Source organism: Physcomitrium patens, chromosome 23 (assembly GCF_059467195.1).
Source record: "Physcomitrium patens ecotype Gransden chromosome 23, ASM5946719v1, whole genome shotgun sequence".
Lineage (NCBI taxonomy): Eukaryota > Viridiplantae > Streptophyta > Bryopsida > Funariales > Funariaceae > Physcomitrium > Physcomitrium patens.
Genome location: NC_143432.1, coordinates 1,662,447 through 1,734,535, shown reverse-complemented (window position 1 = coordinate 1,734,535; position 72,089 = coordinate 1,662,447). Strand labels below are relative to the sequence as shown.

Below are 72,089 nucleotides of genomic sequence, written 5' to 3'. Positions count from 1 at the left end.
TTCCTGGATGGCTCCCATGTGCGCTCACTAATATCATATCCACGCCAATGAACAAGATATTCTAGCTTATTTTGGCGCCGCCTTGAGTCTAATATCTCTTCCACCTCAAATTCTTCATTATTATATACTTCTATAGGAGGCGGTGGCATTTGTCTTCTTCCTTGTATATCCACTGTCTTATATGGTTCCTGAAGAGACACGTGGAATACAGGATGGATCTTCATTGACTCCGGTAGATGTAACCGATATGCAACTGGGTTGATCTGTTCAGAAACAGAAAAGGGGCCAAGCCTACGATAGTCCAATTTGTCACAAGGTCGAGTGGTCTTGATATTGCGACGAAGTAGCCATACCTTATCACCGACGTTGAGTTGTGGTTGCTCTTTACGATATACATCTGCATTTATCTTTTGTCGTTCTTGAGCTTTCTTCAACTGCGCCTTCATTATTGCATGTAACTCTGACAACGGATTTGCCATATCTTCTGCTGCAGGATTATCAACTTTTGAAAAATCAAAAGTATCAAGTCGTGGATGATAGCCATAATTGGCAAAGAAAGGTGTTTGTTGCGTGGAGGAATGTACTATATTATTATAAGCAAACTCTGCCAATGGCAGAAGGATTGTCCAATCATCTTGTTGGTAGTTGATGGTACACCTTAAATACTGTTCCAAGACTTAGTTTACGCGCTCTATTTGTCCATCAGTTTGAGGATGGAAAGCCGAAGATAGCTTCATGTACACTTTTAAAATCTTGAAAAGGGTCCTCCAAAATCTCGACACAAATTGAGTTCCCCTATCCGATATGATATCTTTAGGTAATCCATGATAGCGATAGATATTATCAATGAAAAGCTTAGCTGTTTCTTCACCTGTGATAGATTTTGTACATGGCATAAAATGTGCCATCTTGGTGAAACGATCTACTATCACAAATATAGAATCATAAGATCTTGAGCTTGGAAGATCTGTGATGAAATCCATAGAAACAGAAGACCATGATTGTTCTGGTATAGGTAATGGCTGAAGAAGTCCGTAAGGTCGATGTCGAGGAATTTTTGATCTTGAACAAATATCACATGATTGTACAAAGTCTTTGACTGACTTCCACATTTGTGGCCACCAAAAATCTCTTGATATGAGTTCCAGAGTCTTATTATATCCAAAGTGACCTGCTGCTGGAAAGTCATGACGTGCTTGAAGAACACGCAAACGTGCTTTTCCTTCTTGAACATATAGGCGTCCTTCAAAATATATTAGATTATTCTTGAACTCGAACTTAGAAGAATCATGAGACTTGGAAGAATTATTCTCGATATCATGAACAAGAGGGTCTGAGGACATACTGGACTGGATTTGCTTGAGAAAAGTTGAATCAACAGTCAGTGTTGATTCCACTGCTCGGAGATGAAATTGCTCCGGTTTCAAGAGGACCGTTCTTTGTTGCTCAAAAGCTGCATCTCCTTCTTTTGGTACAAAATAAGAATGTCTAGACAGGGCATCGGACAAACCTTGTTGTTTTCCTGGCCGATAAGTGATAATGAAGTCGAATCTTGACAAAGACATACTCCAACGAGCTTGACGACGATTCAACACGCTATCGTATTACGTGCTTTCCTACTCGAGAACGCGCCGGGCGTCTGGCTGTAGAAGGTAGTATGGAGATTCGCCGATAGTCAAGCAGTCTATCAGTTTTTGACTGCTGGAATATAAACGACTGCAACAATGTACCGTAAATCTATACGGGTGCTCTTCGATTGCTTGTCGAAGTCCTTTTTGCCCCAGCCGGTAGGTCTCTTGACGTTACAGAGAACCCCGTACAACCCAAACTGTTAACCTTCAATACTGCTTTGTACTTACGATCTCGTATCCACTGACTGTCTTGTTAGATTAACCCAGTAAATTTCATTCACTCCGCATACTCAATCCTATAGACACCCTTTTAATCCTTCAATCACAGACATAACTCGATTTCACAAAACAGTCAAGAGTATTCAAACCCACTTCATTTAAAAATCCCGATTCACCATTACAACACTGACTTCAGCAGCGATTGCCTCAGTCTTCCCAAAACTCTACGAAGAAGAAAAATCCAAATTCTATGTCTTTCCTTCCCCGACCCGAAGCATGAAGCTCCTCTCTCTAATTCCCTTGATCTCAAAAAACCTCCCATCCCCCATAAAAACCCACACCACTCCAAAACTATATCCCCCCTAACCTTATCCTCTGAATTTCTTCAATCTTCCGTCTTAGATCCGGAATTGGCTCCCACCTCAAGCTTTCTCCTCCGTTTTTACCTTTAAGAAATCCATTTACCGAAAACAACGTTCTCTGAGACGGCACAGAGAATAGGACAGCCTGAAACAGAATCGAACCCCGTAATCGGGACCACATTGAGTCGCCCGACCAATTCAGGTCCCATATTGGGAAAGATGCCCGTAGTAACCTAGATGTTCCCGTAATTGGGTCAAATTGGTCCTCGCGTCAGATTGGCTAAGACCCGTAGTAAGACCTGGATTTCCCGTAACTAGACTGCATTGGGTTGCCCCACCAATACAGGTCTCATATTGGGTAAGAGGACCCGGATTGGATTCTCAAAATTGGATCCAATTGGCTCCTCGAACCCGTCGTGTGAATTGGTCCTTCTCTTCCTGCTGACTCCCGTTATTGGAATCGAATGGGGCATTCCAGTATGCCCCGGCTAACTGTAACGGAGTCACTGAACCTCACCACTCAGTATTTGTACTGGAGTTGGTCGATGCTCCCAATATTCGAGGTAACTGAATATTAATAAAATTCCCCTTTCTTTTTATTTTCACTGTATACTCGTATTACAACACGACATCCACCCCCTCTGAACCTGTGCATCCTCCGGTATGCACCAATTTACCCAATTGCTGTTTGATTCAGAATATATCCCCTACGTCTTTGTCCAGTTTGTCTTCGTCACCTTCATTATCCATATCACTTTCATCTTCTTGCTGCGGAATCTCTGTATCTTCATTAAGGTCTTCCATATCCATCTCAGCGTGTCTTCGTTTAAATATTTTTACTCTCTTCCCTGCAATTGGTATTTTCAATTTTGTACCATCTAACTCCCGTAATGAGTAAGTCGCATTATCATGAACAGTTGTTACAACATATGGTCCAAACCAACGTTTTGAAAATTTCCGCAAAGTACTATGTTGATTATCCAGACTATTGTCATAAACAAGTACCCAGTCACCTTCCTCGATTGCTTTTGGTCTCAATCGATGTTGCTTATCGAATCACGCCTTGTTTTGTAACCTTGCTCTTTTTAACCTTTCCAATGCTATCTGGACATCTTCCGTTCTTTGCTCCAATTGTCGAATCCTAATAGCCAGAAGTTCTTCTCTTGTCAATCCATCTTCCCAAGGTAGCATACTCCAAGTAAGTACCTTTTCTTCAATCGGCATAATTGGTTTTTGACCTGTCATAAGTTCTACTGGCATATATCCTGTCACCGTACTATGTGTTGTTCGATCAGCCCATAATGCAAATGACAAAAGCCGTGGCCACTCTTTAACCTTCCCATTACAAGCTTTAACCAATGCTTTCACAATCGACGGGTGACCGCGTTCGCTTTTCGCATTCCCTTCCGGATTATAAGCAGTAGTCAGTGATAGTTTAACTCCACATTTTTCAAAGAACTTACGAGCTTCTTGTGCATTTAATTCTCCACGATCTGCAGTGATTTTTCCTACGCACCCGTAACGGCAAATGACATCTTCAAGCAAAAACCTACAAATATCCTCTATAGATTTTGTCCTCAATGCTCTTCCTTCTACTTGATTTGATAAATCTTCACGAGCTAAAACCAAATATCTCATCTGCCATAACCCAACCGGCATAATAACCAAATCAACAACCCATTTAAAATGAATAGCCAGAGGATACGTAGGATGAAGACCATCTCGATGTCGGATATTAGAATACGATTGACAGATTTCACATGACTCTACAAATGAGAGCACATCTCGATACATATTTTTCTACCAATATCGTTCCTTGAGTTTAGCAAAAGTAGCCCAGATTCCTCTATGGCCTGCCCATAAACTATCATGAAACTCCTTTAATAATTTTAGTTTTTCTTCCCTTTTGCCTATCACTCGTTGTGGCATCCCAATTCCTTTCTTCGGTCTCTTCCATAAGAATCCATCTCGAAGTAAAAATCCATATGCTTTTTTTCTTATTTGTTTGAATTTTTCTGTAGACCAATTCTCCTGCTTAGACACGGTATTCAAATAATGACCAATATCCAATAATTCTCCTTCATAAGATTCTTCAAGAAATAGCTTGTCTTCTCTGTTGAGATTTGATATTGAATAGAATTTCAATCCGACATCATCAATGTCTTCAACCATTTCGTCCTCCCTCTCGTATCTTGCTCGAGATAGCATGTCTGCTACTAAATTGTCCTTTCCAGTGATATGCTTAAATTCTGGATTTAGTGACTTAATATAAGCAATCCATCTCAACATTGCAATATCTGGCGTTGAACAGTCAATAATCATTCTAAGCAATGGCAAGCAATCTGTTTCAATTACTACTACTGCCCCAATCAAATAGTCCTTTTCAGCTTTCATAGCCGAAACGACTCCCCAAAGTTCTCTTTTGACTTGCGAATATGCACGCTGACGAATACTTAAAACTTTAGTCCCAAATCGAACTGCAAATCTACTCCCATTCGAATCATCTTGACCCACCGCCCATCCAACGGCAATTGGACTAGCGTCTACAGTAAGAATCACTGGTCTATTGCACTTATAATCAACCTTCCTCAATATTGGAGGTGACATCAATAATTTCTTCAATCTTTGCATTGCCTGAATATGCCTTTCTTCCCATTCAAATCGGTAACCCTTGCGTAACAGTTCATATAATGGATCCGCTATGTGAGCAAAATGAGGGATCCAGATTCGATAAAATACACATGCACCCAAAAACCTGCGAACCTCTGTTAAAGAACCACAATCCTCTTTCATCCTTCCAATTGCATCAACTTTAGTCGGATCTGGTTTCTTCCGTAAGATCCGCATAAATGTCCAACAATTACAACCTCTCGCACTCCAAATACGGACTTCATACCCAATAATGTAAGATGAACTTCTCCAAGCCGAGTTAAAATCTTTTCACAATCTTGTATATGATCAACAACATATCTGCGACACCCCCTCGTATCTAAAGTTTCATCCTTGTCTCCTTCTCTGCACCCTTTTATAGGAACATCATCCAGAAAAGGCATAGTCTTTTCCGGGATAAAATCTCTCAATACCTTATTCATCCCATTGATCATATGCGCAACTGAGTTGGTCGCGCCTTGAGGAAGAGTGCACATTCTAACCAATCCAAGCGGTGTCCTCATCGTTGTCATATCTCTACTTCCTTCGGCAAGTTGAAATTGATCATAACCTGAATACAAATCACCCATTGAATAGATCGCCCTTCCAGCAAACGCCTCAGGAAATTCATCCACAATAGGTCCAATTCCTGCATTCCTGACAGTTAAAGCATTCACCGGCTGCATATCTTGAATAAACCGCAGTGACCCATTCTTCTTAGGTACCGTAAACCATCGACTAGAATACGACGCAAATGAAGGTTCTAATATTTTCATCTTTATCTTTTCTTTCAATAGTTCCACCAATTTAGGTAAATGTGCCCTCGGTACTGGAATCGGTCTTAGATTCCAAGGTACATGCGGTACAGTGAAGATAACCATAGGTGTTATAATATTTGGATCCACACACCCAATTTCATGAGATTCGAAGGCAAACGATCTACCTTGTTTAGCCAACATCTTTTTGAAGCAAGTAATTTCCTCCGGCAATAAAGAACCATCAGAACCAATCTTCAATTCTTCAAAAGTCTCTTCAGTAAACTGATGTCCAATACTCATTGGATCTCTTAAACTTGCTTCTTTTGATGCTTCTCCCATTTGTTCTTTAGAATCCTCTGGTAATGGTCCGGCAACAGGCTTTACCTTCTTATCTGCCGTTTTATATCTCGTCTCTACTGTGACTTCTGGTGCTTGAAAAGATTCAAGCATGGTATAAACCTCTCTCGAATGAATCTCAACAATCTTATCATTATCCCCTAACCCAATAGATGTAATCAATTCCAATGAATCTTCCAGCACATTTTCTTCATAAACACCCAAAATCCTCTCATCATCTTGCAATGTACCCATCTTGCGTAACTGTCCTTCAATATCATATAATCTTTTTCTTTCTTTTCTTTTAAAATCATCAACTTTCTTATACATAATATTTCCATTCTCCAATATACCAATAAAACTCGCATCAAAGGCACCTTCATCTCGCAAGAGTACCTCCTCTTTTGTACCTCCATAATCTCGCTTTACAGTGGTACCTCCCCAAAATCCTTAAATCCTTCAACAATCTTTGGCAATGGTTTCTCCCTCAACCTATCTCGATTCCGTTCATGGTTAGGAGGTACTGTAAGAAATTGTACAGCTTTCCTCCCATCTTCGCTCCGTACCCTTGCATAAGAAGAACCATCGTCAAGTACCTTTGTTTCCATCCGTGTTGCCATGATATAAGGTTGTCCTAAAATCAACGGATAAGACGTTGTATCTTGAACGAAGAAATGTTGCTCCGTAGCAACATCCCCAATCCGAATTTTGACATCTGGACAAGCTCCATATAATTCGCCTTGTGTGTTATTAGCTGCTCGTATTGCCCATCCATGTTCCATATCAATTGGCCATTTTTGCTTCTTATAAAGATCTTTAGACATGAGATTTATTTCAGAACCATGGTCCACCAAAGCAACTATTGGTTCATCTATATCTCCTACCTTCACCAATACCTCAGTAGTTGCCCTTGCCCAATGCTTTCGAGTATAATGGCTCAAAGTTTCCATTCCCTTGTCACTAGAATCTTCGAAACGTACTCGCTGATTATACCCATTCTTTTCATTTGTTGGTTGCTTGTAACCAATATCAACCTCTTCTTCATCTCTACATATTCTTGCATCAATAGCATGACTCATTCCAGTTTCGCTCATTAATTGCCTCTTTCGCTTAATGCTGTCAATGATAACATCATGAAACTCCTTCTTTGCAATTCCCAAGACTTCTTTCAATGTGAATTCCACCTTAGCGTTTAATATACGTTCTTCCAACACCCCTTTCAAATTTGTTGCCGCTTCAATGTCAGAAAGTAGCTTATAAGCAATTGATTTGCCCTTATCTTTTGTCTCCGTTGTTTTTTCTCTCAATGATGCTGAGGTATCCTTTACAGGCAATTCTTGTGAAGCTGCCTCCCGAGCCTTGTCTCCTCGAGTTTGCCTCTTAGAAAAATTTCCTTCTCTAGTATCATCAAAATTTCCTCGTCTTTTTTCTTCCATCAAAGCTTCATATTGGCACTTAGCAATATATGCATGAACTGAAAGAGACTCAACTGGATCCTCCCAACCTGTTCTTCCACGTATTGTAGCTGCAGTTCTCAATAACGCTTTTCGAGGTAATTTCCCTTCTTGCATTGTAGAAACGGCAGAAGCCCAAAACTCACTAGTTTCCGTACTTCCACCAATTTCATCATCTACTCTAGTACCATAACTTGCACTTTCTCGTGCTACTGTTTCATGCCCTTTTAAGTAATCTTGAACCAATGCTCTCATTCCTCCCTTGCCAAAATTGGTTTGAAGAAGATCCTCCCTATCTTTCAATGCTATCTTCCCATCTTTCCAGCAAATAATTCCCTGCTGTATCATATTATTAAATTCATTGCAATCTTTTCTAGTGTGTGAAGCATCATCACACCAAATGCATCTTTGTACATATCCTTGTTTTGAAACATTCTTGGAATTGTTTATAGAAGTATTCTCTTCAAGTCTTACCAATTTGATTTGAAGATCTCGCATTCCTCGTATAATTTCTTCCATACCCATATCTGTTTTCTTTGACAAGGATGTCGAAGGTTGAACTGTAGGCATTGTCGGTGGTGTAGTACGTACTGGAGCTTTGGATGCTTGTACTTGTTTCGGAATATTACTCCTATCCTTCCTCCTTTCTTTTTTTGTAAGCAACTCCACCGCATCTTCAACGTTCTTCTACTTCGTTGTCAATCCTTCATCTTCTTCTTTGTCTTCAAGAAGGGGTTCTAATTTCTCTTGCAATTCTCCATCAGCAGCTTGAAGAAATAAATCAACTTTGTTCGGCTCCAATGTCAATTTTTCTACCTTCGATAATTGAGAGTACTGCCTCTCAAATTCCCTTAGTAGCTCTGTTGCTTGCAAATTCTTATTGGGCCGTTCAATCCATCCCAGAAACAGCTTCTTAGTAACGCGATCAGCATCTTCCAAGAAATATTCGTCTTTCAATGCATGTGAAAAATCCTCCCATGAATTCCCACAATGATCCGTAATCGATGTAATGTGGTCCCTTATCTCCGTGGCAAGTCCAAATAGTGCAACCATTTTCTTCTCAGAAACCCGATTTAATTCCATTTCACGAACATAACATCTTAAATACCTTGAAATATTCCTCCCATCAAATTGATCAATTTTATTGACCACTGCTTGCAATGCTTTGGTTGCCAAAGCTTCCTTTCGATCATTGCTTTGCTGTTGCTGCATTGACAATGAGAAGGCTTGAAACAAACTAGCAATAGACGGATCCATGTGCATACCTTGTCCTTTAGAAGACTCCCCACCAGAAATTTCTCCCAAAAATCCTTCAAAATTTTTATTTTCGTTTTCCATAAAAAATAAAGATAAAATCAACCGAAATCCAATACCTTCTACCTCAAGCTTTCACATCGGGTTCACCACTTTTGTCGTATTACGTGCTTTCCTGATCGAGAACGCGCCGGGCGTCTGGCTGTAGAAGGTAGTATGGAGATTCGCCGATAGTCAAGCAGTCTATCAGTTTTTGACTGCTGGAATATAAACGACTGCAACAATGTACCGTAAATCTATACAGGTGCTCTTCGACTGCTTGTCGAAGTCCTTTTTGCCCCAGCCGGTAGGTCTCTTGACGTTACAGAGAACCCCATACAACCCAAACTGTTAACCTTCAATACTGCTTTGTACTTACGATCTCGTATCCACTGACTGTCTTGTTAGATTAACCCAGTAAATTTCATTCACTCCGCATACTCAATCCTATAGACACCCTTTTAATCCTTCAATCACAGATGTAACTCGATTTCACAAAACAGTCAAGAGTATTCAAACCCACTTCATTTAAAAATCCCGATTCACCATTACAACACTGACTTCAGCAGCGATTGCCTCAGTCTTCCCAAAACTCTACGAAGAAGAAAAATCCAAATTCTATGTCTTTCCTTCCCCGACCCGAAGCATGAAGCTCCTCTCTCTAATTCCCTTGATCTCAAAAAACCTCCCATCCCCCATAAAAACCCACACCACTCCAAAACTATATCCCCCCTAACCTTATCCTCTGAATTTCTTCAATCTTCCGTCTTAGATCCGGAATTGGCTCCCACCTCAAGCTTTCTCCTCCGTTTTTACCTTTAAGAAATCCATTTACCGAAAACAACGTTCCCTGAGACGGCACAGAGAACAGGACAGCCTGAAACAGAATCGAACCCCGTAATCGGGACCACATTGAGTCGCCCGACCAATTCAGGTCCTATATTGGGAAAGATGCCCGTAGTAACCTGGATGTTCCCGTAATTGGGTCAAATTGGTCCTCGCGTCAGATTGGCTAAGACCCGTAGTAAGACCTGGATTTCCCGTAACTAGACTGCATTGGGTTGCCCCACCAATACAGGTCTCATATTGGGTAAGAGGACCCGGATTGGATTCTCGAAATTGGATCCAATTGGCTCCTCGAACCCGTCGTGTGAATTGGTCCTTCTCTTCCTGCTGACTCCCGTTATTGGAATTGAACGGGGCATTCCAGTATGCCCCGGCTGACTGTAACGGAGTCACTGAACCTGACCACTCAGTATTTGTACTGGAGTTGGTCGATGCTCCCAATATTCGAGGTAACTGAATATTAATAAAATTCCCCTTTCTTTTTATTTTCACTGTATACTCGTGTTACAACACGGCAACGCGTGCTGACATGAAATACTCGAGGTTCTTGTGATCTGTATACACAGTGACTGGACTAGAAGCACCTTCTAGATAATGACGCCATTCTTGAAAAGAATCCACGATTGCAAGAAGTTCTTTATCGTGGATCTCATAATTGATCTCGGCTGCTGAGAATTTTCTTGAATGAAAAGCTATCGGATGAAGTTTGTCATCTGTTCCCATTTGTGATAAAACTGCACCCAAGGCAAAATCCGATGCGACTGTTTCCATAAAAAATACCTTGGAAAAGTCAACACGATATAAGACTGGTGCAGAGACAAACGATGTCTTCAAGGCTTCAAATGCTGCTTCCGCTTCTTGATTCCATTGGAATTTATCTTTACTAGTCAAGCATGTAAGTGGAGCTGCAACTCGTGAGAAGTCTTTGATGAAGATCCGATAGTAATTGGCAAATCCCAAGAAACATTGGACATCTCTTACAGTCTTTGGAATCTTCCAATCCATGATTGTTTGGACTTTCTTAGAATCCATCATAAGACCATCATTTGAAATGATGTATCCTAAAAAGTCAACTTGAGTAGTGTGAAATACACACTTTTCTATCTTGGCGTACAATCCTGCATCTCTAAGTTTTTGTAATACTTGACGAACATGTATTTCATGTTCTTCAACATTCTTAGAATAAATCAGGATATCGTCTAGGTAGCAGACGACAAAATTGTCTAAGAATTCACGAAATACATCATTCATGAGATGTTGAAAAGCAGCTGGTGCATTCGTGAGTCCAAAAGGCATGACATTGTATTCAAAGTGTCCGTACCTGGTTCGAAACGCAGTCTTCCATTCATCTCCTTCTTTGATCCGTACTAGATTATATGCTCCTCTTAGATCTATTTTTGTATAGATCTTAGCTTGATTTAACTGATCAAGGAGTCCTGATATCAAAGGTAATGGATACCTGTTCTTGATTGTGATCTTGTTGAGTCCTCGATAGTCAACACACATTCGTAAAGATCCATCTTTTTTCTTTACGAATAAAATTGGAGCTCCTGCTGGAGATTTTGAATGGCGTATGAAATTCTTCGCTAAATTCTCGTCAATATATGTCTTGAGTTCAGCCAACTCATCTTGCGATAAACTGTAAATTGGTCCAAATGGTGGCTGAGTTCCTTCCTTGAGATCGATTGAACAATCGTATGGGTGATGCTCAGGAAGAATATCTGCATTCTTTTTCTCAAAAACGTCTTGATAATCCTGATATTGACTTGGAATGCCACTTGAAGTCTTTACGCTTTCAGAAATAGGTGCAGTATAAATAGCAAAAGTTGATCCTTCTTTTGCTGCGTGTATAAATGCTTTTGTACCTATAAGTGCGGGTTTTACTATACTAGACTCATGGTTTTTTACTTGATTAATAGAACTGTTACTAATGCTCTGAGGAAAATCAAGTTTACGAGAAATCCAATCTATTTGAGGATTATACTTTTCTAACCATGATAAGCCTAAAATTACTGGATTAGAGGAAGATCTAATTATATTAAAAATTACGCAACTACTATGACTATTTATTACTACATCTACAGGAAGTGTTTCGTGAGTTACATCTCCAGAAGACAACGGACGACCATCTATGACTTCTACGTGTACAGGTTTAGTTTTTTGTATTAATGATATTCTATGACATCTAGCAAATTCTTCATCTAAAAAACAAGCTGAGGCTCCTGAATCTATCAAGGCAGAGGCTTTGTAATTATTAGGTCCTAAACGCACATCTATTATAAAACAAGGAGATGGTTCTGAGGAGAGGATAGGACATTCATTAGAAGTTGTACAAGATTCCAGCCGCATGGTCCCTATTGTAGCTGGACGTACTCGTTTTCCGACATACTGTCTTCTTTGACAGCCGTACTCCTCATTTTGTAGTTACGTCGCTTCTTTGGACAATGTTGAGCAGTGTGCTTAGGTTCTCCATAATATAAGCACAATCCTTCTTGTCGACGATGAGACTTTTCTTACTCAGTAAGAGGTTTGAAACGTACCGCATCAATTTGCATATCCTCTACTTCTGAAGGTATGTGTTGAGGAGACGTCGGTGTTGCCATTGAATTGTAGTAACGTTGAGGCCTACTTGTGCGACTCTTGGATCGAAATTCAAAAAGTCGATTATCGCACTTCACAGCAAAGTCAATTGCTTGACTCAATGTTTGAGGATCAGGTAAATTAAGCATCAATTTCTTTACCTCATATTGTAATCCGTAGAGAAATTGACTCACAAGTGCGGCATCATCCCACTTGATATCAGTTGCAAGTTGTCGAAATTGCGAAGCATATAATGTTACTGATCGATTGCCTTGTCGCAAAATACGGATCTTGTTGGTTGCAACACAAATTGCATCATGTTCTCCAAACATGGATCGAAACTCCGCCAAAAAAGCCTCCAGATTATCCAATATTGGATCTCGTCGTTCAAGAAAAGATGAAAACCATGACAATGCTGAACCTGAAAGAAGTGTACCAATGAATCTAACTTGTGACCCTGGAGTTGGATAGCTCTCGGGTTGAAGTTCAATCACTAATTGGACCTGATTGATGAATCCTCAAAACTTGGATCTGGTACCATCAAACTTCTCGGGCAAGGCCACTCTCGGTTCTCTAACACTCGAAGGGTATTCCATTCTGGGAGAAGGGACATGGTTTGGTACAGATGTTGAAGCAGCCCCAATCATCTCTATATCTTCACTTCCTACCATTCTTGTTGCTCCTTGTGGTGGTAAATTGAGTTGATGCATCGCAAGCATTAACTCCCTCAATTGTTCTTGCATCTGTGCCATTGCACTCTTCATTTCAACAAGCTCTGCCATAGTAGCACTTAGAAAAGAGAAGATGTCTAATAACGCTCAAAACAAATAGAAGAGAGGAATTGATAACAAAGAAAATACTAAGAACAATATCAGTTTAAAAGAGGGTAATCCGCAACTTCTAATGCGCTTATGTCTTATCAAGAAAAAGGGGTAATCCACTCTTAATCAAGAAAAGACAAAGCTCTCATATTGTAAGTGTACTCTTGTCAATCTGTCAAGGATAAGAACTCGATGAAAGCTAAAGAGTAAGTGAGACTTTTCTCAAAGAAATAGGACAAAATAGAAATATTTATATTAAGAAAGAAATTGGAATGGCTATTGCCAAAATACAAGAAAACTAGAGACCCTTGAAACTAGACTAGAAGCAAGAAAGGAGTTGACAAGAGTGAAGAGGGCTTCACTCTTGCCTCTATATATACTATCTAACTAGAAGCCACATGGCGATGTTCTATAAGACCTCCAATATATGTTGACTTTCTAGGCCACATGCCTTTGCTTGCAAGGCAAGTTTTCTATGGATGGACCACGTAGTTAGCTTGTTCTTTAAGCTTCCAACATGTGTGGCACATGGCTAACTTGTTGACCAAGTTTCTAGCCTAAAAGTCAACTATAGACTCCTATAAAGTCAAAGCAGCGTCTATGAAGCTTCTAAGAAGCTTCTCTAGAAGATATTACACAATTAACCTACTTTTATCTACTTTTACATACTTTTATCTACTCATATAGGTAATTATATGTATGTCCGTGACAGAATTCAAGATAGAAGAAGTCTTTGATTTAAGGTAATTCTAAAATAGATTAAATTATCTTATTCATTTCTATAGATATATTATTAGTGAACACACATGAAAATAATATATTAATACTATAAAAATAATAAATATAGAAGAAAAAAATAAAATAAACAATGGTAAATGTATTAATCTAATAGATTTAATTTAATAGATTCTTTTCAATACACAATTTTACTAAAGAGCATTCATCTATATTCTTAATTTTTAAGTAAAAAAATTAATATAACTAAGATTTACAAGCTTATAGAAGAATTATTTTAACAAATATAGTAGTAATATTCATTTAAGAAAACATTTGGTTATAACATGTCATGCTAAAATCAAATAAGAATATTTATGAAAAAACTTGCAATGGTGCTAACATATTCTTGTGAAAAAAAATTAAGAATTCAATAAGAAATTCAAATAATCAAATTTACAATTACATAATCTAAAAGAGATTCTAAGAATATTTTTACAAAGACTAAATTCTGTCCTGAACTATTCAACTTGTCTTAGCTTGCACCAACATCCAACTTACTAGGGATTTGTTCTTAAGACCTCTGTATAAAATACATTCAATCATCTATCTAAAATTTAAGATTCAATATGACACATCATTTTCATAAAATAAGATTTTGTCGAATTTCATAAACATATAAAACAAAGAGTATAAGATCCTCCAAGTTTCTAAGATATAATCTATTAACATTTCTCAATTTAATTCTAATCTTAGATCTATTCTTAATTTAATTTTAGGATTTTCTTTTAAATTTTTTTTAATTATGTAACTAGATTTTTAAGCTACTGCTATATTGGCAACAACCATTTATAGTAGTCAAAAAGTTATTATAATTTGATGCCTCTTAGATTATTTTTACATTCATTTTTTGTTGTTTTATTTTGTCTTATCATATAAACTACTTAACTAAGAGCAATATAGCTTTATTTTGTAGAAACTCCAATATGTGTCCAACTTAAAAGACATGTGGCTAACTTGTAAGATTGATTTTTTAATAATGCACCACAAGTAGCTAACACATGCAAAACGTGACCAACTTACGGGCTAAGTTTTCAACATATAAATCACCTATCCATACTTAAAAAGCCAAATTCATATCTATAAAGCTTTTAAAAAGCTTATGCATGAAATATTATAAAACTTATTAACTTCTACTTACTTCTATCTAATTCCTCTAATCTAAGTGATTTTGAATATAAATATATATATATATATATATATATATCCATTACAATATTTCTACTTCTACCAAACTTACATCTCTTCACCTTGTTAATGTAAAAGATGATTTATTAACTACATAGTTATATACTCTATATGTTAGATGTTTAATGCATGCAATAGTCAATACTTGTCTTGATACAAAAGCTTGCCATCAATCAAGCAATTTGATATCAGCAACTTCAAAAACATTGACAATAAAATACTTTAGAGAAAATTTTGCAATATCTTAATGAAACAATCAACTTTGGTCTTCACTTCTATCAAACTTGTGATCTTGACCAACATGGTTCTTGTAATTTTAATTTTGAAGGTAACTTCAATGAAAGTTATATATTCATTTTATTTGATGAATCCGTCTCATGGTCTAGCAAGTGCCAAGTATGTACAACAAATTTCATTACTACTACTAAGATTCATGCAATGGCCAAGCCAATAAATGAACTAATTTGGTTATCATGCCTCCTATTCAATATTGCAATATCCTAGTCCATACCAATTGTCATTTCAAGTGACAATTAAAGAATATTAATTCTATTTAAAAACCTAATTTTTTAGAAACAAACCAAATATACTGATATAAAAAACTTCTTCATTTGTGAGGTTGAAGAGATTTAAGAAGTTGATTTAGGATTCAAATTTTGACTTCAAACCACACAACAAATATTTTTACAAAAGCTCAACTCCTAGATCAACTCATTCAATTACATTCCTTATTGGGTATTACAACTTTCAAAGCCGACTAAGTAGGAGATGAAAAATAACATTTGGATATAGAAATTTTCCAGGAATGAGTAAGAATGTGAAACAAATACAATCATTTGACTTTCTACATAGAAATGTGAATCGCAACTATCTCCGTGTAGTTCAGTGTACAATATACACTCAATATTCCATTCAAAAGTGTGTAAGTTCTGATTTGCATACATATCAGAAAATTAGTATTATAGTGTCTCAAAGACAATCTTGTAAAGTGAATCAGTGCGAATGCACAATTGCCAGAAAACACATTCTTTGTACTATTGCTTGATCGACTTCAATAGCAGTAAAATTACTTGGATGAAAAACAAGTAATAGATATATAAATATAATTTTCAATAAAGTAAATCTAACATAAAAAAAAACATTGAAATCATGTCGCACTTCTGAGAAGTTCTGATATTTAGGTCTAGTAAGATTCTCATTGCTTTAAATCTTTCAATTTGTGCATTAGTACATGGTGAATTACAACATAATACCAATGCCAATTTGGCAACACTTTTGCAACAAAATGTGTAACTTCACAACAATATTGCCAGCTGTGGTGTCGCAGAACAATTTCAAAAACAGTAAGTAGAAATTGAGATAGAATTGCAAACAAGACGCATGAATGTGTCGAACAAGTTGTGTATGTTGTAAAGAACAACTCAACAACTGAACCGTGCGCTGTCAACATGATGCTACACTTTCTCCACATCGAGAGTGCCCCGTACAAGCGGACGCTTCTTCGTGTCACTCGTGGATTCCTGTAAGTATGAAAAACCATTCGATTCATCAGTGCGCTGCTTCACACGCGCGAAGCAGCTGCCTCCTTGGTGAAGATTACAGCATCAACCATGCGATCATCTCCCTCACATGCAATCATTTCCAATCACTTCACCAGCGCCCGTACACTGCACACCTACATTTGGTTTCGAATTTGGATTCATGCATGTCGACCGGAGCCGAGTCCCAAAGTACAAACCACAGCAGCCGCATGTCTTCCCAGAAACATCGACTGAGTTTTATCAGCATCCCGAGGCTCATGCGCCATCGGAGCATCGAATTGCGCGTCCAACACGTGACGCAAACGAGTCTACTATCGCTATCCTGCACTAAAGCCCCAACGCCACCGACTGGACCGTGGACCGCCCGGTCCTCCACTCGTCGGAACCGCCTGCCCACCGGGAGTCATCCTCCCGAGCGCCGACCGCACACTCGGGCGCTGCGCAGCTCCTACTGCGTCCTCCGCATTCCCAATCACCTGCGGCACGTCAGCGCGCCCGAGGCGCTGCTTCCGCACGAAGTCAGGTTGGGCAGCGTCGACTTGTCCCGGAGTGCCACGGCCGTCGCCGTGTACTGGCTCACCTTGCAGTCCGTCGCCAAGAGGGAAGACGTGATGAAGCGGTCGGCTCCGCCCATGATCGGCATGGCAACGCCCCTCTTCACGGGGTTCACAAACCCGGGCTGGTAGGTCTGGCCCAGCACGCCGTTCACTTTGGAGGACAAGCTGAAGAACCTGAACTGCATGTTGAAGTGCGCGAAGCAGTCGTCCTCGCCGATGCCGTACTTATGCACTCGGTTCTCCTCGTGCCCGATGGGCAGCGCCGTCAGCACCACTCCCATCTTGTCCTTCACCACCACGTCCACGGCGTTCCTCGAGCCCACGCGGTTGATCGTCATCGTCTCGTCGGGGTCAGACCTCCACGAGGACCCCTCCAGCTCGAACGCCCTTCCGTTGTACGTGAACTCCAGCTGGTCGACGGTGGCGTCCCACTTGGCCACCTTCTTCACGCCCACGGTGAGGGAGTGCGGGCCATACACGAAGCCCAGACCCTGCACCCACGTGAAGTCGCGGGTGCGGCCCTCGGGCCGCATGCCGATGAAGTGGGCGTTGATGTGCAGGTCGCTGTCGGACACGAGGCAGAAGTCTGCGTCCTTGTAGCCGTGGAAGTAGAACATCACGCCGTCGCCTCCCAAGATCTTGGGGTCGCCGCACATGTAGTTGTTGTAACCACAGTCGACGGCTGGTGCCCCCGCAAATGCACATGCCCACGACAACACGAATCAGGGAACACTCATCAAACCAGCTCCAGGTCACCCCTCCCATCGCGAAACCGAATAATCCTCGAGACCAGAAACCACCCGACCCTACACGCACCACCAAACCTAGCAACCGGACGATCACTGCGTGCCCCGACTGCACCCGGCCCACCAACCTGCAGTGCCATGACACCACGCACGGCTGAGCGTTTCTACGCATGCGTCTCACCACGCATCATGAGCGAACGTTGCACCGGCGAGCGGCTTCGTCTAAACTACCACCGGCTGCTTCTAACCACCGGCATTGGCAAAAACCCAACAAGTGCACCAACGCGCCGGAGGCGGGCTTTGGCTATCCACGTTGGAGGATGACGAGGGGGGCCTGGGTGCAGAAACTTACGGTTGTAGCACACCTGGACGTAGCTTATGTCCGCATTGTTCGTTGTCATGTTGTTTGCGGGTGTGGTTGTGAGTCGGAACGGATTCGCCGTGACCGGCTTTGATTTAGTGCGGCATGCCGTCCGTGCGAACTTCACGACCGCCTGGTACACCTTCGTAACCAGCTGAGCGCTGTACGTCACTTCGACCTGATCCTGTCTTGTGAACTTGAATGTGAAACCGTTTGTACACCTTACCAAGCCAGACGATTTCTGGCAATTCCCGCAATTTTCTGTCACGTATCCCCCCCTGCTTTGTGGACTTGGACTTACCTTGCACATGCTCCCTTCGTTCAAGGGGCACTCACCGTTTAGCTTGGCATCGAACTCTGCGCAGTTCACCGCAGGATCGTCTGCAACGTGCGGAACACACACCAATCAGCACCATCGTTAGCCTGCACTACGCGCTCAAAGGGATGGAGAACACCGACTGACGATGGCGATATGCAACCCCATCGTCGCCAGAGCAGCACGAATGCACATAATCGCGTGCGAAAGGAAACCTCAACAAAGACTCACATTGCGCGTGCACCCAAGCCGGGACCAAGCACGCCAGAACCAGCACTAAGACGCCGGCCACTTTCATCGTGCCAGAACTCGTTGTCGTCCCGAAACGTCCACCCAGGAGTCGGACGCACAAGGTGGGACTTGGATTAGCAGGATGCACTCTCTGATCCGGTGCTGTCCGTCACCTCTCCACAACGACCCCGCCTGGTGCGCATGCAGAAGACCAGCTCGGATGGTTCAGAGTCCGGACGCGCTGCTGGATTTATATGCCGTCCAGGCCCACCACCCCATGACTACCCCCAACTCCAATTCCGGCCTCACTGGTGCCTGCGACGGCGTGCTCCATTTCCAATGCGTGCAAGTGTTTCAGGCCACGTTGCCAACGCAGCATTCGGTCTGGTCCGAATAATTATGAAGAGTCTCATTCAACAGTGAGGTCAGATCTTTTTGGCGGCATCTGTAGCGAACATTGTTCCGGGTGCCTTTCCATGTTCCCAGCTGCACTGCCAGTGGGCCCGTTTGCGAGGTATTGCTTTGGTGCGGCCCGAGGTTCAATCTTAGCGCAACATCTTGGTGTTTCAGCAAGGTCCAGACGAATGTTGAGTCATGAGTCGATCTACATCGTATCGGGGGGGCCTCACTCCGCTGGTTCGGGTTAGCGGAAATCGTCGGTACACGGAACATGGGGATTTCACTGCCTTGTTTGTGCGAGCGAAAGACAGCCGATGTAGCTCTCTGTCCGTCCATGTGCTGCATGCCGTGTGCGCCTACATTAGTCGTCTTGAACGTTCAGGGATGCTCTCGCCGAGTCTGGATACCTCCCACTTCACTGGCGACAGTAGCCGCGTGGTAACGTCCTCCTCCTCCTCCTCCTTCTTCTTCTTCTTCTCCTCCTTTTTTATTGGTGGTTTTTTACACAAATAGAGTGGATCTGTATTGCAGAGGGAAACAGACAATGCACGTGCTTCACCTTGTTACGGATGAGAGGTGATGGTGGTTTCACGTACTAATCATGGACGTGTGTGACTAACCACATACTAACCTTGTGCTGTTGAGTTAGGGACTGATGCAAATCAAAATGAGTTGGCTGGCAAGATTAGGAGGCGACCACCCAAGAGTTGACCTCTCCAGCACACACATTAGATTTGGGAGCCACGGAATATTGAGCTTGTTTAAAAGAAATTGATGACAAATTTTGAAGGTCACAAATATCTGTCAATGGACAATAATTGCTGAACTCTGTGAAAGTGAAACTTAAAACATGAAGAAGATTAACTAACTCCCCTGTGATTTAGAGTGGATGAAAATGTGACGGCTACCAATACCACACCTACACTACTAGCACCCTAGTAAAACCTCATGGCTACTACTTGTGCACAAGCCAAACCAATGGTGCTAAATCCAAGTCTCATTCAAGTACAAGGACCAACTCAACAAAATTCACACAAAGAATATTATAGGCATCATCAATACATAATTTACAAATGATCCATTTAAGGTGAAAAGAACCAAAATATCTTATTTAAGAATTTGTAATTGTTACTTAATGAAGGCACTAAAGCTATCAAATTGGTACAACTAGATACTATTTGTGTTGTTGACAAGACAACTTATTTGAACAAGTAAATACACCACTGATTCAACCCAATGAAGCCGAGCCAATCAATTGAGTTGATTGAAGAGGCTAAGTTGGACTCAATACTTAACAAGATGGATATTGGTCCTAGATGTTAGAAACTTAAAATATACAATCAAATTTGATATTATTTAGAAAAAGACCTTATATCATCAAAGAAGTATTTGATAACATGTAATACCAATTTAAGATATTAGACATAGAAGATTATTTTTGTCAAACTTATAAAAGTTGTTGTAAAGAATATAAAGTATAATCATTAGATATAATTTCAATGCATTTAGAATACTTTATAATCAGCTCTAAGCTAATTTTATATAGGTTTTATATTTTTTAGTATATTTTGAGAAAATAATTTTAAACTATAAGCAAGAAATAACATTTAATAGTTATAAGCCTTATTTAATTTTTTAAATATTGTTTAAGATTTAAAAGGTTTTACAAGTGATGAGAGCATTGTCAAGTAAAAAGAAATAATACTAGAGTTTTTGTGAGTCTTAGACAAAATTATCCTAGTAGGATTAGGATCTTATTCAATATGAATTAGTCCAAGTTGATACAATAATGCTTGAGAATTATATAAGCAACTTCAAAAATATGTTTTAGATACTCTCTTACCATAAAATAGAAAGTACATTCAAATCATTTATTTTCTAAAAGACTCTTTTATAGCTTAACTTTAACTACCAACAAACTTTAAGTAATAGCCAAGTATTGCATCTTGAAAATAATACATATCAATGTTGAACAATTATTTGTAGTTAAAGCTTGTAATGCTTAGTTTTTAGAAGACTTGGTATTCAAATATCACCATGATCAAGAAAGAGGTCTTAAACATATTAAACTCATCTTTGATATAAAAACCACTTTAAATGTTACAAGAAGGACCTAACATCTAATACATCTTGGAATGTCATCTATACCTTCAATGATATATTAATATCATTTGTAGATAATGTTTTATTCGTATTCAACTATAAAGGCCTTGTATACTAGCCCTTTGCATCAATGATCCTACAAGCAAGAATCCAAAATATAGAATAACAAATCTCTCCAGTTGTATAGATGAAAGTATGATTACATCTTATAAAGGTTATACTATGTCAAATATAAATCCAAGTTAGGTCCAAGCTATGTTAAGATCTTAGTTTTTAATCAAATATATTGAAGTCTAAAATCTATCTTTTGAATGGTGTTATAGAAGTGTTGAAGAGCATACTTTAGAAAAGATGACAACATTGTTAGCTAACTCAATTAATCAAAGGCAATTTGACAGAATTGATCTAACAAATAGTTTTAAACCAAAATAGTATTAAAAAAAAATTTAGTTAAAGATACTTGATCCACATAAACTTTGGCATAATAGGATCTAGATGATAATAAAGAAAGCATAGACATCATAATTCAAATAAGAACCAAATGTTTGTAAATCTACATTAGCACAAATTAGATTGATAAAATGAAAGACATTTAGTCATTTACAATTAATCAAAATAATATGAATTACTATAAAAGCTATAGAGTATGATAATACATAATTCAAAAAATAAAAAAAAGAATCCAATAGTAGTAAATGTTTTATATAAGATAAAAGATTTTTATTTATATTATTGATAATATAAGGTTTTTTTGAAATTATAGATAGATTTAGACTATTTTTCTAATATACTATTTTTTTCTCTTCTTATTTTTTTGAAATAAGACTAATCTTTGTATTCTTTATTAAAGTCAAGTTAGATGCATTTTAGCTTCAATTAGTAGTTGGTGCAATATTTCTTCTAATAAGGATCGTGCCTACAACTTATCAACTTCAAAACATGAGGGGCCATTTTTTCTTTGATACTAGCAAATTGATATTCAACAAACAAAACTATTATCTAGTATTGATCTAAAGTGACAATGCAACCTCTTTAGGATAAAAGTAAGTTTGAAGAAAAGCTTTTAATCTATTAGATTAAAAATCTAAATATGTCTAAAGTATCGAAAGTAAGAATTTTTATAATATATTTTATTAATATATATTACTAATATAAGAAGTATTATTAATAAAATTTCTATATAGTAAAAAATCTAAAAATAGAAAATATTTGCTTATAATTTATTGTATAAATTAAGTAGTATAATAAATAAATAAGAATATCAAAATACAAATAAAAACTACAAAAATAAAAATAAGTGAAAGAAGAAAAATATAAAATTTTAATATTCCAAATTTAAATATAGTTTGTTTATTAGATTTTTTTTTCATAGATAATAAAATTACAAAGTAAAAAATTGAAATTAATAAAATTAGACTTTATCTTATTTTAATTTTTTTACAAGAAAATTAAAATTGCTTGAAAAGTTAAAATTACTATTTTTTTTTTTTTTTTTTAGTGACTTGAAGATAAGTAGTAAAATATTAAAAATTCAAGCAATATGAATTTATCTCAAATACAACTTCATTATATTATCAAAGATTTAATCCTTACTAAGGCTTGTAAATTTTGCATAGGATATTTTAGAAGGTCTACAAGTTGTAAGGCTTATTCTCTTAATTACTTCCTAGGTGTTGCAATCTTTATCAAACATAAGCATCCAATGTCCTATTAGCTGTGAGCCATTTTAGTTTTTCAAAATGTATAGAATTTTTTGTTTTTTTTTTTTTTTTTTTTACTTTAAATGTGATTTTGCTCAAGTGTTTAAAAGTATTGAATCAGATTATAAATTTGTAGTGCTTTTAAATCTTGTTTCAAAATTTTAGTAAATTTCTTTAAAAGAAAGTAGAAGATCTCTATAGTCAATTGCTTTGCCAATGGAACAACTTGTAATATCTACATAAAAAATCGTGACTTAAGAACGACCATAAGACACCTACTTGGTACTAGACCATATTTGTCTTTGTATTCAACATTATATTTCAAATGTATTAAATATTTTATGAATTTTGTATAATTATTGTATAGCTATTATATTTGTTCCATATTTTTATTTGTATCAATATTATTATTTTAGTAGGAATGTAGTATAAAATGAATTACTAGTTAAAAAAATAATTTCTCCTCTAGTTCTAATTAAAATAAAGTGATGGATTACACCCAATACCTGTGTGTAGAGTGCTGTGTTGTGAGTTGTATAACAAAAGTTCATTAATTTCTAATTTCTTTTGACATGGTTTATGATTGTGAAGAGCAATCTTGTATTTTATTGATTAGTAATCGAAGTTTTCATGTTTTTTATGAAAACATGAAAATATAAAAGACAAAAATCCAACATATATTATCAACACATTCAAACGCATAGTCTATGTACATCTAAGGCATCAAAGACAGCTCCCGAAAATGTTACACAACCGGGCATGTTCAACTCAACCATGTTAACAACAACCGCCCAGTCCCCAAAGCGTTGCACTATTCTCCACAGTCGGTAAAAAAATGCTCCATGACGCGACTTCCACATCCGGTTCAAAAAAACCCAAAATTTACGGCAGAATAATGTTCCAAGACAATGAAATGCTACCGACAAGCGAGCAGTGAAAATATCAACATATATTCTCCAACCTGTGTACAACTTTCCACTTGCGCCGATAAACCAGATGCACCCCATAAAATCGCTTCTTCAACAGTGCTGCCGAAGCCAGCACTCGGCGACTGTGCAACTCCATCACAGGGGCTCCCTCAATAGCATGGACCCGCAGGATTGCCTTCTTGGATACTTGCTCCGAAACAGTTGCCCGCCTTGCAACTGGCACACGTTGTCTCAGGCTGCGTGGAAAGTCAATAACGAACCAGGCGGTACCAGTGGGATGGGAGATGGGGATGACACATAAATCGACCAGCACGTCGGAGCCCTTCACCATTCGAGCTCAGCTTCCGCATCGGTGGGGTGGTGCAGGAGGGGTGGTTGCGGAGAGCGGACGCACAGTCCCCGACCGGCGAGTCCAGCCGGCAAGCACATCGACCTGCAGCCTAATTCTCAGCTCGTGGATCGGACTCCTCGGTGGTGAAAGGTGGGCAGGACGTTCACGACGACCACGGCTTCGGGCACCATGAATCTCGCCGGCGTCGCAGTGCTGATCCTGGCGTTCCTGGCGTTCCTGGCGGTGCGCGCGGAATGTGAGTCTCTGTCGACGTCTCTTTCTGCTTGAAGTCACGAGTGCTTGTGGGGCTGCATGTCACCGAATTTCGTCGCCGTTTTAGGAATCGTTTGTACATGTAGTGTTCGCTGACGGTGTTATGGAATGTTGTGTGCGTCCCGGGTGTTGCAGCCAATCCAGCAGTCCAATGCAGTACGTTCAACCCCAGGAGTGCCTCCTATTGCCCCGAGGGACGAGGCTCCACGTGCAGAGTGGTAATTAGCAAACAAAACCAGTACACCTACCCTGGCTGCGGAAGTTGCACCAAGACGGGTAACACGGTCACTTGCTCGACCATCGGCATCACGTTCCAGTTCACGGGGACCGATCAGGTCGAAATCTCGTACAACCCAAGGTTGATTACGAGGGTGAACCAGGCGGCCGTGAGGTACGAAGAGAACAAAGAGTGCCGAACTCAGTCACGGGCGCCCTGCTCGAATCCGCTCCGGCTCACGACACCCACAGTGCAAGGAAGACCCGGACCCGCAATTTGCGAGGTCCAAGTGTGTTACAACCGTAAGTTTCCACGCACTGGGCCTCCTCGTCGTTCTCCAACTTGAGAAGCCAATGCGCGGCCCCTGAGCGAGTTGTCCAGATGCAAGGTTTGGTGGTGCGTGTACGGTAGGGGTGGTTTCCGGTCCAGCGTGCAATGCGGTTTCGCGATGGGAGGGGTGACCTGGAGCTGGTTTGCTGAGCGTTCCCTGATTCGTGTTGTTGTGGGCATGTGCATTTGCGGTGGCATCAGCCGTCGACTGTGGTGACGAAGGCAGCCTCTGTGGCGACCCCAAGATCGTGGGAGGCGACGGCGTGATGTTCTACTTCCACGGCTACAAGGGCGCAGACTTCTGCCTCGTGTCCGACAGCGACCTGCACATCAACGCCCACTTCATCGGCATGCGGCCCGAGGGCCGCACCCGCGACTTCACGTGGGTGCAGGGTCTGGGCTTCGTGTATGGCCCGCACTCCCTCACCGTGGGCGTGAAGAAGGTGGCCAAGTGGGACGCCACCGTCGACCAGCTGGAGTTCACGTACAACGGAAGGGCGTTCGAGCTGGAGGGGTCCTCGTGGAGGTCTGACCCCGACGAGACGATGACGATCAACCGCGTGGGCTCGAGGAACGCCGTGGACGTGGTGGTGAAGGACAAGATGGGAGTGGTGCTGACGGCGCTGCCCATCGGGCACGAGGAGAACCGAGTGCATAAGTACGGCATCGGCGATGACGACTGCTTCGCGCACTTCAACATGCAGTTCAGGTTCTTCAGCTTGTCCTCCAAAGTGAACGGCGTGCTGGGCCAGACCTACCAGCCCGGGTTTGTGAACCCCGTGAAGAGGGGCGTTGCCATGCCGATCATGGGCGGATCCGACCGCTTCATCACGTCTTCCCTCTTGGCGACGGACTGCAAGGTGAGCCAGTACACGGCGACGGCCGTGGCACTCCGGGACAAGTCGACGCTGCCCAACCTGACTTCGTGCGGAAGCAGCGCCTCGGGCGCGCTGACGTGCCGCAGGTGATTGGGAATGCGGAGGACGCAGTAGGAGCTGCGCAGCGCCCGAGTGTGCGGTCGGCGCTCGGGAGGATGACTCCCGGTGGGCAGGCGGTTCCGACGAGTGGAGGACCGGGCGGTCCACGGTCCAGTCGGTGGCGTTGGGGCTTTAGTGCAGGATAGCGATAGTAGACTCGTTTGCGTCACGTGTTGGACGCGCAATTCGATGCTCCGATGGCGCATGAGCCTCGGGATGCTGATAAAACTCAGTCGATGTTTCTGGGAAGACATGCGGCTGCTGTGGTTTGTACTTTGGGACTCGGCTCCGGTCGACATGCATGAATCCAAATTCGAAACCAAATGTAGGTGTGCAGTGTACGGGCGCTGGTGAAGTGATTGGAAATGATTGCATGTGAGGGAGATGATCGCATGGTTGATGCTGTAATCTTCACCAAGGAGGCAGCTGCTTCGCGCGTGTGAAGCAGCGCACTGATGAATCGAATGGTTTTTCATACTTACAGGAATCCACGAGTGACACGAAGAAGCGTCCGCTTGTACGGGGCACTCTCGATGTGGAGAAAGTGTAGCATCATGTTGACAGCGCACGGTTCAGTTGTTGAGTTGTTCTTTACAACATACACAACTTGTTCGACACATTCATGCGTCTTGTTTGCAATTCTATCTCAATTTCTACTTACTGTTTTTGAAGTTGTTCTGCGACACCACAGCTGGCAATATTGTTGTGAAGTTACACATTTTGTTGCAAAAGTGTTGCCAAATTGGCATTGGTATTATGTTGTAATACACCATGTACTAATGCACAAATTGAAAGATTTAAAGCAATGAGAATCTTACTAGACCTAAATATCAGAACTTCTCAGAAGTGCGACATGATTTCAATGTTTTTTTTTATGTTAGATTTACTTTATTGAAAATTATATTTATATATCTATTACTTGTTTTTCATCCAAGTAATTTTACTGCTATTGAAGTCGATCAAGCAATAGTACAAAGAATGTGTTTTCTGGCAATTGTGCATTCGCACTGATTCACTTTACAAGATTGTCTTTGAGACACTATAATACTAATTTTCTGATATGTATGCAAATCAGAACTTACACACTTTTGAATGGAATATTGAGTGTATATTGTACACTGAACTACACGGAGATAGTTGCGATTCACATTTCTATGTAGAAAGTCAAATGATTGTATTTATTTCACATTCTTACTCATTCCTGGAAAATTTCTATATCCAAATGTTATTTTTCATCTCCTACTTAGTCGGCTTTGAAAGTTGTAATACCCAATAAGGAATGTAATTGAATGAGTTGATCTAGGAGTTGAGCTTTTGTAAAAATATTTGTTGTGTGGTTTGAAGTCAAAATTTGAACCCTAAATCAACTTCTTATATCTCTTCAAGCTCACAAATGAAGAAGTTTTTTATATCAATATATTTGGTTTATTTCTAAAAAATTAGGTTTTTAAATAGAATTAATATTCTTTAATTGTTGCTTGAAATGACAATTGATATGGACTAGAATATTGCAATATTGAATAGGAGGCATGATAACCAAATTAGTTCATTTATTGGCTTGGCCATTGCATGAATCTTAGTAGTAGTAATGAAATTTGTTGTACATACTTGGCACTTGCTAGACCATGAGACGGATTCATCAAATAAAATGAATATATAACTTTCATTGAAGTTACCTTCAAAATTAAAATTACAAGAACCATGTTGGTCAAGATGACAAGTTTGATAGAAGTGAAGGCCAAAGTTGATTGTTTCTTTAAGATATTGCAAAATTTTCTCTAAAGTATTTTATTGTCAATGTTTTTGAAGTTGCTGATATCAAATTGCTTGATTGATAGCAAGCTCTATGTTAAGATAAGTATTGACTATTGCATGCATTAAACATCTAACATATAGAGTGTATAAATATGTAATTAATAAATCACCTTGTAAATTAACAAGGTGAAGAGATGTAAGTTTGGTAGAAGTAAAAATTGTGCCATGGACATATATATATTTATATTAAAAATCACTTAGATTAGAGGAATTAGATAGAAGTTTTATAATATTTCATGGATAAGCTTCTTAAAAGCTTTATAGATATGAATTTGGCTTTTTAAATATTGATGGGTGATTTATATGTTGAAAACTTAGCCCATAAGTTGGCCACATTTTACATGTGTTAGCTACTTGTGGTGCATTATTAAAAAATCAATCTTACAAGTTAGCCACATGTCTTTTAAGTTGGACACATATTAGAGTTTCTACAAAATAAAGCTATATTGCTCTTAGTTAAGTAGTTTATATGATAAGACAAATAAAACAATAAAAAAAAATGTAAAAGAAATCAATGAGGCATCAAAGTTTGACAATAAATTGACTATCATAAATGACTATTATAAATATGGTGGTAGCTTAAAAACCTAGTCACATGACTAAAAAAGCTTTTTAAAAAAAATCCTAAAATTAAATTAAGAATAGATTAAAAATTATGATTAAGGAGAGAAAGATTCACAAATTTTATCTTGAAATCTTATAGGTTCTTATATACTTTGTTCTTTATATTATTTAAAATTGAAAAAATCCTATTTTTATAAAAATTATATATTATATTATGTTCTATCTTTTCAATAAATGATTGAATATATCATGTAGAAAGGTCTTAAGGACAAATTCCTAATAGTTTGGATATTAGTATAAGCTAGGATAAGTTAAGTAGTTAATGAAAGAATCTAGCTAGTGTGAAGATGTTTTTGATCTATTTTTGGATTATATAATTATGTACTTGATTATGTGAATTAGTTGTTGAATGCTTAATTTTTATTCACTTGAATATATTAGCACCATTGCAAGTTTTTTCATAGATGATTTCTTTTCATTTTAGCATGACACCTTTGAGCCAAATCTTTTCTTAAACAAACAATACTACAATATTTATAAAAACATTAGTTTTCAAAGTTAATAAATCTTGGTTATATTAATTTATGAAAAATATGTAAAATAAATCTATTTTTATCTATATCTATTTAATAATTTAGATAAATATTAGAATAATCATATATATTTATGACATTATTTCTCCTTCTAGTAGCAAGTTCTATGAAGAGTGGTTATGATATGTTGAAGAAATCTAAGATGTAGCAAATTGTGTTTGCTACATACTATGATTTTTATTCTCTTTGAAGGTTGTCGATAGGTCCTCTCAGCTACTAATAGTATCTTATGCTACGGTGTCGTATTACGTGCTTTCCTGCTCGAGAACGCGCCGGGCGTCTGGCTGTAGAAGGTAGTATGGAGATTCGCCGATAGTCAAGCAGTCTATCAGTTTTTGACTGCTGGAATATAAACGACTGCAACAATGTACCGTAAATCTATACGGGTGCTCTTCGACTGCTTGTCGAAGTCCTTTTTGCCCAGCCGGTAGGTCTCTAGACATTACAGAGAACCCCGTACAACCCAAACTGTTAACCTTCAATACTGCTTTGTACTTACGATCTTGTATCCACTGATTGTTTTGTTAGATTAACCCAATAAATTTCATTCACTCCGCATACTCAATCCTATAGACATCCTTTTAATCCTTCAATCACAGACGTAACTCGATTTCATAAAACAGTCAAGAGTATTCAAATCCACTTCATTTAAAAATCCCGATTCACCATTACAACACTGACTTCAGCAGCGATTGCCTCAGTCTTCCCAAAACTCTACGAAGAAGAAAAATCCAAATTCTATGTCTTTCCTTCTCCAACCCGAAGCATGAAGCTCCTCTCTCTAATTCCCTTGATCTTCCAAAAACCTCCAATGAAAAACCCAACTGATAACCTTCCAAAAGCTTGAAAACTCGCTCCCCCCTCGATTTCCCTCAAAAAAAAAAAACCACACCCAAAACTATATCCCACCTAACCTTATCCTCTGAATTTCTTCAATCTTCCATCTTAGATTCGGAATTGGCTCCCACCTCAAGCTTGGATCCGAAATTGACTCTCGCCGTCAACTTGGATTCGAAATTGGCTCTCACCGCCAAGCTTTTTCCTCCGTTTTTACCTTTAAGAAATCCATTTACCGAAAACAACGTTCCCTGAGACGGCACAGAGAACAGGACAGCCTGAAACAGAATCGAACCCCGTAATCGGGACCACATTGAGTCGCCCGACCAATTCAGGTCCTATATTGGTAAAGATGCCCGTAGTAACCTAGATGTTCCCGTAATTAGATTGCATTGGGTTGCCCCACCAATACAGGTCTCATATTGGGTAAGAGGACCCGGATTGGATTATCGAAATTGGATCTTATTGGCTCCTCGAACCCATCGTGTGAATTGGTCCTTCTCTTCCTGCTGACTTCCGTTATTGGAATCGAACGGGGCATTTCAATATGCCCCGGCTGACTGTAACGGAGTCATTGAACCTGACCACTCAGTATTTGTACTGGAGTTGGTCGATGCTCCCAATATTCGAGGTAACTGAATATTAATAAAATTCCCCTTTCTTTTTATTTTCACTGTATACTCGTGTCACAACACGACATCCACCCCCTCTGAACCTGTGCATCCTCCGGTATGCACCAATTTACCCAATTGCTATTTGATTCAGAATATATCCCCTACGTCTTTGTCTTGTTCATCTTCGTCACCTTCATTATCCATATCACTTTCATCTTCTTGCTGCAGAATCTCTGTACCTTCATTAAGGTCTTCCATATTCATCTCTGCGTGTCTTCGTTTAAATATTTTTACTCTCTTCCCTGCAATTGGTATTTTCAATTTTGTACCATCTAACTCCCGTAATGAGTAAGTCGCATTATCATGAACAGTTGTTACAACATATGGTCCAAACCAACGTTTTGAAAATTTCCGCAAAGTACTATGTTGATTATCCAGACTATTGTCATAAACAAGTACCCAGTCACCTTCCTCGATTGCTTTTGGTCTCAATCGATGTTGCTTATCGAATCGCGCCTTGTTTTGTAACCTTGCTCTTTTTAACCTTTCCAATGCTATCTGGACATCTTCCGTTCTTTGCTCCAATTGTCGAATCCTAATAGCCAGAAGTTCTTCTCTTGTCAATCCATCTACTCATGGTAGCATACTCCAAGTAAGTACCTTTTCTTCAATCGGCATAATTGGTTTTTGACCTGTCATAAGTTCTACTGGCATATATCCTGTCATCCAACTATGTGTTGTTCGATCAGCCATAATGCAAATGACAAAAGCCGTGGCCACTCTTTAACCTTTCCATTACAAGCTTTAACTAATGCTTTCACAATCGGCGGGTGACCGCGTTCGCTTTTCGCATTCCCTTCCGGATTATAAGCAGTAGTCAGTGATAGTTTAACTCCACATCTTTCAAAGAACTTACGAGCTTCTTGTGCATTTAATTCTCCACGATCTGCAGTGATTTTTCCTACGCACCCGTAATGGCAAATGACATCTTCAAGCAAAAACCTACAAATCCCCTCTGTAGATTTTGTCCTCAATGCTCTTCCTTCTACTTGATTTGATAAATCTTCACGAGCTAAAACCAAATATCTCATCTGCCATAACCCAACCGGCATAATAACCAAATCAACAACCCATTTAAAATGAATAGCCAGAGGATACGTAGGATGAAGACCATCTCGATGTCGGATATTAGAATACGATTGACAGATTTCACATGATTCTACAAATGAGAGCACATCTCGATACATATTTTTCCACCAATATCGTTCCTTGAGTTTAGCAAAAGTAGCCCAGATTCCTCTATGGCCTGCCCATAAACTATCATGAAACTCCTTTAATAATTTTAGTTTTTCTTCCCTTTTGCCTATCACTCGTTGTGGCATCCCAATTCCTTTCTTCGGTCTCTTCCATAAGAATCCATCTCAAAGTAAAAATTCATATGCTTTTTTTCTTATTTGTTTGAATTTTTCTGTAGACCAATTCCCCTGCTTAGACAAGGTATTCAAATAATGACCAATATCCAATAATTCTCCTTCATAAGATTCTTCAAGAAATAGCTTGTCTTCTCTGTTGAGATTTGATATTGAATAGAATTTCAATCCGACATCATCAATGTCTTCAACCATTTCGTCCTCCCTCTCGTATCTTGCTCGAGATAGCATGTCTGCTACTAAATTGTCCTTTCCAGTGATATGCTTAAATTCTGGATTTAGTGACTTAATATAAGCAATCCATCTCAACATTGCAATATCTGGCGTTGAACAGTCAATAATCATTCTAAGCAATGGCAAGCAATCTGTTTCAATTACTACTACTGCCCCAATCAAATAGTCCTTTTCAGCTTTCATAGCCGAAACGACTCCCCAAAGTTCTCTTTTGACTTGCGAATATGCACGCTGACGAATACTTAAAACTTTAGTCCCAAATCGAACTGCAAATCTACTCCCATTCGAATCATCTTGACCCACCGCCCATCCAACGGCAATTGGACTAGCGTCTACAGTAAGAATCACTGGTCTATTGCACTTATAATCAACCTTCCTCAATATTGGAGGTGACATCAATAATTTCTTCAATCTTTGCATTGCCTGAATATGCCTTTCTTCCCATTCAAATCGGTAACCCTTGCGTAACAGTTCATATAATGGATCCGCTATGTGAGCAAAATGAGGGATCCAGATTTGATAAAATACACATGCACCCAAAAACCTGCGAACCTCTGTTAAAGAATCACAATCCTCTTTCATCCTTCCAATTGCATCAACTTTAGTCGGATCTGGTTTTCTTCCGTAAGATCCACATAAATGTCCAACAATTACAACCTCTCGCACTCCAAATACGGACTTCATACCCGATAATGTAAGATGAACTTCTCCAAGCCGAGTTAAAATCTTTTCACAATCTTGTATATGATCAACAACATATCTGCGACACCCCCTCGTATCTAAAGTTTCATCCTTGTCTCCTTCTTTGCACCTTTTTATAGGAACATCATCCAGAAAAGGCATAGTCTTTTCCGGGATAAAATCTCTCAATACCTTATTCATCCCATTCATCATATGTGCAACTGAGTTGGTCGCGCCTTGAGGAAGAGTGCACATTCTAACTAATCCAAGCGGTGTCCTCATCGTTGTCATATCTCTACTTCCTTCGGCAAGTTGAAATTGATCATAACCTGAATACAAATCACCCATTGAATAGATCGCCCTTCCAGCAAACGCCTCAGCAAATTCATCCACAATAGGTCTAATTCCTGCATTCTTGACAGTTAAAGCATTCACCGGCTGCATATCTTCAATAAACCGTAGTAACCCATTCTTCTTAGGTACCGTAAACCATCGACTAGAATACGGCGCAAATGAAGGTTCTAATATTTTCATCTTTATCTTTTCTTTCAATAGTTCCACCAATTTAGGTAAATGTGCCCTCGGTACTGGAATCGGTCTTAGATTCCAAGGTACATGCGGTACAGTGAAGATAACCATAGGTGTTATAATATTTGGATCCACACACCCAATTTCATGAGATTCGAAGGCAAACGATCTACCTTGTTTAGCCAACATCTTTTTGAAGCAAGTAATTTCCTCCGGCAATAAAGAACCATCAGAACCAATCTTCAATTCTTCAAAAGTCTCTTCAGTAAACTGATGTCCAATACTCATTGGATCTCTTAAACTTGCTTCTTTTGATGCTTCTCCCATTTGTTCTTTAGAATCCTCTGGTAATGGTCCGGCAACAGGCTTTACCTTCTTATCTGCCGTTTTATATCTCGTCTCTACTGTGACTTCTGGTGCTTGAAAAGATTCAAGCATAGTCTAAACCTCTCTCGAATGAATCTCAACAATCTTATCATTATCCCCTAACCCAATAGATGTAATCAATTCCAATGAATCTTCCAGCCCATTTTCTTCATAAACACTCAAAATCCTCTCATCATCTTGCAACGTACCTATCTTGCATAACTGTCCTTCAATATCATATAATCTTTTTCTTTCTTTTCTTTTAAAATCATCAACTTTCTTATACATAATATTTCCATTCTCCAATATACCAATAAAACTCGCATTTAAGGCACCTTCATCTCGCGAGAGTACCTCCTCTTTTGTACCTCCATAATCTCGCTTTACAGTGGTACCTCCCCAAAATCCTTAAATCCTTCAACAATCTTTGGCAATGGTTTCTCCCTCAACCTATCTCGATTCCGTTCATGGTTAGGAGGTACTGTAAGAAATTGTACAGCTTTCCTCCCATCTTCGCTCCGTACCCTTGCATAAGCAGAACCATCGTCAAGTACCTTTGTTTCCATCCGTGTTGCCGTGATATAAGGTTGTCCTAAAATCAACGGATAAGACGTTGTATCTTGAACGAAGAAATGTTGCTCTGTAGCAACATCCCCAATCCGAATTTTGACATCTGGACAAGCTCCATATAATTCGCCTCGTGTGTTATTAGCTGCTCGTATTGCCCATCCATGTTCCATATCAATTGGCCATTTTTGCTTCTTATAAAGATCTTTAGACATGAGATTTATTTCAGAACCATGGTCCACCAAAGCAACTATTGGTTCTTCTATATCTCCTACCTTCACCAATACCTCAGTAGTTGCCCTTGCCCAATGCTTTCGAGTATAATGGCTCAAAGTTTCCATTTCCTTGTCACTAGAATCTTCAAAACATACTCGCTGATTATACCCATTCTTTTCATTTGTTGGTTGCTTGTAACCAATATCAACCTCTTCTTCATCTCTACATATTCTTGCATCAATAGCATGACTCATTCCAGTTTCGCTCATTAATTGCCTCTTTCGCTTAATGCTGTCAATGATAACATCATGAAACTCCTTCTTTGCAATTTCCAAGACTTCTTTCAATGTGAATTCCACCTTAGCGTTTAATATACGTTCTTCCAACACCCCTTTCAAATTTGTTGCCGCTTCAATGTCAGAAAGTAGCTTATAAGCAATTGATTTGCCCTTATCTTTTGTCTCCGTTGTTTTTTCTCCCAATGATGCTCAGGTATCCTTTACAGGCAATTCTTGTGAAGCTGCCTCCCGAGCCTTGTCTCCTCGAGTTTGCCTCTTAAAAGAATTTCCTTCTCTAGTATCATCAAAATTTCCTCATCTTTTTTCTTCCATCAAAGCTTCATGTTGGTTCTTAGCAATATATGCATGAACTGAAAGAGACTCAACAGGATCCTCCCAACCTGTTCTACCTCGTATTGTAGCTGCAGTTCTCAATAACGCTTCTCGAGGTAATTTCCCTTCTTGCATTGTAGAAACGACAAAAGCCCAAAACTCACTAGTTTCCGTACTTCCACCAATTTCATCATCTACTCTAGTACCATAACTTGCACTTTCTCGTGCTACTGTTTCATGCTCCTTTAAGTAATCTTGAACCAATGCTCTCATTCCACCCTTGCCAAAATTGGTTTGAAGAAGATCCTCCCTATTTTTCAATGCTATCTTCCCATCTTTCCAGCAAATAATTCCCTGCTGTATCATATTATTAAATTCATTGCAATCTTTTCTAGTGTGTGAAGCGTCATCACACCAAATACATCTTTGTACATATCCTTGTTTTGAAACATTCTTCGAATTGTTTATAGAAGTATTCTCTTCAAGTCTTGCCAATTTGATTTGAAGATCTCGCATTCCTCGTATAATTTCTTCCATCCCCATATCTGCTTTCTTTGATAAGGATGTCGAAGATTGAACTGTAGACATTATTGGTGGTGTTGTACGTACTGGAGCTTTGGGTGCTTGTACTGTTTTTGGAATATTGCTCCTATCCTTCCTCCTTTCTTTTTTTGTAAGCAACCCCACCGCATCTTCAACGTTCTTCCACTTCGTTGTCAATCCTTCATCTTCTTCTTTGTCTTCAAGAAGGGGTTCTAATTTCCCTTGCAATTCTCCATCAGCAGCTTGATGAAATAAATCAACTTTGTTCGGCTCCAATGTCAATTTTTCTATCTTCGATAATTGAGAGTACTGCCTCTCAAATTCCCTTAGTAGCTCTGTTGCTTGCAAATTCTTATTGGGCCGTTCAATCCATCCCAGAAACAGCTTCTTAGTAACGCGATCAGCATCTTCCAAGAAATATTCATCTTTCAATGCATGTGAAAAATCCTCCCATGAATTCCCACAACGATCCGTAATTGATGTAATGTGGTCCGTTATCTCGGGTATTGTGGCAAGTCCAAATAATGCAACCATTTTCTTCTCAGAAACCCGATTTAATTCCATTTCACGAACATAACATCTTAAATACCTTGAAATATTCCTCCCATCAAATTGATCAATTTTATTGACCACTGCTTGCAATGCTTTGGTTGCCAAAGCTTCCTTTCGATCATTGCTTTGCTGTTGCTGCATTGACAATGAGAAGGCTTGAAACAAACTAGCAATAGACGGATCCATGTGCATACCTTGTCCTTTAGAAGACTCCCCACCACAAACTTCTCCCAAAAATCCTTCAAAATTTTTATTTTCGTTTTCCATAAAAATAAAGATAAAATCAACCGAAATCCAATATCTTCTACCTCAAGCTTTCACGTTGGATTCACCACTTATGTCGTATTACGTGCTTTCCTGCTCGAGAACGCACCGAGCGTCTGGCTGTAGAAGGTAGTATGGAGATTCGCCGATAGTCAAGCAGTCTATCAGTTTTTGACTGCTGGAATATAAACGACTGCAACAATGTACCGTAAATCTATACGGGTGCTCTTCGACTGCTTGTCGAAGTCCTTTTTGCCCAGCCGGTAGGTCTCTAGACGTTACAGAGAACCCCGTACAACCCAAACTGTTAACCTTCAATACTGCTTTGTACTTACGATCTTGTATCCACTGATTGTTTTGTTAGATTAACCCAATAAATTTCATTCACTCCGCATACTCAATCCTATAGACACCCTTTTAATCCTTCAATCACAGATGTAACTCGATTTCACAAAACAGTCAAGAGTATTCAAACCCACTTCATTTAAAAATCTCGATTCACCATTACAACACTGACTTCAGCAGCGATTGCCTCAGTCTTCCCAAAACTCTACGAAGAAGAAAAATCCAAATTCTATGTCTTTCCTTCTCCAACCCGAAGCATGAAGCTCCTCTCTCTAATTCCCTTGATCTTCCAAAAACCTCCAATGAAAAACCCAACTGATAACCTTCCAAAAGCTTGAAAACTCGCTCCTCCCTCGATTTCCCTCAAAAAAAAAAAACCACACCCAAAACTATATCCCACCTAACCTTATCCTCTGAATTTCTTCAATCTTCCGTCTTAGATTCGGAATTGGCTCCCACCTCAAGCTTGGATCCGAAATTGGCTCTCGCCGTCAACTTGGATTCGAAATTGGCTCTCGCCGCCAAGCTTTCTCCTCCGTTTTTACCTTTAAGAAATCCATTTACCGAAAACAACGTTCCCTGAGACGGCACAGAGAACAGGACAGCCTGAAACAGAATCGAACCCCGTAATCGGGACCACATTGAGTCGCCCGACCAATTCAGGTCCTATATTGGTAAAGATGCCCGTAGTAACCTGGATGTTCCCGTAATTAGATTGCATTGGGTTGCCCCACCAATACAGGTCTCATATTGGGTAAGAGGACCCGGATTGGATTATCGAAATTGGATCTAATTGGCTCCTCGAACCCATCGTGTGAATTGGTCCTTCTCTTCCTGCTGACTCCCGTTATTGGAATCGAACGGGGCATTTCAATATGCCCCGGCTGACTGTAACGGAGTCACTGAACCTGACCACTCAGTATTTGTACTGGAGTTGGTCGATGTTCCCAATATTCGAGGTAACTGAATATTAATAAAATTCCCCTTTCTTTTTATTTTCACTGTATACTCGTGTCACAACACGACAACGGTATGAAGACTACTTGATTATTTGATTGTTATTGAGGCTTCTATAAATTTCTTCAAATAAAACATTTGAAACACCACTAAGAGTTGTTCCTACCTCTAATAAAATTGCCAAACATTAGGAGCCTCTTTGAAGGTTGTTATATTAAATGTATTATATTCTGCCATCTATTTCAAGAAAGACATGTCACTCTTGAAGATCATCATTTTAACTAAGTTGTCTTGAAGGTGTCAAGGACAAGAATATGATGAAAGCATATAACCAAATAAGGTTTTTTTAAAGAAATATGACAAAATAGAAGTAAAGAGACATGTATATTAAAAAAAAATTGGAATGGCTATTGCCAAAAGATTAAAGACTCTTGAATCTAAACTAGAGTTGGAAAAGAGTTGATAAGAGTAAAGAAGGCTTCTGTCTTGCCTCTATATATACTATCCACCTAAGAGCTATATGGTGACATTCTATAGGACCTCTAACATGCGTTTACTTTGCAAGCCACATATTTTAACTTACAAGGTAAGTTTTTTATATGTGCGCCACATAGTTAGCTTGTTCTATAAGCTATACACACATCTGACATGTGGCTAATTTTTTTAATCAGTTTCTATCTTAAAAGTCAACTATAAATATGTGTAAAGTCAAAATAATTTTTGTGGACCTTCGAAGAAGCTTTTCTAGAAGATACTATAAAATTAATCTATTTTTAATTCTTTTTACTTATTTTTATTTAATCATATATTATAATTATTAGAATAAATATATATGTCTATGACATTATCATCTCTTCAAGAGATGAGTTCTACAAGGCATGTTCATCATATATTGAGGAAATCTAAGATGTAATGAATTATTTTTGTTACATATTTTGATCTTTATTCTCTTTGAAGATGGTTGATAGGTCTTTTCAACCATCGATAATGTCTTGTATCAAGGCAAGAAGGCCACTTTATTATTTGATCATTGTTGAGGCTTTTATAACTTCTTTCAAATAAAATAATTGAAACACCATTAGAAGTTATTCTTACCTCTAATAAAATCATCAAATATTAGAAGTGTCTTCCAAGGTTGTGATATCAAATATGTTGTATCTTATCATTTATTTGAAGAAGAACATGTCATTTTTGAGGATTTTCATTTGAATCATATCATCTTGAAGGTTGAAAAAATTTTAATGTCTCATTTAACAAGTCAAGAAATAGTAGCTCTTGAATTGAATTTGTTTATTGTTGATTCTCTATTTTTTAACTACAATAATATATACAAAAGCTTCAAATAAAATATAAAATAAAATATTATCTTTTATTTATATTATTCTTTTATAGCAAATATTTGTTATTCTTCATTAAAATTTTGATGAATGTCATTGATGAAAAGCTTTCACTTTCTTTACTATATTTGTAAGATTTTTTTTGGCTTCTATATACATTCACTAATATCATATCTATTCCAATAAATAAGATATTTTAACCTATTTTGGTACCACTTTGAATCTAAGACTTCTTCTACCTTAAATTCTTTATTATTACTTATTATTGTAGGAGGAGGTGGTACTTATTTTTTTCTTAGTATATTTATTTTCTTGTATGGTTTAAAAATAAAATTTTAGAATAAAAGATGAATCTTTATTAATTTAAGTAAATGTATTCAATAAGTAATTGATTTGATTTATTCAAAAATAGAAAAAGGTTCAAACTTATAATAGTCTAACTTATAAAAAAAGTGAGTAGTCTTAATATTAAAAAGAAATAACTATATCCTATCATCTACGTTGAATTGGGATTATTCTTTGCAATAGGCATTTGTATGTATCTTTTATTATTCACGAGCTTCTTTTAATTATATCATCATTATTGCATATAACTTTGACAAATAATTTGCCAAATATTTTACCATAAGATTATCATTTCTTGAAAAATCAAAAGCATCAAATTATGGATGATGATCATAATTAGCAAAAAAAGAAATATTTATTGAGTAGAAGAATATAGTACGTTATTATAGGCAAACTTTATCAATGGAAAAAGAATTATACAATCATCTTATTGGTAGGTTATGGTACACTTCAAATATTACTCCAAAACTTGAATTATATGCTCCTTCTATCCATCAATTTAAAGATGAAAGATCCAAAATAAATTTATATCTATCTTTAGAATCTTTAAAAAAAACTTTTAAATCTTAATATAAATTGAATATTATTATTTGATATAATATCCTTAGATAATCCATGATTGCAATAAAAAAAATTTTAAAAAGACTTTGCTATTTTTTTACATATAATAGATTTTATACATGGTACAAAATATGCCATTTTAGTAAAATAATCTATTATTTTGAATATAGAATCATATGAATTTGAGACTAGAAGATCTGTAATAAAATCCATAGAAATAGAATACCATGGTTATTTGGGTATGGGCTATAGTTTGAAAAGTCTATAGGATTAATAATAAGAATTTTTTAACATTGAACAAACATCATATGATTGAAAAAAATCTTTCATTGGCTTCTATATTTGTAACAATCAAAAGTCTCTAAATACAAGCTCTAAAGTCTTATTATATCCAAAATATCTGATAATTTGAAAGTCATAACATGCTTGAAAAACACATCAACATACTTCTCTTTCTAGAATATATAGGCATCCTTTAAAATAGAATAGGTTGTTCTTGAACTTGAACTTCGAAGCATTATAAGACTTATAAGAAAGATGCTTGAATTTATTTGACGAAAATTGAACTAACAATCAATGTTGATTTTATTATATAAAGATGAAAATTCTCTTGCTTTAAGAAAATCATTCTTTGTTAATCAAAAGATTTATCTTCTTCTTCTTTTAGTATAAATTAAGAATGTTTAGAAAGGGCATTTCACAAACCTTATTATTTTTTAAGTTGATAAGTGATTATAAGATCAAATTTTAACAAAAACATAATTCAACAAACTTGGCAATAATAAAAAATACATATTGAAATAAAATATTCAAGATTCTTATGGTTGATATAAATAATAAGAAGTTTAGAAGTAACTTCTAGATAATGCCACCATTCTTGAAACAAATCCATAATTATAAGAAGTTCTTTATTGTAAATCTTATAACTGATCTTTACTACTAAAAATTTTCTTAAACAAAAAGCTACAAGATGAAGTTTATCCTTTGTTCCTACTTATAAGAATATGGCATGTAAAGCAAATTCCGATGCATCTATTTTCATAAAGAATAGCTTAGAAAAATTGATACAATACAAGATTGGTATAAAAATAAAAGTTATTTTTAAAGCTTCAAATGCTATTTTTGCTTCTTAATTCTATTAAAATTTGTCTTTACAAGTCAAATGTATAAGTAGAGTTGCAACTTAATAAAAGTCCTTGATGAAGATCCAATAGTAGTTGATAAATTCTAAAAAGCATTCAACATCTTTTATTATTGTTGGAATCTTCTAATTTATAATAACTTGAACTTTCTTAGGATCTTTCATAAGTCTATCATTTGAAATGATACATCCTAATAAATTGACATAAATAGTGTGAAATATATGCTTTTTTTAATCTTATCATAGACTCATGTATCTTTTAGTTTCTGTAATACACAACAAACATGAAGTTGATGTTCTTTTATATTCTTAAAAAAGATTAAGATGCTATCTTGATAACAAACAACAAAGTCATCTAAAAACTTTAAAAAGATATCATTCATAATATGTTAAAAAGCTGTTGGTGTATTTATAAGTCCAAAAGGCATGATGTTATATTCAAAATTTTCATACCTAGTTCAAAATGTAGTCTTATATTTATTTCTTTTCTTGATGTATATCAAATTGTATATTCTTTGTAGATCTATTTTTATATAGATCTTAACTTGATTCAACTAATTAAAAAGTCTAGATATAAAAGATAGTGGATACTTGTTCTTGATGGAGATTTTGTTGAGTCTTTGATTATCTACTCATATTTATAATGATCTATTTTTTTTCTTCACAAATAAAATTTGATTTCCTATTGGAGATTTGAAATATCATATAAAGTTCTTGGCTAGATTTTCTTCAATATATTCCTTAAATTCAGCTAATTTATTTTGTAATAAACTATAAATTAGTCCAAATAGTAGTTGAGTTCATTCTTGAAGGTCAATTGAATAGTCTTAGGGATGATGTTTTGGAAGAATATTCATTGTCATATATTAACACAAATGTATGGTGAAAAATAAAAAATGGATGTTTTTATAGAAGAGTCTAGTAGGAAGATGTGGTAAAAATATAAGGATAAATAATAAGAAGGTAATAAAAAATTTAATCTTAATATTGCCTTTTAAAAAAAAACTTCTATTTGCTTTATAGGAGTATAAATACCTCAAATTAAAATAAATAAGATAAGCTATTAATATAGACATTTTAAAAAAGAAGTTATCAATAGGTTTAAGCAAAAATTACCTCAAATTATCAAATATTGATATCTAAAGAGGACTAGTTCAAAATCAGACTCTAAGGCACAAAAATACATACTTATGACAAATCTTGGGTATTTTGATAAATTAAAGAATAATATTTGAAAGAAGACTTATAAAAAGATTTTTGAGCATTGATTTTATGTCAATTAGATTAATATTCAGTTTTTGGGAGATTTTCAAAGTTAGTGATGTTCTTGGTTCGATTAGATTTTAAAAAATAAAATTATGTTTACAAAGTTGAGGATTTCTTGAATTTTGTGGTGTATGTATAAGTGAATTTTGAGAACTATGTTGGTGTTCTAGTTGTTAGTGTATGTGAAAATTTTGAAGTCAATTAAATAGTTAGATCAGAGTATGTGAAGGTTTTTGTGGATCGAGGATGGCCAAAATTGGAATTTGTAGGCTAGTGAGTATTTTTAAGATCTTTAGCAACCTATTGATTGGATTGAAGTAAAAAATATTTTTGTAAAGACTAGACTTGGTATTCCATAATTTAAGTATATTTTAGAAGTAATTCAATGGTTCACAGAGGAACTATTGGTATTGAAAATTCAACACTCAAATCGGAGTAGGAGACTAGCCAATATCCGAGCAAAATTTAGGATTGATCTTCTATTTGCTAAGGTTGATCTTTTTCAATTTTTTTGTGCTTATTTCCAACTTAGTTATAAAAAGGTGTGTAAAATCTTAAGTAAGATCAATAGTATAATCCATAGAAATTGAGGTTCTAAACTATCTTAGGATTAGATTAATTTGATTAAGATTTGGTTTAAGATTTAGAAATTGGTTAGAATTTAGGATTTATTTAGAATTTAATTAAGGACTATTAGAATTTTAATAAAGAGTAAAGTAAGATTTTGTTACAATTTATTTAAGATATATTTTAGATTTTATTTTTATACTCATTTGAATTTTTTTAGAATTTTTTCATGCTTCTTTTATAATTTCTTTGAGTTTTTTTTTGATTGATTAAAGCTTGATTAACATTATTAAGATTTAATTAGAATTATTCAAGATTTTATTAGAATTAGAATTTTATTGTTGTAATATTCCTTCTATCTTCTACAACCAAGTGTTTGGTACATTCTCAAGCAAGGCTTCACATAATACGACACTATATTCTTCTTCTCAAATATATCTTGAAATCTTGATATTAGCTTGGAATACCACTTGATATTTTTATGCCATTAAAAACAAGTTTGACATAAATGACAAAAGGTTATCTTTATTTTGTAGCATATAAAAAATTTCTTGTTCTTACAATTATAGGTTTAGTTACACTAGACTTATGACTTTCTACTTGATTAACTATACTCTTAGTTATACTTTCAAAACAATCAAGACTATAAGAAATATAATATATTTTAAAATTATATTTGTTTAATATTAATGAATCTTAAACAACTATATTAGAAGAAGATTTAATGATATTAAATATTATAAAGCTTTATAAGTCTTTAATTACCTATCATATTTGATGCCACCAAAAATCTTTAGATATGAGCTTCAAAGTCTTGTTGTATTCAAAATGTCTAGTTGTTGAAAATTCATGACAAGCTTAAAGAACATATAACCATATTTCACTTTTTCAAATCTATAATTTTTTTTTTGAAATAGAGTAGATTATTCTTGAACTCAAATTTAATAATATTATGAGACTTAGAAGAATCATTCTTAACATCATGAAGAAAAGGATCATAAGACATACTTGATTGAAGTTGCTGAAAAAATGTTGAATTAATGATCAGTATTGATTTCATTACTTAAAGATGAAAATGCTCTAACTTCAAAAGAATCATTTATTGTTGATTAAAAGCTGCATCTCTTTCTTTTGGTACAAGAAAAAAATAATTAGAAATATTATCTAACAAATCTTGTTGATTTTTTAATTGATAAGTGATCTTAAAATTAAATCTTGATAAAGACTTGCTCCCAAAAACTTGGCAATAATTTAATACATGTGCCGATATAAAATATTCAAACTTCTTGTAATTTATACATATAATGATTGGACTTGAAGGTCCTTCTAGATAATGATGCCATTCTTGAAATGAATCAAAGATGGCAAGAAGTTCTTTGTTGTGGATCTTGTAGTTAAACTTGGTTGCTGAAAAAAATTTAGAATAGAAAGCTACAAGGTGAAATTTGTCATTTGCTCCTATTAATGATATATAATACCTATAGCAAAGTGTGATGCAGTTGTTTTCATGAAGAATACCTTGAACAAGTCGACGTGATATAAGATTGATAGAAAAATAAATATTATTTTAAAAGATTCAAAAGATACCTCAGCTTCTTTGCTCAACTCAAGCTTGTTTTTATAGGTCAGATGTTTGAAAAGAGTCACAATTTCAAAAATATTCTTAATAGATATTTAGTAATAATTACCAAATATTTAAAAATATTACACATCATTGATTTTTTTTCAAATCTTTCAATCTAAAATACTTTATCTTGCATAAGATCTATTATAAGATTATTATTTGAAATGATGTATCTTAAGAAGTCAACTTAAGTAGTATAAAATATATACTTCTCTACTTTGGCATATAATTTTACATCTTTTAGTTTTTGTAACAAACAACAAATACTAACTTCATATTTTTTGTATTTTTAGAGCAAATTAGAATATCATCTAAATAATAGATATGAAAATCACTAAAAAATTGAAAAATAACATCATTCATTAAATTTTGAAAAGCAATTGGTATATTTATGAGTCTAAAAGGCATGAAAAAAAATTTTAAATATTCATACCTAGTTTGAAATGTAGTCTTTAGTTCATCACATTTTTTAATACAAACTAGGTTGTATGTTCTTTATAGATCTATTTCTTTGCTTGATTTAGTTGATCAAAAATTCTTAAAATAAAAGATATAGGATAACTATTGTTAATAGTGACCTTATTGAGTCCTCAAAAGTTCACATATAGTTGCAAAGATCAACTCTTTTTCTTCACAAATAAGATAGAAGCTCTTGTTGGAGATTTTGAATGGCATATGAAATTTTCAACAAATGTTTCTTCAATACGGTTATTTAGTATAGCCAATTCATTATGCAATAAGTTGTAGATTGGTCTAAATAGTAGTTGAGCTTCTTCTTGCAAATCAATTAAATAATCATAAGGTTAATACTCTAGAAGATTATTTAAATTTTTTTTAAAAACATCTTGAAAATCTTAATATTGGTTACAAATATCACTTGACATCTTTTTACTATCAAAAATGAATATGGCATATATAACAAAAGAAGATCTTTCTTTTGAAGCATGAACAAAAGCTCTTTCACTTATTAATAAGAATTTAAATGTACTAGACTTATGTATTTTTACTTAACTAATAAGACTATAGGTTAAACTATTAAAAAGATTAAGGTTATAAGAAATCCAATCTATTTGAAGATTATATTTTTTTAACCATGATAATCATAAAATAATTAGATTGAAAAGAGATCTTAATATATTAAATATTACTATTTTATTATAATCTTTAATTGCTACATCTACAAGAATAGTTTTGTGGATAACATCTCTAAAAGATAAAAATTAATTATTTTTGACTTGTATATGTAAGTATTTAATTTCTTGAATAAAATTATTTTTTATTTTTTGACAAATTTTTTATTTAAAAAACAAGTTGAAGCTCTTGAATTTAATAATGTAAAGACTTTGTGATTTTTAGTCTTAAATATATATCTATTGTAAAACAAGGTAAAGGATCTATAAAAAGATAGGATCTTTATTAGATATTATATAAGATTCTTGCCACTCTATAACTATTATAACTAGTAAATCTTGTTTTTTAATACATTTTCTTCTTAGGCAATTATACTCTTTATTTTGGGATTGTATTGCTTCTTTGGAAAATATAGAGCAATGTGATTAGCTTTTCTATAATAAAAGCACAAATCCTCTTAATGACATTGAGTCTTTTCTTACTTTGTGAGAAGTTTAAAACATACTATATCAATTATTAATACTTTTGGCCTTGATGAATAAGTTTTTAAAAACTTAGAAGATACTACTATTATTTAATTTGTTCTTCTCTAACCAAATCTTTATTCTTAATTCCTTCAAATAATTAATTTTTACATGTAATAGCTTAAGCAATAATTTTTTTCAAAGAATATGCTATTGGCATTGTCAATAACAAATCTTTGATGTTATCTTTCAATCCATATGAAAATTGATGTATAAGGGCTTTGTTATTTCAATCTCTGTTACAAGCAAGGTTTCAGAATGTAGAAGCATATATGGTGGTTAACAATAATCTTTATCATAAAGATAAGAGCTTTTTCTTAGGTACTATTTCTTAATCGTTTTTTCAAAATGTGCCCATAAATAATTCTAAGAATAAATCAAAATCAAAAAAAAATTCTAAATCTTTTTCTATCAATGCTGTAAATAAAAGATAGAGCACTTCTAGTTGGAAGTGCACCTATGAATCCAATTGTAGTAAATCTATGGAAATATTAGAAATGATGCAATTTTATATAAAACTTGACTTGTTGCAAAAATCTTCAAAATTTTGATCTTTTTCCATCAAACTTCTCAAACATATTAATCTTTGTCTCCATCATATTTATAAAAAAAAAAACTTCTTAGATTTGGTTGTGAGGTGAATCTACTTTCTTCTTTAAACTACACAACTTCTTCACATAGATTCTAGACTTATTTCATAAGTATAGAATTAGTATTTCTTTGGTTGGTATTGTTAATGTGTGAAATTTCCATCTTAAAAGTGTTAATGATTTTATAAAGATCTCTAATAGTAGTAAATCTATTCTTACTTTTTTCAAGTCTAGAATCCATGACTTACTCTTCTATTTCAAATAACTTAGTATATCTATAAGTCAACTTAGAAGAAGGTAATTCAAAACCTCTAATATCAAATAAATTTTTTTACAAAAAAAGATAATTTACTATATTTAAAGAAGAAATTAATATTCAAAAATTAAACTATTTGATTAAAACTAGATAGGCTACAACCTTCAAAATATAATGATAGAAGTGAGATAATCCACTCACTTCTAAAATAAGGTAAAAGAAATGAATTAACACTCTTTCAAACTATTAAGGATATGAATCTTCAAGACTTGAAAGATCAAGATACTCTTGTGTCACTCAAAAAGACTAAAATATCACTCAAAAATGATAATATATTAAATTAGAATAGCTATTACCAAAGGCAAGAAGACTATAAAGTCTTGAAACAAAACTAAAGACTTAAAAGGCATTAACAAGAGTAAAAAAGGCTTCACTCTTGTCTCAATGTATACTAAATAATTAAGAGTTATATGGTAATGTTTTGTAGAACTTCCAAAATAAGTTGACTTTGCAAGATATATAGCATAACTTGTAAGGCAAGTTTCATATATGTGTGCCACATAGTTAGCTTGTTTTATAAGCTACAAGCATGTGTGGCATGTGGTTAACTTGTTATTCAAGTTGCTTATCTACCAATCAACTACAAAGACATGTAAAGTCAAAGTAGCATCTATGAAGCTTTTAAGAAGTTTCTTTAGAAGATATTATGAAATAAATCTACTTTTGTCTATATCCATTTTATCATATAGGTGAAGATTAGAGTAAATATGTATGTCCATGATAATTATTTATAACAAGAAACATTTGAAAAGACTTTAAAACTTATAAATAATGGTGAGTGGATCCATAACCTATTGAAGAAACATAATACTAGAAGTCTCAATACATAATATTAACAAGGTCATACACAAAGAGAAGTATGGAATAAAATAACTCTTACTTCCAACATCCATTACTTATAGGTAGTGGTTGTTGGCCTTATTAACAATTTCTATCTTTTAATGTTTATATTTATTCAAGGATATATCAAATATATTCTTTGACATATTATCTAATATAAGTATATACTTTTAGCATATTTTTATTGTTCCTAAAATCCCTTGCTAATTCATCTACCTCAAGGATATTCTAATTCTATATTTTATACTCTTAGTTAGTCTTTGCATATTCTCTAGTTGATTTTTTATCCTCTTAGTTTTATCTCTTGGCCCTTGAATTTGTTTCTTATTCATAGGATGGCTTTTTTACATATCAAGAATCATTCTTTTAACCATTAGAAACTTATCTAAAATAATATCCTCTACAAGGTAATTTATTTTACTTTTATATTTATTTATTTAGTTTCACATAATTTTGATTGATAGATAAAAATCAATAAAGTTTTTGTAAAATTTCTTCAAGAGTTGAGAACTTAAAATTAATTAACATTGTATGTAAGGATGTTTGTGAAGTTTGTTAGTGATTAAAGGGAGCAATTGAAAAGGCTTAAGTAGTCATTTACTAAGAACTTAAGGCAAGATTTACATATAAATAAAACATAAGATAATTAATCATTACAAACTAAAATGAAATATCAACTAGTGGGGAATTAATTTAATTTACAACCACCAAATACCTATGTTCTTGCATTTATTATAATTTGAACCAAACATTGCATAGTCATGTTTCAATGCATGATATTGGTATAAAATGCCATGGTTTAGTTGCAAATTTATGCTCTCTTCTTACTTATCTTCTTCCTTAGTATTCTACTCAATGGAATTTACTTTCATAATTATGTTTGATTCAATCCTAAGATGAATTAATACTCCAAACTTTTGAACTAACTTTTTTTTTGGCAAATATCTCACCCCAGATCAAAATCAAGGTTTACACCACAATATTCAACTAAACTTAATTGCAAAGGAACCAATAAGACTTCGGCAAAGTGTAGTTAAGAAAATGGAATCGACCCCCTACCTGTGGCGGCTGCGGCAGTTGTAGTGCCGCGGCTCCCCCCCCCCTGTCCAGCTCCAGCCCCTACAAGCAAGAATACCGTGACACGTAGCTTGTCAATCAACTCCAAGGGGGCCATAAAATTTTATGTCCATAAATGATCCTCGCTGCACTATAAATGATGGTGCCAGCAACCTTGTGTGCTACCGACACGGCCTAAATTCCTATTAAACACGTTTTCAACTGCATCATTCGTATTCGAGCCGTTGCTATCTAGTTCGGTGTGGAACAGAAGGCGAGCCAAAATGGGAGGGTCTATGGATTGGGCTCGAAGACCCCCGGCTACACACTGCGCCGACAGGATGGACAATCCAGTGGGACACTCGACTGGCCATGGCTTCCATCATGTCCGCGGCGAGAAATGCACAATAACTAATTGAGCACTTGCAAAATGCAATATCGAGCACCTCATACTCCAGTCGTCTGTTTCCAGCACCATCAAGCCGCATGGCCAAGAGGAATCCATCCCACAAGGAAACAAAGATGACGTGGAGTTGCGACCACATTGGAAGCTGGTTGGAAAAGCCAGGGTTAGCTGGCGGTGTTGCCGGCTGGGCCACCTCAGAAAGTGCAGCGCCGCACCGGATGCCCAAAGCGCTCCGAGACAGGAATCTCCGCCGCTTCTGCACGATCTGCACAGATGCACCTCCTAATCCAAAAATCGCCTCCATCCATTCTCAAGTCGGGAGACAATTGCGTTCGGCATGGCGTACCCCGATCAAGTCACCCACGACGCTGGGGTTCCCTCCCGATAAGGCGCACGAACGGCCCGATTGATCTCCACCTTAACAGTGTCTAAGTGTAAATGTACAGCCAACTGTATGATAAGGACGTATATAGTCGATTTTCTGACATGTCCAAAATCAGAATAACGTTCCTGAAAGCGCCAATTTTTGGAAGCAAGATCATCCATTACGAGGCTTCGCACGTCATGCATTTTAAATTCCAAAGTTAAACTATGAACCACGTCAACGCCGCTGAATTCAATGTGGCACCTCTCGTGAGAATTCATGAGTCAACCACTGTTGCACTCGCCAGTTCCACGGATGGTTCTGAGGTGATCGTGGATTGTGCAGCTGCTCGATCGACATCTTTGGAGGGAGAATACCCGTTCCGATCTCGCACGTCCTTCGATGCTCGGCATCGATCGGGGTTTTGAACTCCAACCCAACACAGAGGGTCATCTCGCGCCTGCCCACTTGGGCGATCCGGCGAGCATCGGCTACCGGGGGCGTTGGAATTGCATCAGGGCTGTGTACACAACAACACTACAGGCCCATTCGGGTAGTCGGAGCACTCCAGCAGGTGAAAGCGTACTGCCAAGACGAAGGGGTACGCCGAGCTCAAGCACGCTGAGCCAAATCGGTCCAGCTTCGTGCGACGCTATCCTCGGAGGAGCGACTGCTCCAACTCAATCCCAGCTTCGTGTTCCTGAAAACCGCACATGATATCGCGTCACAAGGCCTCACAGAACAGGAACTCCAACAAGCCGAATGGCAAGCCATCCGCAGTTCCACCCGCTGGAAGCAACTTGACGGCCAGATGAAAAAAGATTTCTTTCTTAGCGTCCAGAAAGCCAACAGCGCACCCCCGATTCAACTACTCCGCAGCGAGGACGGTTGGAAGTATGACACCAACGGCTCTGTGACTGCCTATGCAACCGCTTACTACCAAGAACCAATTACTACTCAAGGCTCCTCCCTGTCTGCGCAAAATCATTACTGGAACAAAGTGCCCAAGCTAGTATCGGCCGAGATGAATCAAGCACTCAAGACCCCATTGGCCAAGGCCAAAGTTTACTAGGCCTTAAAGGCACTTCCAAGTGGACGGGCCCCCTCGAAGCGTCAGATTGCGTGCCAAATTCTCATTGAAGATGTGGGACGTCCTTACAAACTAATTATTAGAAGTCTTCACCAAAACACTTCACATAGGCAACCACTATTGCTACCTTAATATAGACTCCTTTGCTTAATTCCTAAAAGGGGTTGTAAAATTAATTTAAAAAATTGGCCACCAATCACTATATTAGGTACCTTATATAAAATATTATTTAAGTCAATGGCAAGGAGATTACAATCCATATTAAATGACTCTATTAGGTACGTTAATATCTATTATAGAGAGAAATTTCTAGAAGGATCCCTCTTGGTAGCCAAGCTGGCTTGAAATACATATCTTCTCTTCACATCTCCGTTCTAGCAAAAGATGTCTTCCAAAGTACTATATTGTAGAGAATTTAGTGTGCTATACAAAGTTTTGTTTTCATCCAAGAAAAGATTAATACTTTTCAAATTTTCCATAGCACTTAATAAGATACAATTTATACTTGCATGGTACAAAAAAATCACATACTTAGTTATAAATAGTCTTATATTAAAAAATGGCAAGAAATATTCATCAAAGATTTAAGCCAAGTTTGAAATAATCACAAAGTTTGTTGTATAGAAAGCCTTTATTCATCTCAATCGATGATGGGTCCTATCTTATTAATTTTATCAATCTGCTCATAGAATCTAAATTAACTTATAATCTATTTTTTTGAATAAAAATATTTTTTGTTGAAAAAAGAAAAAAGAAAAAACAAAATAAAACAAAAAGAACACAATAACAACTAGAATAACAATATTAGTGGCTTTTTCTTGTCAAAATTCTTGTTTCAAGTTTAGCTTAGGATCTTTGTATTTAGAAGCAACTAATTCTTTAAAAAATAAGCATGAACCACATTTCACAATTTGATCATGCTACATCTTGCTTGCTAAGTTAGAAATGGTAAATCATTAATATCCTAGGTTTTGATTATTCAACCATATTACAAGTTGATGCTTTGGAACTTCAAGGAATCTCAACATTGGTATAATTAAATAACTTTGAGTGAAGCAACATATTATTTATGTATAAAAATTACTTATAGTTAGTTGGGAATTTATTCTATATAATGACACATTATAAAATAGATTTCATATAATCAATAATGTTAAGTAATCAAATTGAATAGCCAATAAGATATTAATTAATAATTTAGTTGTTAATGTTGGTTTCTTCTTATTTTTGACATTGCTTTATTTGATGTTAGATATAAGTATAGATTAATATTAGATACATATATCTTAAAAAATGGCTAAAATATTAAATCTTTTGAGAGATCATATTGTAGAAGATTATATAATTTTTGTTGAAAAGTATTGTATGTATTGGTATTTTTATGATTATGATATTAATATATAAAATTATTTTACTAAAAACATATAAAATCATATAATTAATTGATTTTATTATATATATTTGGAATATATTATAATATTTATAAGTCAATATTGATCTTAGTATATCACTTAGAATTTGTGAGCATTGAACTTGAATTGTATAAGATTGGATAGCTTGTACTTTTACATATTAGGAACTTCTTATTTGAAGGTTCAAGTATTTATATATGGACCTATGAAGTAGAGGTGGAAATAGATTAAAAAGGCTTAGATATTTAAAAAAAATATAGATTCTTTTTTATTCAATAAATTGGAAGAAATGAAGAATCTATTGAAATTTTCTTGATTTTCATAATATCTATAAGTACCTTATATATTTTTATTATTGAAGTCTTTTAAATGACAGGAATAAAATACAAAAAAAAAATATATATATATATATATATATATATTATTAAGCTATTTATAATATAATAAATTATTTATAAATTAAAAAAAATAGGATTTTTTTTTAATTTAAAACCAAAAAGTTTAAATTTCTTAACTTTTTTGATTGTTGGAGAATATAGAACCTTACAAAATCCTACTATATATACAAAAGAACCAAAAATATTCATTTATTACCTTTAAAAGAAACAATTATTTAAAAAGACTTTGTAATAGAAAAATAAAAATTTAATACAACAATAGTTCATGAAAAAATAAATTTAAAATTAAAATATATTAAAATCATATTTTATTTTTTAAAAGTTTTGATATTTAGGTCAAGTAAGATTTTTATTGTTTGAAATCTTTCCATTTGTGTATTAATAAATGGTATATTACAACATCATATCAATACCAATTTGGCAATACTTTTGTAATAAAATATAAAACTTTGTAAAGATATTGCTAGTTAGAATATTACAATAGAACTTCAAAGACATTAAGTAAAGATTTTGAAATAGAATTGCAAACAAGATGCATGAATGTATTGAACAAGTTGTGTATGTTGTAAAGAACAACTCAACTTCTCAACCATACAATATCAAAATGATGCTACACTTTCTCCACATCATGAATATTTTTATAAGCAGATCCTTCTTCATGATATCTCTAGATTTTTTTAAGTATAAAAAATCTTTTGGCTATTGCCAAAAACTAAGAAAACTAGAGATCCTTGAAACTAGACTAGAAGCAAGAAAAAAGTTGACAAGAGTGAAGAGGGCTTCACTCTTGTCTCTATTTATACTATCTTACTATGGGCTATGTGGCGACGTTCTATAGAACCTCCAATATGTGTTAGCATTGTAGGACACATGCCTTGACTTACAAGGCAATTTTTTCTACTTGTAGGCCACATAGTTAGCTTGGTCTTCAAGTTGACAACATCTGTGGCACATGGCAAACTTGTTGACTATGATTCTAATCCCAAAAAGTCAATTAAAGACACTTATAAAGTCAAAGCAACATCTATAAAGCTTCTAGGAAGCTTCCATAATAAATACTATAGAATTAACTTACTTTTACCTACTTTTACTTATTTCTATCTATTTATACATGTAATTACTGGCTTATATGTGTATGTTCGTGACATTATCCTTCCTTCTAGGGACGAGTTCCACGACGAGTGGCAATCATATGTTGAGGAAATCTATGATGCAATAAATTGTATTCGCCACATACTCTGATCTTTGTTCTCTTCGAAGATGATTGATAGGGCCTCTCAACCATCAATAGTGTCCCATACTAGGGTAGGAAGACCACCCAATTATTTGATCATTGTTGAGGCCTTCATAACTTCCTTCGAATCAAACATTTGGAAAACCATAAGGAGTTGTTCCTACCTCTAGTAAAATCACCAAACATCGGGAGTCCCTTCCAAGGTCGTGATACCAAAACAATTATATCTCGCCATCTATTCGAGGAAGAACATGTTGTTCTTGAAGATCTTCATCTCAATTACGTTGTCTTGAAGGTTGTGACAATCGTAATGTCTCATCCGGCAGGTCAGCAAACGAAGGCTCTTGAGTCGAATCCGCTGATTATTGGTTCTCTATCTCCTCAGTGTTGTTGTATTGTAAATGCTTATAGTATGTAAAAATTAGTTAAAACATATTATATGTTAATAAATCTAGATGTATTTTAGAATGGCTAGTAGATTAAATTAAAAAGAGTTGGTATAAGAAACTTTACTTTATTTCTTTCTTTGTTTTGATTTTGACATTAAAATAAAAGTACGACCTAAATGTTTAGTATGAAGCCTTGGGAGAAGGTGGAAGCCTAAGGATGAAAATCTAAACTATAGGAGGCTAATTGGGAGGGATGAAAGCAAGGCATGGTCGGATGAAGGCAAGGAATAGGGAACTTCATTCCTATTGGTCGAATACCATACCCAATGGCCTTTGAGGAGGCTGCCTACGACCTTAACAAGGATTTTGGCGACTTTAAAGAAGGCATTCGGAGATTAGAAGCCAGGGTTGTAAAGTTTAGGATTTGGAGTACAATTTGTGTAGAAATTTTAGAAGATTTGGAGTTAGGGTCAAAAAGTTATAGCCGTTTGAAGTTAAGGTGTTAATTTAAGATATATTGTTACTCTTTTGAGGATACGAGGAGTTGTACAGAAGCTTTTAAAGATCGAAAGAAACGAATAGAAGGACAATTTTTAGGCCTACATCTTTCACAAAAAATTATTGCTTTTGGAGTTCATGTAAAGGAGTTATAAGGAGTTGAAGGCAGCACTTTCAAATCAAAAGCAGTAAGTGAGCAGTTTTGTTTATAGTAATGGTTGGAGCCATAACTTGAGTTTTCGGATGAATTCTTGGCTCAAATTTTTTGAAGAATGTAAAATTTTGTGTTAAAAAGCTATACATATAAATTCTATGGCATTTAAGCTTATATTTTGTGAGATATAAAGAAAATTTCACGCGGATATTTAAAAACAAGGGTTTGAAGCTATTGTTAGGATTTTCAAGATATCTCAAGATCCGCAATGAATTTGCAGTTGAAAATTGTTGTGGAAGTTAATAAAAATATATCAATATCTCATGTAAAATTTGAAATTTTTTAGACGGTCGGATTAAGAAATATGAGCTGTTGAAGTTTAGAATAATTTCCAGATAAGGATATACAAGGTTTTAAAGGATTTATCAAATTTTGGGTGTTGTTGGTTACTTGAGGCTTGTATATTTGGTGTAATTGCTTAAAAGGGAAAAATTATATATAAACTTCGGGCTTCTCTTATTTTCAAGCTTGATTGAATAATACATGACAGCCAGAAGCCCAACGTTTTCTTGAGGCAAACTCTCTCTATCTTGATAATGGTTGTGTTCCTTCTTGAAGGTCAATTGAGCAGTCATAGGAACGATGTTCTAAAAGAGTATCTGCATTTTTTTTCTCAAATATATCTTAAAAATCTTGATATTGGCTTGGAATGCCACTTGAAGTCTTTCCACCAGTAGAAACAGGTGTGGCATAAATGACACAAGGTGATCCTTCTTTTGCAGCATGGAAGAAAGCACTTGCACCTACAAATATAGGTTTAATTATACTAGACTTATGACTTTCTACTTGATTAACTACACTCTTAGTTATACTTTTAAAAAAGTCAAGACTATAAGAAGTCCAATCTATTTTAGGATTATAATTTTCTAGCCATGATAAACCTAAAATGATTGGATTAGAAGGAGATCTAATAATATTAAATATTACAAAGCTACTATGACTATTAGTTGTTATTTCTATAGGAAGGATTTCATGAGTGACATCTCCTGAAGACAACAGATGACCATCTATGATTTTTACATGAACAGATTTAGTTTTCTTTACTAAAAATATGCTATTTTTTTTAGCAAATTTTTCATCTAAGAAACATGTTGAGGCTTCTGAATCTAGCAAGGAAGAGGCTTTGAGATGTTTAGGTCCTAGAATAACATTTATCGTAAAATATGGAGAGGGTTCTAAGAAGAGGATAGGACCTTCATTAGGTATTATACAAGGTTCTAGCCGCACGGTCCTTATTGTAGCTGGAAAAATTTATTTTTTGACATGCTATCTCGTTTTATGGTGCACTCCTCATTTTATGGTTGCTTCACTTCTTTCAGCAATGTTGAGCAGTGTGCTTAGGTTCTCCACAATATTTACACAATCCTTCTTGACAATGATGAATCTTTTCTTGCTCAATAAGAGGTTTGAAACATATCACATTAATTTGCATATCCTCTACTTTAGAATGTATGTGTTGAAGAAATATTGGTGTTGCCATTGAATTATAGTAATGTTGAGGTCCGCTTGTACGATTCTCAGATCGAAATTTAAAAATGTGATTATTGTACTTCACAGCAAAGTCAATTGCTTGACTCAATGTTTGAAGATCAGGTAAGTTGAGCATTAATTTTTTTACCTCATATTGTAATCCATAGAGAAATTGACTAATAAATACAACATCATCTCACTTCATATCAATTAGAAGTTGTCAAAATTTGTGATGCATACAACATTACTGATCGATTACTTTGTTGTGAAATATAGATCTTATTGGTTGCAATACGAATTATATCATGTTCTCCATATGTCAATCAAAATTCTACCAAAAAAACCTCTAGATTATCTAATATTGAATCTTGTCGTTTAAGAAAAGATGAAAACCATGATAATGCTGAACTTGAAAGAAGCATACCAATGAATCTAACTTGCGATCCTGAAGTTGGATAGCTTTGGAGTTGAAGTTCAATCTAAAGTTGTACGTGATTGATAAATCCTCTAAACTTTGATCTGGTACCATCAAACTTTTGGAGTAGGACAATTCTTGGTTCTTTAATACTGAAAGGATGTTCCACTGTAGAAGAAAGGACATGATTTGGTGCAGATGTTGAAGCAGCTCCAATCATTTCTATATCTTTACTTCCTACCAATCTTGTTGCTCCTTGTGGTGGTAAATTTAGTTGATGCATTGCAAGCATTAACTCCCTCAATTGCTCTTACATTTATGCCATTGCACTCTTCATTTCATCAAGTTCTGCCATGCTAACACTTAGGAAAGAGAAGATGTCTAATATTGCTCAACACAAATAGAAGAGAAGACTTGAGAACAAAAAAAAAATACTAAGGATAATATCAGTTTAGAAGAGGGTAATCCGCAACTTTTAATATGCTTGTGTCTTATCAAGAAAAATGACTAATCCACTCTTAATCAAGATTAGACAAAGCTCTAATATTGTAAGTATACTCTTGTCAATCTGTCAAAGACAAGAACATGATAAAGATAAATAAATAAATGAGACTTCTCTCAAAGAAAGATGACAAAATAGAAATAACTTGATATGTATATTAAAAAAGAAACTAGAATGGCTATTGCCAAAAGTCAAGAAAACTAGAGATCCTTGAAACTAGACTAGAAGCAAGAAAAGAGTTGACAAGAGTGGAGAGGGCTTAGTCTTGTCTCTATTTATACTATCTTACTAGGGGCTACATGGCGACGTTCTATAGGACCTCCAATATGTGTTGATATTGTAAGACACATGCCTTGACTTATAAGGCAATTTTTTCTACTTGTAGGCCATATAGTTAATTTGGTCTTCAAGTTGACAACATGTGTTGCACATGGCAAACTTGTTGACCACGTTTCTAATCCCAAAAAGTCAATTATATACACCTATAAAGTCAAAGTAGCATCTATAAAGCTTCTAAGAAGCTTCCATAATAAATACTATAGAATTAACTTACTTTTATCTACTTTTACTTACTTCTACCTATTTGTACATGTAATTACTGGCTTACATGTGTATGTCCATGACAAATAATACCTTCCAAGTAATGGATACCATTTGATATAACTTAAAACAATAAGTAAAAAATAAAATAAAAAAAGAAAAGAATGAGATAGAAATATTAAAATGGAAGTAGTTGGATAAGGTGAAAACTAGAAAGAATAAGCACTTGGATGAAATAGCATAGCTTAATGAAAAGAGACACAATTCAATGAAAACAACATTATTAAATGGAATAATATCTTTGAATGAAAATGCTGCAAAGCAATAGCAGTAGCAAATCTCCAGAGCAGAGCAAGGACACCAAAAAACCTTTCAATTTCAAATCCTTATAATGTTTCTTATTTAACTCCAAATTTCATGATTCTTTTGCCCAATCTTACTGATTTTCTTTCTCCTACACAATGAATAAGTCTAATCCAAAAAAAACCCTATTAATATTGAATTCCAAGTAAATCAATAAAAATATAAACCAAGTAATTTATAACATAAGTTTATAACAAATAAAAACACTACAACTCTTTGGTATCTCAATGGACTACTCTTATCAAGGATTTAAACCAAAAGTAGAAAAAAGAGAGATGAAGAACAAAGTTTTAAGAGGACTTTATATACCTAAGCCTTCAAAGTATTTATTAGCAATTATCTTATCAATAACTTCCAAATAATAATTAATTTAGAAGCCTTTTTATTAACTAATCCATACAAGTGTTATAACTTGCATATCACTTTATCTTATTTTAAGTAATTCTAACTATCAACTAATATTTTTAATGCCATTAATCATTAAAATATCAACCTACACCTTCCATGATCTTTAATTAATGTTATTTATAAAAAATACTTATGATTGGCAATCATTTATTATAAGATGATAATAAATCACTATGAATACCAATCAATAAATAGGTTTAAGTTCCTAATAACTTATTTAACTAAAATTTATATGAAACAAATTACTAAATTTTGAGAAGAATTTGTTAAGAGCTGACTTGATTTATTGTCATAGAAGTAATAGTTGAAAGATAGAATAGCTCTCCATCTTCATCTTTCACCATCATTTATGGCTTCAAAAGCAAAGTAACTCTCTATTTTCTTCCTTCACCATGTCTTGTCACTTCAAGAATAGAGTAATTCTTCATCTTCTTCTTTCACCATCTTTTGTGACTTCAAGAATGGAATAACTTTTTATCCTTTTTTCACCATACTTCTACTACAATTAGCTCTACCTTTTTTAATAACCTCTATTTTTTTACAATTAATAAATAATTAACATTATACCTTATCAAAATACTAAAAATTAACTAAATAAAATTTTGGTGCATAATTTATGGCTCACATATGGTGCATCATCTACAAGCTATTTGTCCAAATAGGACAGATCTAGAGTTCTCTTATCATAGCAAGTATGTCTTAACTTCAAGCACACAAATGCGACTCTAGTCGGCTTTCATCCTAATGCGACTCTAGTCGGTTTGCGATTGTCCAGCTCAGGAGATAAGACAATGCCAATGATCAGACCCTTCAAGGCAAGCGCCTCCAAAAAATGTAGATCGAGATCATTCTTGCGAATAACCTCAGTTGCTGAGCATTTGCCCTATACGATGCTGCAACACCGCAGCTAGGAGCTCCAAAACTGTCTCGCATGGAAACCCAAATCCACGGGTTGTGGCTTCAACTACTGACCAGGATTCGAAACTTGAATCACCGACCTGTGACCCTTGAGGAAGAGAATGCCGCCTGTTCACAAGACCATATTAATTTCCTAGTTTTCTTCGTTCCGATTACTTCAGCAGTGCCGTAACTTGCTTGAGATTGATTCAAGATTCCAAGGCTTATTGGTGCCAGATCTAGACGACCACCTTTGCAATGTTGTCCATCGCCAACCACCAAGGAGGTGCAGATTAGGCTAAGATTAGAAGAAAACCACGTCGCTGGACCGCCACACCTTCCACAACAAGACTAGGAGAAAAGGTAACGAGATCCACACGTACATCGCAGCCCTTTCGACACCAAGCAGTACAGCACCACCAACGTCTGAATGTTGCAACATCAACAATGAGACCACCGCCGAGTCTGCAGCATGCTTAACGTTGCCGCCGTGCAGATTTGACTCCAAGAGCAACCCAGTTGTTGCCATGTGGCTGCTTAAGCATAACTTGCCAGAGGGGAATTTATCACAGCCACTTAACACCCAAATTAACTAATCACTGGCCTCGCCGCAGTTGAGCCTTCGTCGCACACAGACCAGCAATCTCACACAGCAGAGAAGGGAAAATAAAGCCAGCTACTATAAACTCCATCGCAGCACTATCGCACCGCCGTAGTGACACACCTAGACGTGAAAAAATAACGCAAGGAAGGATCCCTGGAACGGATCAAGACGCCCTGCAGAAGAACAAAAGAACCAAAAAAAATACAAGAGAGTGAGGGATCCGGCGGCCGGACCCCTATTGACGAGGAGGCTACAGCCATTTACGGGCAGCCTCCCGCCTTCTTGATCACCTTTAAAAAAAACAAATTCCTTCCTTTTTTTCTTTTTTTTCCTATTTCTTTTCTTTCTTTCTTCTCCTCTTTTATTTTCTTCTTTCTTCTTTCTTCTTCTTTCCTGGATTGGATTCAAACCCAAGCCATTTCTTACATAACCACTTTTATGGCCAACTGTTCAGCAATCCAAGGATGCCAACCAATTCCAAGACATTTTTAAATCCTATAAAATAAAATTTATTTATTTATTTATTCATTTAGAATTCATCACCTCTAATAAGAAAAAGAAATAATATTCTATTAAAACTAAGAACCACATAAAGAACAATTTTTATCTCATTGATGAGTCAAGTTTCCTATTTTCTTGATAAAAATCAAATTTGAGTAAGTTATTTAGCTAGATCCTTACTCATTTATGTAAATAAAGAGTTTAGTGTTTTTTCTTGTATGAAATAAATTGTTCACGCTTTATACTCCTTATATCTACTACCAAATATTTTTGTTGGAAATAGTACTCCGTTTAATGTTTCTAACTATAAAGAGTTATTATCAAATAGTTCCTTGATATGATGAGGCCCTAATCAAAGACCATCAAATTTGCCAACGAAATCCGTTCTCCTGGCATGTTGTGAAAATACTAGCATACTTTGCTATAAGACCTTCTTTTTGTATTTCTTATCAAAAGTGATTTTCTTCATTTTTTGAATTGCTTCTATATATTGAGTCCTGGTCCTTCAAATTTCATTAAAGCTTTCCAATTGTTCTAATATATTTTTTAGAAATTCTTGAATTATTAACTTATCATTTTTTTCTGTTCTAAAAGAATTAATCTCAAATTCTATAGATAATATAGCTTCTACTTCATATACTAAAGAAAATGGAGTAGCCTTAATTTTGACCTTGTAGGTTATATAATAAACCCACAAAGTTGCTGATAATTTTGTGTCACAATTATTTTTTGGATCTTATACTATTTTTTTTAGGATATTAATTAAGATTTGGCTGGCTCTTTCTATATGTCCATTAGTTTGTGGATGATAAAGAATAGTTATTCAATGGTTTAAATTAAATCTATTAATTATTTTCTTATATTATATTATTTAAGAAGAATATTTCTTGATTATTAATAAGATTTTGAAACAACCAAATTATAAAATAATTTACTTATATATAAAAATAGCTGCATGGATAGCATCGTTGATTTTGATAACTTTTGATTTTGTCTATTTTGTTAGGTATTTTGTAGCTACATCAATATGTTTCATTTGTCTTGAAGAATTGGAATGAACTTCTTCTATAATCAATTCTTCACTTTTCAAAAAGAATTAAAGACAAGGACATATGAAGAGGTAGTATCCTATGCAAATCATTTTTTACATAATATTAAAAAATACTACATTGTTTAGCATAATCATGCACATCTTAGAACATGTTAGGTCAATAATATCCTTCTCTTGTATTTGGACAACTATTCTAAAAATTAATTAGAATTTAATTTTTTTACAATATAATTGTATCAAGTAGGATGGGTTGAAATAACAAAAAGAGATTCATCTATGAAGTTGTCATCAATAGGAGTAGAATTTAATATTCTGTCTAACCTTGAAAGATGATTGACTTGATTATGTAATCTTTTGGATTTATATTCTACCTTATAGTCGAATTTTTCAAGTAATAATACACATTGGGCTATATGACCATTCAAATCTTCTTTGTTGACTAGATAGTTGATGGCTATATGATCAACAAAAAGCACCACCAAATTTAATAAAAAATAATATCAAAATTTCTTCACTAAAAAAACCATAGCAAAATATTTTTTTTATAATATTATAATTTAGTTTTGCTACATTTAATTTTTTTCTAAAAAATGCTATAGGATAATTCTTGTGCCCACCTTTTATTGGTTGATATAATATATTATCTATTGCTACAAATGAAGCATCACAATAGATATAAAAAGATAGATTCTAATTAAGAAATTTTAAAATGAGATAGGAACTTAACATTGCCTTTATCCAATCAAAGTGTCAAGGACATGAGCTTGATAAAAACAAATAAATAAGTGAGACTTTTCTCAAAGAAAGATGAAAAAATAGAAATGACTAAATATCTATATTAAGAAAGAAACTAGAATGGCTATTGCCAAAAGACAAGAAAAACTAAAGACCCTTGAAACTAGACTAAAAGCAAAAAAGAAATTGACAAGAGTGAAGAAGGCTTCATTCTTATGTCTATATATACTATTTAACTAGGGACTACGTGGCCATGTTCTATAGAACCTCCAATATGTGTTGACTTTGTAGGACACATGCTTTAATTTACAAGGCAAGTTTTTCTTTGTTTTGGCCATATAGTTAGCTTGGTCTTCAAGCTAACAACATGTGTGGTACATGGCCAACTTGTTGACCACGTTTCTAATCCAAAAAATCAATTGAAGATACCTATAAAGTCAAAGCAGCATCTATGAAGCTTCTAAGAAGCTTTCATACTAAATATTATAAAATTAATTTACTTTTATATACTTTTACTTACTTCTACCTATTTATACATTTAATTATTAGATTACATGCATATGTCCATCACATTACCCCTCCTTTTAGGGATGAATTCCACGAAGAGCGGTCATCATATGTTGAGAAAATCTATGATGCGACAAATTCTATTTGCCACATACTCTGAACTTTGTTCTCTTTGAAGGTGATTGATAGGGCCTCTCAACCATCAATTGTATCCCATACCAAGATGAAAAGACCACCTAATTATTTGATTGTTGTTGAGGCCTTCATAACTTCTTTTAAATAAAATATTTGCAACACTATCAGGAATTGTTCCTACTTCTAGTAAAATCACCAAACAATAGGAGTCCCTTCCAAGGTCGTGATATCAAATACGTTGTATTTTACCATCTATTTGAGGAAGAACATGTCATTCTTGAGGATCTTCATCTCGATTTTGTCGTCTTGAAGGTTGTGACAATCGTAATGTTTCATTCAATAGGTCAAAAAACGAAGGCTCTTGAGTCAAATCTATTGGTTGTTGGTTCTCCATCTCCTCAGTATCACAACTACAAAGAAGCTACAAACAAGGATTGAAAGTAGAATGTTATCTTTCCTAGATCTTGTTTCTTTTATAAAGAAGGTTTTCATCTTGATTTTGATGGATGTTGTTGATAAAAAGCTTCAACCACCTTTGCTGTATTTGCAAGATTCTTTACTGGCTCCTATGTACATTTACTAATATCATATCCGTACTAATGGACAAGATATTCTAATTTATTTTGGCGCCGCCTTGAATCTAAGACTTCTTCTACTTCTAATTCTTTATTATTGTCCACTTCTATAAGAAGAGGTGGAACTTATCTTCTTCTTGGTATATCTATTATCTTATATGATTCAAGAAGAGATATGTGGAATATTGGATGGATTTTTATTGACTTTGGTAGGTGTAAATGATATGCAACTAGATTGATTTGTGCAAAAATAGAAAATGATCCAAGCCTTGAATAGTCCAACTTGTCTCAAGAATAAGTAGTCTTGATATTACGACAAAGTAACCATACCTTGTCACCCATATGGAATGGTCATTATTCCTTTCCATAGACATCTACATTGACTTTTTATTGTTCTTGAGTTTCTTTATTATACATTTGGATCCAGCATCTCAAGATATGGCTCCAACCATTACTATTAATAAAATGACTCACTTACTACCTTTGAATTACATGTGCTGTCTTCAATGCCCTATAAATCCTTCATCAAGACTTGAAACTTATCAAACAGTATATGTTAAGTGTAGCCAAAAAAGTGTTCTCTCCAATTCTAATCGTCAATCTTTCATTGCTCTCCGTACACATATGTTATGCTTCAAAGAGTGATAGTAGGTACAAATTTGACACCTTAACTTTAAACACCTATATCTCCTTCATTAAAACTCGAAATCATACAAATTCTTCACCCAAATTATAGCTAAAATCCTAAACTTACTAACTTTAGCCTTGAAAGCTCGAATGACTTTAAAAAATAAATCCTAATTCTTGGTATGGCCTAGGGCAGCCTCCTTGAAGCCCATTGGGCATGGCCTTCGACCAAGAGGAATGAAGATCTCTATTTCTTGCCTTCATCCAACCATGCTTTACTTTCACCCCTCCCAATAAGCCTCCTATTAGTTAAGATTTTTCTTCTTTAGGCTCTAATCTCCTCTCAAGATTCAATACTAAATATTTATTATACATTTGGATGTTTTCTTCATACTTGGACATATGTTTTGATGTAATTGCTCTAAAAGGAGATATATTATATATATAAACTTGGTACTTTTATATCTTAGAATTAATTGAGCATTTAGTGGCAACCAAAAGCCCAACGCTTTCTTGAAGCAAACTCTCTCTACCTCGACAACGTTGTATTTTAAATGTCTATACCTTGTTCAAAATATAGTCTTCCATTCATCTCTTTCTTTGATGCATACTAGATATACTCTTCATAGATCTATTTTTGTATAGATCTTAGCTTGATTCAAGTGATAAAGGAGTCTAGATATCAAAATTAGTAGGTACCTGTTCTTGATGGTGATTTTATTGACTCCATGATAATCGATAAATATTCACAACGATCCATCTTTTTTCTTCACAAATAAAATTGGAGCTCCTACTCGAGATTTGAAATGGCGTATAAAGTTCTTGGCCAAATTTTCTTCAATATATTCCTTGAGTTCAGCCAACTCATTTTGTGATAAACTGTAGATTGGTCCAAATGGCGGTTGTACTCCTTCTTGAAGGTCAATTGAGCAGTCATAGGAACGAAGTTCCAAAAGAGTATCCTCATTCTTCTTTTCAAATATATCTTGAAAATCTTAATATTGGCTTAAAATGTCACTTGAAGTCTTTCCACCTGTAGAAACAAATGTGGCATAAATGATATAAGATGATCCTTCTTTTGTAGTATGCAAGAAAGCTCTTGCACTTACAAATATAGGTTTAATTATACTAAACTTATGACTTTCTACTTAATTAACTATGCTTTTAGTTATATTTTCAAAATAATCAAGACTACAAGAAGTCCAATCTATTTTAGGATTATATTTTTTTAGCCATGATAAATCTAAAATGACTAGATTAAAAGGAGATCTAATGATATTAAATATTACAAAGCTACTATGACCATTAGTTGCTACTTTTATAGGAAGGATTTCATAAGTAACATCTCTTGAAAATAATAGACGACCATATATGACTTCTACACGAATAGGTTTAGTTTTCTTCACTAAAAGTATGTTATCTCTTTTAGTAAATTCTTCATCTAAGAAACAGATTGAGGCTCTTAAATCTAACAAGGCAGAGGCTTTGTGATGTTTAGATCGTAAAATAATATTTATCGTAAAATATGGAGAGGGTTTAGAGGAGAGAATAGGACCTTCACTAAGTATTGTACAAGATTCAAGCCGCACAGTTCCTATTATAGCTGGACAAACTTATTTTTTGACATACTATCTTTTTTGATAGCCGTATTTCTCATTTTATAGTTGTATCACTTCTTTGGACAATGTTGAGCAGTGTGCTTAGATTCTCCATAATATTTGTACAATCCTTCTTGACAACAATGAATCTTTTCTTGCTCAATAAGAGGTTTGAAATATATCACATTAATTTACACATCTTCTACTTTTGAATGTATGTATTCAAAAGATGTTGGTATTTCCATTGAATTATAGCAATGTTGAGGTCCACTTGTACAATTTTCAGATTGAAATTCAAAAAGATGATTATCGCACTTCATAGCAAAGTCAATTGCTTGATTCAATGTTTGAGGATCAGATAAGTTGAGCATTAATTTTTTTATTTCATATTATAATTTATAGAAAAATTAGCTAACAAGTGCAGTATCATCCTACTTGACAACAGTTGCAAGTTGTCAAAATTATGAAGCATACAACATTATTGATTGATTGCCTTGTCGTAAAATATGGATCTTATTGCTTGCAATACAAATTACATCATGTTCTCCATATGTCAATCAAAACTCTATCAAAAAAACCTCTAGATTATTCAATATTGGATCTCGTCATTCAAATAAAGATAAAAACCATAGTAATGCTGAACCTGAAAAAAGTGTACCAATGAATCTAACTTGCGATCTTGGAGTTGGATAGCTTTGGAGTTGAAGTTCAATCTAAAGTTGTACGTGATTGATAAATCCTCTAAACTTTGATCTGGTGCCATCAAACTTTTGGAGTAGGACAATTCTTGGTTCTTTAACATTGGAAGGGTGTTCCACTGTAGAAGAAAAGACATGATTTAGTGCAGATGTTGAAGCAACTCCAATCATTTTTATATCTTCACTTCTTGCCAATCTTGTTGCTCCTTGTGGTGGTAAATTTAGTTGATGCATTGCAAGCATTAACTCCCTCAATTTCTCTTGCATTTGTGCCATTGTACTCTTCATTTCAGCAAGTTCTACCAATACTTAGAAAAGAGAAGATGTTTAATATCGCTCAAGATGAAGAAAGGACTCGAGAACAAAGAAAATACTAAGAACAATATTAGTTTAGAAGAGGATAATCTGCAACTTCTAATATGCTTATGTCTTATCAAGAAAAATGGCTAATTCACTCTTAATCAAGATTAGACAAAACTCTGATATTATAAGTATACTCTTGTTAATCTATCAAGGACAAGAAATTGATAAAAATAAATAAATAAGTGAGACTTTTTTCAAATAAAGTTGATAAAATAGAAATGACTAAATAAATATATTAAGAAAGAAATTGGAATAGCTATTGCCAAAAGACAAGAAAATTAGAGACCCTTGAAACTAGACTGGAAGCAAAAAAGGAGTTGATAAGAGTGAAGAAGGCTTCACTATTATCTCTATATATACTATCTTTTTAGGAGCTATGTGATGATGTTCTATAGGACCTCCAATATGTGTTTACTTTGTAGGACACATGCTTTGACTTACAAGGCAAGTTTTTCTATGTGTGGGCCACATAATTAGCTTGGTCTTGAAGCTAATAACATGTGTGGTACATGGCCAACTTGTTGACGATATTTTTAATCCAAGAATCAAATAATGATGGAAACTCCTAAGTTTTCAAAAACTTATTTAGCAAAGCCAAAACCAATACAAATTGATATGGTTTGTTTTCAATCCCTCATAGAGCAAGAAAAGAGTCGATGACGTCAAGAAGGTTAATGCTTATATTGAAGAAAAGCCAAACATATTACTCAACATTGTCTAAAGAAACAAGATAATCATAAAATGAAAAGCATGATTGCCAAAGAAGACAATATGTCAAAAAAAGAGTTACTCCAACTACAATAGGAATTATATGGCTGGAATTATATGTAATATTTTATAAAGGTCCTATTTTCTCCTTTAATCCCTCATCTTATTTTAGAATAGAAGTTTGTTTAGGATCAAAAAATCACAAAATCTTAAACTTGTTGGATTCAAGAGCCTTAGCTTCTTTTATAGATGAAGACTTTATCAAATAATAAAAAATATCCTTAATTAAGAAAATCACACATGTACATATAAAAATAATAGATGAACGTTCATTATCTTCTTAGAATATTATACATGAAATTATTCTTATAGAAGTAGCAACTAGTGGTCATAATAGTTTAATAAAACTTAGTATGATTAAATCTCTTTCTAATCCAATAATTTTAGGATTATTATGGTTAAAAAGATATATCCCTCAGATAGACTAGATTTCTTGTAATTTCAATTTTTCTCATAGTTTAGCCCAAGGTCATGCTAAGCAAGTAGAAATCCATAAGTTTACTATATCCAAACTCTTATTGATAGCTGTAAGAGCTTTTATACATGTCACAAATGAAGGGCTATCTTTTGCTATATATGCCACGTCCATTGTTGATGGTGAGAAGATATCAAATGGTATTCCTAGCCAATATTAAGTTTTCTAGGATATTTTTTAAAAAGAAAATACAGATATTCTTTTAGAACATTGTTCTTATGATTGTACTATCGATCTTTAAGAAGAAACTCAACCACCATTTGGACCAATCTATAGCCTATCACAAAATGAGTTAGCTCCACTAAAAAAGTACATTGATGAGAACTTGACTAAGAACTTTATATGCCATTTTAAATCTTCAGCCGAGGCTCCTATCTTATTTGTGAAGAAAAAAGATGGATTTTTGTAGATGTATCTGGATTATCAAGGATTTAACAAGATCACCATCAAGAATAGGTACCCTTTACTTTTAATTTCAAGACTTCTTGATCAACTAAATTGAGCAAAGATCTATACAAAAATAGGTCTATAAAGAGCATATAACCTGGTCTACATCAAAAAAGAAGATAAAGAGAAGATTGCTTCTGAACTAGGTATAGACATTTTGAATATATTGTCACATCTTTTAGACTCACGAATGTACCAACTACTTTCTAATATTTAATAAATGATGTCTTTTTTGAGTTTTTTGATGATTTTATTATCCATTATTGAAATGATATTTTAATCTATTTTAAAAACATAAAAAATCATAAAATTTATGTTTATTGTCTGTTACAAAATCTAAAAGATACAAGATTATATACAAAGATGGAAAAGTATATATTCTATACTATTCAAGTTGATTTTTTACTTTTGTACCAATTTTATATCTTATCAACTTTTCTAAGAAATTCTTTATGAAAATAGATATATTAGACTTTGTCTTAGGTACAAAATTATCACAAATAGGAACATATGATAAATTCCATTCAGTAGCTTTCTATTCTAAGAAATTTTTAGCAACCAAGATTAACTATGAAATCCACAACAAATAACTTCTTGCAATTATGGATTCATTTCAAAAATAACATTATTATCTAGAAGCCACTTCAAGTCCAATCACAATATATATAGATCACAAGAACCTTAAGTATTTCATGTCGACACATATTTTGAATCGTTGTTAAGCCCATTAGAGTATCTCATTATTAAGATTTGATTTCAAGATCACATATTGACATGAAAAACAACAAAGTTTATTAGATGCTCTTTTTAAATGCTCTTGTCTTTCACCAAAAGAAGGAGATGTATCTTTTGATCAATAAAGAACAATCATCTTAAAGAACAAAAATTTTCATCTTTGAGCAATAAAATCAACATTGTCTATTGATTCAACCTTTGCCAAATAAATTCAATCAAGTATGTCCTTAGATCCTCTTATTCATGATATCAAGAATCTTTCTTCTAAATCTCATGATGTTTCAAAGTTTAATTCAAGAACAACCTTCTCTATTTCAAAAGATGCCTATTTGATTTAGAAAGTAAAGCATGTTTATGTATTCTTCAAGCACATCATGACTTTTCAACAGCATGATATTTTGGATATAAGAAGACCTAGAGCTTATATCTGGAGATTTTTAGTGGTTGCAAATGTAAAAGGTGGTAAAAGACTTTGTCTAGTCATATAGCATTTATTCAAAATCAAAAAATCCTCGTCATCAATCTTATGGACTTCTCCAACCATTGCTTATATTTGAACAACCATGGTCTTTCATTTATATGTATTTTATTATAGATCTTTCAAGTTTAAATTTATATGACTCTTTATTTGTAATTTTAGATCAATTCACCAAAATAATATATTTTTTATTATATACAAAATCTATTTTAGGTGAAGAAATAGCTAAACTTTTTATTGAAAATATCTATTGCTATTATGGATTGCCAAAGGATATTATATTAGATAGGAGGATGCAATTTGTATCAATATTTTAGAGAACCTTATTCAAAATTCTAAAGGTGGATATAAAGCTTTCTTCAGCTTTTCATCCTGAAATTGATGGGCAAATAGAACTAGTGAATCAAGTTCTCGAGTATTATTTGAGGTATACCATCTACTATCATCAAGATGATTGGACAACTCTTTTGTCATTAGCAAAGTTCACATACAATAATTTGGTACATTTTTCTACTTAATACTTTTAACTTTTCAAAAGTTGATAATCTTATGGCAAAAGATTTAATAAATCATTTATCAAAGCTACATACAACAATGAAGATATAATTAAAGGAAGCTCAAGAATGACAAAAGACCAATACAGATGCCTATCACAAGGAGCAACCACAATTCAACATAAGTGACAAGGTATGGTTACTTCGTCATAATATTAAGACTACTCATCCTTGCAATAAGTTGGACTATTGTAAGTTAAGACCTTTTTATATTTGTAAATAAATCAATCTTATTGCTTATCAATTATATCTACCAAAGTCTATGAAGATCCACCTTGTATTTCATGTATCCCTTCTTGAGCAATATAAGATAGTGAATATCTTGAAAAGAAGACAAATGCCACTTTTTATTATAGAAGTAGATAATAATCAAGACTCCAAGATGGAAGAAGTCTTAGACTCAAGGCAGCTCCAAAATAGCTTGGAATATCTTATTCATTGGCATGGATATGATATTAGTGAGTACACATGGGAGCCATCAAAGAATCTTGCAAATGCAACAAAAGAAGTTGAAGCCTTTCATCAATGACATTCATCAAAAATAAGATGAAGATTAGCAAATCTTTGCCTTAAAAGAAACAAGAGTAAAGAAAGATAAGACATTATTTTTTTATCCTTCTTTATAACTTCTTTGTACTTAAGGAGATGGAGAATCAAAAACTAGTAAATTCAACTTAAGAACTTTTATTTGTAGACTTATGAAATAAGACATTGTGATTATCACAACCTTCAAGACAACAAGTTCAAGATGAATATCCTTAAGAATGATATATCCTTCTTCAAATAAATGGCAAGATACAACATGTTTAGTATCACAACCTTGGAAGAGACTCCCAATGTTTGATGATTTTATTAGAAGTAAGAACAAATTCTAAAGATTTTTTAAATATTTTATTTGATAGAAGTTACAAAGGCCTCAACAATGATAAAATAATAAGGTGGTCTTTTTGTCTAAGTATGAAACACTATCAATGGCTGAGAGGGCCTACTAACCATCTTCAAAGAAAACAAAGATCAAAATATGTAGCAAATACAATTTGCCGCATCTTAGATTTCCTCAACATATAAAGATTGCTCTTCATGGAATTTGTCTCTAAAAAGGAAGGTAATGTCACAGACATATATAAGTATTCTAATAAATAGTTATATGATTAGTTAGAAATAGGTAAAAATAAATAAAAGTAAGTTATTTTCATAAGACCTTTTAGAGAAGCTTCCTAGAAGCTCCATAGATGTTGCTTGACTTTACATGTATTTATAGTTGATTGATAGATTAGAAACTTAGTCAATAAGTTAATCATGTGTTAGTAGCTTGTAAAATAAGCTAACTATATGGTGCACATATAAAAACTTATCTTGCAAGTTAAGATACGTGTCTTGCAAAGTCAACTTATTTTTGAGGTCCTATAAGACATCGTCACATAATTCTTAGTTAAGCATATATATGGAGATAAGAATGAAGCCTTTTTCATTCTTGTCAATGCCTTTTTAGTCCTCACTCTTATTTCAAGACTTTTTAGTCTTCTTATTTTTGGTAATAGCCATTCTAGTTCAATATTATATCATCTTTGAGTGACTTTTTGGCTCCTTTTAGTGATACAAGAATGTGTTGAGGATTTTCTTTCTTTGAAATTCATATCCATGATAGTGGTGGTTTTTATCTTTTTCCTCTATTTGGATCCACTTTTTTAGATAGATGTA

General features: G+C 34.9%; 3 protein-coding genes across 3 annotated transcripts; 1 reads left to right on the top strand and 2 right to left on the bottom strand.

Moving 5' to 3' along the window:
- Positions 1-16,591: 16,591 nt before the first annotated feature.
- Positions 16,592-18,985, bottom strand: LOC112275535 (uncharacterized). The gene is made up of 3 exons (XM_024505976.2): positions 18,664-18,985; positions 18,108-18,497; positions 16,592-17,691 (listed from the first exon to the last, which is right to left on the bottom strand). The coding sequence occupies exons 1-3, from the start codon at positions 18,728-18,730 to the stop codon at positions 16,925-16,927; spliced, it is 1,224 nt and encodes a 407-aa protein (XP_024361744.1). The 5' UTR covers positions 18,731-18,985; the 3' UTR covers positions 16,592-16,924.
- A 5,135-nt stretch (positions 18,986-24,120) lies between these two features.
- LOC112275607 (uncharacterized) lies at positions 24,121-26,246 on the top strand. The gene is made up of 3 exons (XM_024506108.2): positions 24,121-24,381; positions 24,534-24,917; positions 25,147-26,246. Exons 1-3 carry the CDS (start codon positions 24,315-24,317, stop codon positions 25,911-25,913), a joined length of 1,218 nt encoding a protein of 405 aa, XP_024361876.1. The 5' UTR covers positions 24,121-24,314; the 3' UTR covers positions 25,914-26,246.
- A 22,210-nt stretch (positions 26,247-48,456) lies between these two features.
- LOC149986476 (uncharacterized) lies at positions 48,457-50,741 on the bottom strand. The gene is made up of 2 exons (XM_090246728.1): positions 49,384-50,741; positions 48,457-49,000 (listed from the first exon to the last, which is right to left on the bottom strand). The coding sequence occupies exons 1-2, from the start codon at positions 49,645-49,647 to the stop codon at positions 48,875-48,877; spliced, it is 390 nt and encodes a 129-aa protein (XP_090102854.1). The 5' UTR covers positions 49,648-50,741; the 3' UTR covers positions 48,457-48,874.
- Positions 50,742-72,089: the final 21,348 nt, after the last annotated feature.

What these genes read in the sequence shown, in the direction of transcription:
- LOC149986476 (XM_090246728.1), bottom strand. Translation starts at nt 49,647, where the DNA reads ATGGAGGCGATTTTTGGATTAGGAGGTGCATCTGTGCAGATCGTGCAG. An exon ending in ACAGACGACTGGAGTATGAG is followed by an intron (nt 49,001 to 49,383) that starts GTGCTCGATATT and finishes TCTTGCTTGTAG; the next exon opens with GGGCTGGAGCTGGACAGGGG.
- LOC112275535 (XM_024505976.2), bottom strand. Translation starts at nt 18,730, where the DNA reads ATGAAAGTGGCCGGCGTCTTAGTGCTGGTTCTGGCGTGCTTGGTCCCG. An exon ending in GGCTTGGGTGCACGCGCAAT is followed by an intron (nt 18,498 to 18,663) that starts GTGAGTCTTTGT and finishes CGCACGTTGCAG; the next exon opens with ACGATCCTGCGGTGAACTGC. An exon ending in CGTCCAGGTGTGCTACAACC is followed by an intron (nt 17,692 to 18,107) that starts GTAAGTTTCTGC and finishes CGGGGGCACCAG; the next exon opens with CCGTCGACTGTGGTTACAAC.
- LOC112275607 (XM_024506108.2), top strand. Translation starts at nt 24,315, where the DNA reads ATGAATCTCGCCGGCGTCGCAGTGCTGATCCTGGCGTTCCTGGCGTTC. An exon ending in CCTGGCGGTGCGCGCGGAAT is followed by an intron (nt 24,382 to 24,533) that starts GTGAGTCTCTGT and finishes CGGGTGTTGCAG; the next exon opens with CCAATCCAGCAGTCCAATGC. An exon ending in GGTCCAAGTGTGTTACAACC is followed by an intron (nt 24,918 to 25,146) that starts GTAAGTTTCCAC and finishes CGGTGGCATCAG; the next exon opens with CCGTCGACTGTGGTGACGAA.